Here is a 72089-nt window from a genome sequence, read left to right on the forward strand (position 1 = left end):
AGATTTAGTTCGGGTGTGGTTTGAAGTCCAAGCCATGGTTTCTTAAAGGACAAGTTCGGGCCTCATTTGAACTCCAAGTTCTGGTGTATTAAAGGTTGAGTTCAGGTTGGAGCTTGCAATTATTGTAAGTTGGTTCTTACTAAGGATTGGTGTCCTCATCTTCTTGATAGGCTGGAGCCTAGAATTTTTGTAAGTTGGTGCTTATAGAGGATAGGTGTCATAACAAGAGATTGTAATAAATTAAATATTTTTTCAAGTATTTCTTCTTCAAAATTTGATTCGCACTTTAATATTCATGTTCATACATTATGGATGATGGTTTATGGTGCAAATTTAGTTTCAAGATTAATTAAGTGAAAAATTGTCAAAAGTAATGAAATATTGATCCCCCGTCTTAGTATAATCTCATAACTCATTAAAATTTATGATTGTATGTGCCATATAATAAATTACAATATTCTCTCTTTGAACATTGAAATACTTTCCACCTCAAAAATAATGAACATTGAATATTTACACCTCTTAATATTGTGACATTTAAGGCTTAGGGCATTAAGACTCCATATATTCATAATCCTAACACTTCCCTTTAATGATTATTTGTATACATGTTTTCAACAACAGATTTGATTTCTATATCAATTTTGGATTCCTCATTCTATATATGTTATTCTTGTTTCACACAATTCTCAAATATCTTCTCCAATATGCTACATTTCAATCTTTGGTTGTAATCCAACAATGTTCAATTGGTGGATGAGAAAATCAATCTATTTCATATTTTCAATACTTCATAAAGTCAACATGTTCATGAATTTTCCCAATTGAATTTTCAAAAACCTATTATCGATCATTCTTTAGAGGTATTTTAAACAAGTCTATCCAAAAAATATAAAAGTACTTGTCTTTTTTCCTAACCCCTGACTCATTTAAGCAATCATTTATAGGTCTCTTCAACCATATAATTGTGAAAACTACCAATTCTATATAGTGATCCATGCGTGAAACAATTCTCAACATTTTGGAAAAAATCACTATAGCTTGAACCCATGCATGGTCACATCATATCATCTTACATGGAAGCTATGCTAAATGGTGAAAACTTGATTTAATCTTTCATAGAAACAATCTAGACTACATATTTTGGAGTAAAAAATTTAGCCTCATTGTATTGGTCATAAAAGAACTAAGATACCTACATTGCACTCTCCGCGTCAGATGATAACACAAAAATTCACTTATATTCACATTGGACATGTCGATGTTGATTGTGATTAGGTGTTATCATACAAATCATTTAAGAAGGACTACCTTAGCTATCATCGTATTGTTATAATTAGCAATTATTTGTTTATCAATCTTTCAACTTCAAGGTAATCACTACTATTATATAATGCCTTTATTTTCTACTATGTACTTCCATGTGCACATTAATGTCATCTCAAGGATTTGGACAACAAATCAACTACTTCTCTTCCAATCAAACTATAGATGAGACCTACTATTATAGAAATTTCACTACAACTGATCTAGGTGGATGTTGGTGGCCACCCACCTATACCACTTGGACCCCCACAACTATCTCTTTCAATTTTTTAGTTTCCTTAATTGTAGCACAATTTACTATTTTAGGAGTTTTTCTGGTCCTGAACTTCCGGAGCCGTTTTGAGGCCCTAAATGACGGTTTTTTTTGTGAAAACTGGGAGTAACATGGGTCCATGGAATGATGTTTCTCTTCCCAAAGTTGTAATCCTCGGATAGATATTTCTAACGAGGTATTGTGCGCGTCAAACGGAGATCGTATGCCAAAGTTACGACTCGGGAAGTTGATGTACCAATCTACCCAAAATGGGGCCCATAGTTTGGCACTTCATCTCCTAGGGTTAGGTTTTTAGATGTTTAGGGTTTTCCATTGTTTCTCAACAATAAATAGGCCTTCAAACCTCATTGTAACACAGTTCAGAGGCATGTAGCCACCACATCTCTTCTCAGAGATAAGCTACCATCGCCCTAGCTGGTTTATTTCCATTTCTGTTTGTAAGCATATTTTAGTATTTTACATTAATGAAATGAAGTATTATTTCTGATGCATCTCTGTGTATATGGGTATTTCTGTAATTTGTTGTGTTCCTGTTTAAATCCAGATTAGTGGTATCAGAGCGGTCTGCTCTTTCTCTGTTTTTCTTTGCATATCCCCAACGAGGTCAGGATATAAGGAGTTAGGGCTTGAACTGGTTGAGTCTTTGCAAGACCAGACTTGCAAATCTCGATGGCATCCCATGGTGGATGAAGAGAAAGACGAGGGGGTAGGAGATCCTATTAAAATCTTGCTCTAAGAAGCCCTCGAGTGACAAAGGAACGTGATGATGGAAAACTTTGCCTAGATCCTTTAGCAGCTACCTAGGGGCAACACATCGACATCCAACAACTACTCTGGAAATGCCACACCCTTCAAGGTACAATTTAACTTTGAAATCCCCATATTCGAGGGTCAGATAGATGCAGATGCTGTAGATAAATGGTTAAATCTGCTAGAAGGGTATTTTTCTGTTCATGATTTTTCTAGTCGGAAAAGATTATTTTCACTCTTCTCAAAGCAGCCCCCCATGTCAAGGACTGGTGGGAAACCTACTGCGAGCAGAAGGATGAAAGTACGGGTTCACTATTTTCAGCGGCACCCACTTGGAATTCATTCCGGGATGCCATCAAGGGGCAGTACTACCATGTCAAAAGCTATGAGGACAAATACATAAAGTGGACCACGCTGCGGCAGGGAAGGGACCAAGATGTGTCAGAATTCACAAAATTTTTTCATACCCTTCACACATAGTTGGGTATCAAGGATTTTGAGCTGCATTTGGTACTCAAATACCGCGACTGCCTACACAGATACATCCAGGGCGAGATGGAGTTCCTGAACACCTCGCTCGACACGACATACCGATACACTATCAATATCAAACAAAAGTTTAAACAAAAGAAGCGAGACTTTGGATCTGCAAATCTGAAGAACAAAGGACAAAGCCAAGGCGGGGTGACCTAAGGCAACCCGTCGAAGCCACAAGAAAAGAACAACACCACGAAGTCAAAGAAGGACACAGGAAATTGGTGTAAGTTCCATAAGAGCCCCACTCATAACACAAGTGAGTGTTGGACCAAGCAATCGTTGGTGGCCGAGTTGAAGACTTCAGAATTAGATGCATGTTCTGACCCTGAGTTAGAACCAAACAAGGGAATGGAAAAGGGAAGCAGATCATTGACGCGGAGTCTAGCACCACTGCTGCCACCACCAAGATCTAGAAGAATGAGCCCAAATATCCACAGGAGGGGGAGCGTCTTTTCCACTCACAGATGTGGGTGAAGGGTTCGCCGCTGCAATTCATTGTTGACAATGGGAGCCAAAAGAACCTCATTTCAGCAGAGGTCATGAAGCGGTTGGGCCTATTGACTACACCACACCCGCAGCTGTACAGTATCAGGTGGCTTCACCAAGGACGAGATATCCAAGTTGGCTAGTAGTTCCACCTTCCCTACAACATCAAACCCTTCACAAACGAGGTATTTTGTGATGTTGCACCTTTGGATGTTTGTGATGTATTATTAGGTCAAACATACTTGTGGAGACGTCATGCTATGTATGAGTCAAGGCCTCGCTCTATTATTATTTCTTTTTTTAATTCATTATATAGGATACCAGAGGTAGCCCCACCTACCGCCACCTCTTTGATCTCTGCTAAGAAATGGAACAAGATCATCTCCCAGACTAGGAAATTCATTTTCTTTTTGGTTCACTCCCAAAGTAAGGGGAATATCATCACCACATCCATGAACCCTACGAAGGGCTCCTCCATGCAACAACATCAGTAGACGGATACGGTCATGAAATAAGACAAGGACATCTTCTCCTCACCCACAGGGGTACCGTTGCATTGTCATGTCAAGCATTCATCCAATCTGACTTCTGGAGCACCTCTATCCAACGGGCCGATCTATCACCAATCCATTGTGGAAAATGCCAAGTACAAGAAGCGGCATGATCAACATCGGGTGCAACACAAGTTTTAGGTGGGTGACAAAGTCTGGTTGCACTTGCAGAAAGAACGCCTTACCAGAACCCATCAGAAGCTCAGACCACTCCGACATGGTCCTTACACCATTACCAAGGTTGTGAGAAACAATTCTTTTGAGCACATCATTCCTCCATTCCTTCGCCTGCACTAACTGTTCAATGTGGACCGCCCTCGACCATTACTGGACACATCAGAGGTTGCAGAACAGCTCACCAGGGACCAAGTTCAACTGAAGTTTACTCATCTCATGGAGGGACTTAACGCAATGGGGACCATTGCTTACTAAGTGGGGATGAATGATCCAGGTGGATGTTGGTGGCCACCCACCTATCCCACTTGGACCCCCACAACTGTCTCTTTTAGTTTCCTTAGTTGTAGCACAATTTACTATTTTTAGCAGTTTTTTGGGTCTTGAACTTTAGGAGCCGTTTTGAGGCCATAAACGACATTTTTTTTGGAAAACTAGGAGTAATATGGGTCCATGGACCCATGTCGCTCTTCCCAAATTTGTAGTCCTCGGATAGATCTTTCTAACGAGGTATTGTGCGCATCAAACAAAGATAGTATGCCAAAGTTACGACCCTGGGAAGTTGATGTACCAATTTACTGAAAACGGGGCCCATAGTTTGATGCTTCATCTCCTAGGGTTAGGTTTTTGAATGTTTAGGGTTTTCCATTGTTTCTCAACAATAAATAGGTCTTAGAGCCTCATTGTAACACAGTTCAGAGGCATGTAGCCACCACATCTCTTCTCTGAGATAAGCTACCATCGCCCTATCTGGTTTATTTCCATTTCTGTTTGTAAGCATATTTCAGTATCTTACATTAATGAAATGAAGTATTATTTCCACTGCATATCTGTGTATATGGGTATTTCTGTAATTTGTTGCATTCTTGTTTAAATCCGGATCAACAACTTTGTCACAATTTTTTGTCTTCAATATTTTATCCTCAACTTCAACCCAAAAAACATTCATTTGAACATGATTATCAAATCAATTATTAACTTAATGAAATTATCCTTTTCACAAATAAGTCACCATGCATTTAGTATATCTCCCATCCACGCTTTTGCAACACATCCACAATTATATATGTTATGTGCATATGAAATTATGTGTTGTTAAAATTTATCAATTTCAAACACATCGACTTAATATGAAAATTGTACTGAAAAACATATTTATCATCTTGATGTCATGAATAAATCAATAACATACTTTTGCAACTTTGACTTAGTATGCTTGTTCAAATTTTCATTAATTGGTCACAATACTTGCATAAATTTTCTAACTCATTTTACAAATTCACAAATTTTCATGTGACAAAAACCATGTCATATTGAGAATTTTCAATATGGTTGCATGTGCAAACATGCTAACAAACTTTCCATTATAACTAAAATAAAACACTTCATAATTAATCTCAACACATATAGGAGCTATATTGGATTGAACCAATCATCGTAATTATCTTTATATACTACCATCATAATCTAAATATTCAATCACTATATCATTTGTGGCATAATGTCGAAAGTCTATTCTCACTTGTAATTCTAAAATTACTTATCTTTGCAATTAACTCTTCAACATCAATAGGTGGACATTTACAAAAAAAATTATCTTTTAAATCTTTGGAACCTTTGAAGACATGCTACAAAATTTTGATAATGATCAAAGTATTTCTCACTTTCTCCATAGTTATCTTAATAAATCAATAACCAACTTTATTTTTGCATCAATTATAGAAATTGACCAATTTTATGTAACAATACCTTAGTTAGATGACCATATATACAAAATCTTAAGTTCCCCAAGCTCTAAAAATTTACTTACCCCATTACAGAATATGTGACATAAATATTGACAATATGAGCTACATCTGTCATTCTTGCATTGCAAGATAATATATCTATAATAAAAAAAGCATATAAATTACTTAAGTCATCCATAGCTATGCTAGAAAACAAGTTTACCATTATCTCCATCATCTTAAGGTTATTGGTGACACCGAAGGCCTATTAACTTAGGCTAATATATTCCCAACAAAAAAGATCTAGCAATGAATTCATATGAGTTGAACATACACTCATAAACATGTCATAAATTGTTACTATCCAAAAAAAAATTATAGTGGACATTTCGGAGGCGTATCTACCCAACAACCATGTTCAATCTCCCTTGTTTCTTTCATATAATTTTACGCAATGTAATTGTCATGCCATTTAGAATGAAAATCTTCTAAAAACCTCATTTAATCACTTGAAAAAACAAATAATACTATTGATGCAATCGCTATATAATATATTACATGGTTTATAGACATCATCTCTCTTTATAACTACAAGAAAATTCTACCGAAACCCCTTACATCTTCTCAAGGTCACTATGTAAAAAAAATCAATCTCCCTTGTCGCTTTCATCTATATTTTAAACATTGCTATTAATATACCACTTAGAATGTAGGTATTCTAAAAATTTCACTTCGATCACTTGAACAACACATAATACCATTGATGTTATCCCTATACAATATATTACAAGGTCTGTAGACATTAACTTTTTTTATAACATCAAGTAAATTCTACCCAAACCCCTTACAACTTTTCAAAAATCTCTCTTACAAAAATAGTCTTTTAAAAAATGACTTTAAGTTCAATTATATGACATTGTATCAACATAAAGGACCTTCAAATATTTTTACCATTTAAAATTGAATTCTTGAATGCTTCCAATATCTAAGCACTTCCTTTATCCCAAGAGATTTTTTTTTCCTTTTTCCTTTTTGTTTTGTTTTGCTTAAAAATCATTGACCCCTTCATACTTAATCAAGATCTTGAAGATACAGACAAACTTTTAAGAAGGGTTACCTTGCATACTTCAATATAAACAAGGGTTAAAAAACTAAAACACAACTATTTTTTTGTTTGTTTAAACTCTGGAGAACTAAGAGTTAGACTTGAGCACACTTTAAAATGAAGGCGAAAGTAAAATAAACTTTAGTAAAAGTTAACATTAAATTGTGATAAAGATATCATCTATTTATTAATTGATTCAATATTCACATTCATGTTCTTCAATGTATGCATCTATTCTACAATTTGATAGAGATTTTTTTTCTTGATCATGATGTTACCTTTGATGTTCTCACGTTGCTAGTCTTATCAAGTGCTATTTCCACATACCCTACCATGTATGGCAGTTTCTAATCATTCCATTCTTTACGTTGTAGCCAATGTTGTTAAGAAAAATGTTGCCAAGAAATCTTCACCACTGTTTTAAAGAAAGTGGGTGCATGTGCACAGACACACACACATTACATATATAATATGGACTCAATTTTGGGTGCCTTCTATGCAGATACAAAAATATTGGCATTTTCTTTAGTCTAAAAGAGTGGTGAAGATTTCTTTGCAGCCGTTTTCTAGGAAATATTGACTATAGCACGAAGCATGGGAAGATTGGAAATTTATCCACATAGTGTGTTGATATATATATATATATATATATATATATATATTCACACACATATTGAATGCATTTTGAAAAATGATTGATAACACATACTTGGGTGCACATGGGTGTTATTGTTTCCTTTTTAAAATGCATTCAAAGGTGAAACAACATTTTATACACAGTGGTGTATGGACAAAGCCTTATAGAATATCCAAGGTCACTACTCTTTTCCTCTCCTTTTATGATGTCCCCTCACACACATTGGTTCTTTTGATGAATATGATGTTGTCTTCTCCGATGAGCTCGTGTTTCATTTCAATCATGGTGAGAAAAAGTTTGCTTCTCATAGACAAGTCATTATAGACATGCCATCCTTTATATGCAATATTAAAACATAATATATTTAAAATAAGTCATTTTTCTTACACAACTTTATTTCATTTTTAGTTCAACTCCATCTCGTCTATATACAAATGGGTAATGTGTTTCTACAAAGTATTGAAAGCATTCTAGTGAAATTTTTAAAGCACTCAAGCATATTTAATAATGCATCACAAACACTTTAATACCCAATATATAATCTCACACAAATATTATTAGAGTGCTCCTCAATACTTCAATAAGTCTACTAAAAATTGTTGATTCTATGTTCTGAGGATGAAGCAAAATCATTGAAGGCACCCTTAGAATGGTGTTTCACCAAAATGGTTGATGATGAATGAAAAAATCATGACAAAAATTTTACATTCTCGTACTCTTAATTGATTTATTCATACTAGTGCAATCAAACCATTTGAAAAAATTCTTTAATAAGACAATTGTAGCAATGTGTGTTTCTTTAACTTTGTTTTTTTTCTCTCACAACTAGGCATGGAAAACTTGTAGAGACTTCACCACTGTTAGCTGGGTGTTAACTTGGATAAATTATGGATGCCTCAGTTTCAAGCACCTTGCCCTAAGGGGATAAAGAAAGTCAAACTTGTGACCTCCCCAACTTCAAGGGAGAGTTATCACATTTGGATGATGAACCGCTTGAGCTAACCCTTAGGGACAAGTTTCTTTAAATATGTTATCCTTCATTACTTCTTCATAACGTGACTATGTAGAAAATTATAGCTACTTTAAATTCTCACGTCCTAAATCTCTAAGGAATATTTTAATATTGATTTCAAACTTTAAGAATGTATGATATGTTATCACTTAGAAAAAATCTTGGCTGTGAAGGGAAAAGACTAAGGTAACCTCTAACCACTTTGGACTTGGAAGCTAGCCCTTTCGAATCAAAGAGGGATCTCTATTTAAAAATCTACCAATCAATGTCACCTTAGCAGTAGGCTTGTAAGCTTATTGGTAAGATTTAGTTTGTAGGATGAAATTGGTTGGGAAAGAAGAGAATAAGGACCATTGGGCTTGGAGTATGGTGGAAAAAAATGCTAAGCATAGGATACATAAACAATTCTTAACAGAGGCAAGGTAGGAAACAACTTCTTAAATAAATAACCATCAAAGATGCGGAGACAAAATACATAAAGTAAATATCACAACATAACAATAATAATTTTGTTATAAATATTTAAGCAAAAAACATATAAATTATTCAGATAACTTGAATTAGAGCATACATGAAGAATTCTAGTTCATAACACTTTATGCAAACATTGAAGACTTAATGATTCAAAGATGTAATGTGAGGAGAAATTAAAAAAAACATGAGGAAGATAAACATGAAGTTATACACACATGAATCTCTGCAAACTGTATACATAACAATGTATATAACAAAATATTGATATCAGAGTTGAACACATAATGTTCTTAAAAAATTTCCAACCTTGTACATTACAGAAATGATAGCCTCTACAGACTACTTACAAATTGTTCAAGATCCAAAAATAATGGATCTCAAACCTCTTGATCTATCTGTAGCTTACTAAATCAAATAACCAAGGAGATAAGATCTGACCCCAATTCAAATTGATGAGGTGGCTCTCCAATTAACTGGGCGTTTTTTTTTTTTAAATAGAAAAAATTAATTCTAGCAAATTCCTGAAAAATAGGCTCCATTCGAAACTCTCAAACCATGGTAGCTATGTAAACTGAAAGAGGTTTTTGTTAACAGTGACTAAAACCGGAAAAAACTGAATTGCGAAATCCTAAAAAATAGGTTGCAAAGATCCCTTCGAATCTCTTAAACCATTACACGTGTAAAAACCGAAAGAGGATTTTTTAAATGAGCCTATTACCAACAAAAATCTCTTTTGGTTTTTAAATTTTCATTTCCAACTGTTTGGAATCTACGCCAAAAGTCACTGTGTTTTACAAGAAAAACTTAGTAAAACAAAGCTTTGTCACTGACAGATTAATTGACAATGCTCGCTTGATCAAGTGCTTGCTCCTTTACTGACATGTGATCCATCAACACCTTTTAATCTTGATCATCCAAATGTAAACTTTCCTTTTAATTTGCCAATTTTACAATTTGTGCTGCTACTTTGGTTCTCAATGCATTTTTATTTTACAAATCCACAATAGCACTGATATTTTATCTGTCAGTGCTTTATATTATTTTTTACAAATTGGAGCTGACACTGAAACTATCAGCGCCTTAAAACTATTAACTAAGATTGTGAGAACATGATATATCTAAAATAATCACTACATTGATCCAAGTCTTGAGTTAGGTGATGAATCATAATATTTAATATAATTGCAATACTATGATTCACAACAGCCCAATCTAAAGCTTCGAAGTAAATACTTTTAAATTTGAATTTAACACTCACTCATAAATTCTTTAACAAGAAATTCCATATTTTTCAATGTCACATTCAAGTTAATAAGCCATCTAGAAATTATACAAAACTATTCCCTAGAATAGGAGTTACCATTTAATAAATGATGCATATATTGCACAAATTTGATTTGTATGACAGCCAATTTCTAAAAAATAAGCACAAGTTCTCAACATATCATTGGAAAAGACTTCCCCTCAATACTAATCATATAAATTATGAGATAGAACATTATGAACTAATCTTTTCCTTCCTTATTTGTCTTCAATCACAAATTCTTAGTTTTTAAAATTCACCTAAGCAAACCTCATTAACATTAATACCAGATGTGTACTCGATATAAGTGGACTATATTAAGTAAACTGAGCATATTAAAATGTGCCTCACACATGGCATATTAAAGGATACGCTAAATAAAATGAGACACTATGAAGAAGAAGAAAAAGGTAACACATTTTTTTTTTTAATTTTTAATTTTGGCAATAATTTAATTCTACAATACAACTTCCCTCTAATTGGTGAGAAGAGATGTTTGTCTTTATACACAGAGTAGTGTGATATTCTTTCCATGACACATGGCACAACATTGCTATTTGATGTAATTCTCTAATCCATGTAACCTCCTCATAATATTGTGAAATTCAATGTTTAGGACATTAGGACTAGATATAGTCATTAATCCTAGCAAAAGAATCTATAAAATTAGAAAATGAACAATGTATTGTAAGGATCCCCTTGTGGATGTAAAACCACTGACAAATTTGTGACATTGGAATGGAAAATTTTCCCATAACATAAATAATTTGAGTGTCACAAACATAACATTCCCTCACATTCCCTAGAGAATGGTTTTTTAATAACCAATGTTATAGCTAATCATGTGGTTTTTTAATAACCAATGTTATAGCTAATCATATTGAACATAAGCTAAAAGCAACCTGTAAAGGGGAAAGGAAAGATAAAATTACCATCATCCTTCCCACAAGTTTGCGCATTATGCCTATATAAGGCAACTTAATGAAGCAAATAAAGGATGTCGAACAGATAAAATAATGGAAAACCAAGGAGATAAGTAAAGATAATTCAATGACATAATGATACCATATTAATTATGAACATATAGCCCTTTGAAAAACAAAATATTATATTAACTTTATGAGATTAGACTAAGAAATTGTGCATGAAGAAGTGATATCCATAAACTAAAAATGAAAGAAATTAGAAAAAGATGAAATGGAAAAGTACATGAATAGTTATGAAACTCATTGCAAAAATAATTCTAGAAAAGGAATTACTAGTAAGAAACTATGCAACTACCCATTCCAGAGAACAAATGGGAAGGTACTGCTGAGTGATAAAATGTGTCTTTTTAACTCTTAATCATCTTCACATTAATTGTTAACCCAGGGATGATTTTTTATTTCAAGAGCATACTCAGTTTGAGGCGGCTATTTACTCAAGAGTAATGTTTTGCACTATAGTTCTTTAAATGCAAAAGTAAATGAATGATGGAAACAAAATATAATTGGAACAACAAGAAACTGAAATGTTCTGAACTAAATCATTCACTCAAACAATCATCAGTTGAGGACTTAGTAATGATAACTCTCTCCCCTGTAAACTGATGCAAATGAAAATCAATCATAGGCAAGATCTCCAATCTGAGAACTTAGACAGCTATAGTCAATGTTCGTTACAGTTGTTGGTCTTACACTCCACACCAAAACAATTAACTGGAAATTGCAATTCAATTGGAAATGCTTACTAAAACACACTTGCTGCAATATCAATGAAATCAAATCCTTGCAGAAAAGAACAACAACTAAGTCTATTGAAAAACTGAACAACAAAGTTAATTAAATAGAAATACACAGCGACTGGAAATGTAACTGAATAAAAAATCTTAATCTAGCAGCATGAACATTAATCGCATGTATTAAAGCAACGACAATAGCAGTTATAAATGAACAATAACTTAATTGAACATCAATTGCAATTATAAATGAGCAGCAATTAAATGAACCACAATGTTAATTAGACAACACAGTATTAAATCAGAATGAACAATAGGACATTTCAAGCTATAATTAATAATTTAACGCAATCCAATTATGATTTCAATATAATAGAGCAATTATGCGAAATGTTCATAAACAAAATATTACTGAATAAAACAAATTAAAGAAATAAAAATGAAACCAAACCATCACACAACAGAAATGATAAAGATATAATACAGAGCAGCGGCTTAATCCATCAGAGGCTAGGCCCTTAGCCGCCAGCGAATGTTGCTGGGCTACTTCAGATAAGGCGAATGAACAACGACCCTTTTACTTATTAATCATCAAACTGTGAAATCCTTACAACAGCAAAAGCCTTGAGAATTACAATGGTAATGCAACAGTCCCTCTTTCCTCCTATCCTATCCTATCCTATCTCTAATAATCCCTGAATTAATCTCTCATAATCTATTCCATCATGAATAATCAATCATTCCTTCTGAATCCATTATTCTGAATCCCCTTCTCTGATCTTTGTTTTCATTTAAATAGAGAGAGCAGAGATCAGTTACAACATAGATGATTATAATATAATTTCTATGACAAAATTGGTCAACAAATTGATAAGCAAGATCATATTTGAGATACTTCCATCAATCATTCAACAGGAACAGGTCGAATTTGGCATTGCAGCTAAGATAATTTGGAAAACAGCCACACAACGAATCTGAGAAAAATGTCTTCAGAGAACCTTCTGTTTCTCTTAGTACGGGCCAAATTTGGGAAAATTTCTCATAGAAAAACTAATTTGGTCCGTTCTGAACAAAACCCATGTTTCCGAATTTCTAGGTTCTTCTCCATTTGCCCAAACCGTTCAATGCAAAATCGTTACTTCTTATTCCAGCGAATTTCTGAGTTGGCATATTTAATGATCAACTCTTCAATCTGGAAAATATCTTGGAGGCTAAAAATGGTGAGTGATGTTACAAATAATTTATTAATAAACCATCATTGGTAAAATCATGCATAATCCTCAGTTTATTAAAAATAAAGGAGAAGAAATAATATTTATCCATAACAGCGTAAATATTTAAAAAATAGAATTATATGATAAATTATGATAAATGACGTAATGAAGAATGGTAGAAATGGGTGGAATAAGCATTCAAAAGTGATAATAATAATGACATATTAACAGCCCAACACACCCCCAAACTGAAGATATTGCATGTCCTCATGCAACAAAAACTGAATATATTGCATGTCCTCATGCAATCCAGAGACTGTGTTAACCAAGCAATGAATTTTTCCTCAAATAATGAATATTCAATTTTAGCAATCTCGATGAAGGCGTAACAATTTTTACATTGACATTCAACTTATGTGTATATGAAGTCACAACAAAATATGATATAAGTAACAACAAACTTCATTAACCATTTTCTCACAATCTACAAAGCAAATTTTGTTGAAATTTTGCAAGTAGATTTCTACTATATTAATGCTTCTATGATCCAAAAATCAGATTGTTTTGATGCACAGATTATGAGATATAAGAAAAATGGATGTAGGTGATAGTGCATGATTTCCGAAATTTTATGAACTAATTTAACTTGAAATTATCTGGCTTTGTGTATTTTAATGATACGTTTGTGTTTTCCAGAAATCACAAGAATTGATTTCATAGTTTTAAAAATATATAGAAATCAATTTCTGCACTATATAAAAATGAAATTGTATGCCGTAAATGAGAAAGAAAATAGAAAACATCCATCATGCGTAGCAATGCCTCCCCCAAACTAAAGAATTAGCATGCCCTCATGCAATGCTAGAAAACAAATTGAGGTGGTTGCTGCAATCTGTTGAAATATATGCTACATGGAATAAAGGAGGTGTTGAGAGTGAATAAGAATATAAATAGATGATAAAGAATATTAATACCATGGTCATAAGAAAGAAATGAATGAAAGCAACACTCCCCCAAACTGAAAGATGATATGTCTCTGAAAAATGGGAAGTGGTAAAGATGTGGAATGAATGATGATAAATAATGCTCAATGGATTTTCATGAAATTCTCTTAAATTCGTAACAAATCATAAAATTATGCTATTTTACCTCAAGTTTTACCTCAAAAAAAAAAAATGTGGAATGACATATATGGACTGACATTTGTTGAAGCGGATGTTGGCAGATTTGGTGCTGAAAGTGATGCAAAAGGTGGAATTCAGGCAAGCACATCATGTCTGAACAATTGTTCGTGTTCGCGAGTTGCTCAAGCCTCTTCTGTTAGTTGCAATAGTGTGGTCATGTTGCGAATAGAGTTTCCCTCCCATACTTGTTGTTCTCTTGTAAACAAATCACTATTTTGGATACAATGTTCTTGAATCCAGAATGTTAGTTTTGAAATAGCAACAGATAAGACGCATGCAAAAATTTCAATCAGAAAAACTTTTGTATACATGCAATATTAATATTTTGTCAAATCAACAAGTTATGGTAGAGTGCAGTAATCATGTCGCATGTTATCCCATAATGCATACATTCCCCTCTCCAATTGGAAAAGGGATTCCATGACCATAAAGCCTATGAAAGGTGTTGTGCTAACGGCAAGGCAAGAGAATGAACAATACAACAATAAATGAAGCAGAGTACACATATCAATGATAGGACCGCGAGAGTTATGGTTATAATGAGAGCAACGTGTGTAAATATGGTTATGAATAAGAGATAAGATGCTTTGGATTGATGATAAGTTATGCGAAAAAAGAAATTTAAAGGACAACAATATGCCAAAAAGATGCTTTGCTGACGGTATTCTAGCTGAAAATGATGCGATTGATCTGAAAACAATTTCTCATGCGTAAAGGTTCAAAACAGGGAAAAAATAAGGAAATAACTTCTCTGATAAAAAAAGAAAATAAGAAAAGGGTATTATAGTAATAATTGACGATAAGATATAAATTCAATACCATAAGCAGAGCCTTTGCTGTCAGCAGGCGTCCATAGCCTCGGCAGGGTTGCTTTTTAACCCATATGAGCTAGGATCCTCAATTTATAAATGGAGAGTGCCAGTGTTGTTCTATAGAAGAGATCAATGTGCTGGTGTGGTAACCAGATAACAACACTGCCATTCACTGGGATGTAGCAAAAGTGATCAGGCCGACTCGTGATGAGACCTCTTGTTCCAAAGATAATTTGGCTATCCAATGAATCATAACCCTGGTGTGGTGGCCATAGTGGGAATGTCACTTCGCTACATCCTTATGAACATGGTAGGATGGCTCTTGATGAGACCCCCTATCCTTTATCTGTAGGAAAAATTTTGCTGTTATTACACATTTTTATGATAAATAGAGGGAGGCTCAGTACTCCTTAAGAGTAGGGATGGTGGAAGAAGTTGAACATGTCAATAGAAAAAAATATACCCATAATCTCATTTATTATAGACAAAGAAGATTATAACCAGGAAGGGTGGAACTAGTATGGTATTAAGATGATCAATCAGTATCATGTACAACAGAAAACAATGCAGTAAAGTAGTGTATAAATAATTGTGTCCCTTTTGAAAAGAATATATCATCAAGGAGCTGTCTTGTTAAAGATCATAACATGAATGATATTAACTCGCTTCAATAGAATCCATAATTTTTGTCCTTATAAAAAGTAGTGTATTTCATGCCATGAAAGGGAATCAATAAAATGTGGTTGAGATGAACTAGGAATAATCCCACAAGAGGAATGAAGGGTTGTTCTCGAAAATACTCCCAAAGTGTTGTTCCTTTGAAGGAACAACAAAAACACTCCAAAAAGTGTTGTTTCGTGTAGGGAACAACAAAGGAAATGCACACCAAAAAGCAAAAATATACACGAAAAGGTGTTGTTCCTTGTAGGGAACAACAAAAATAATGCATGTGAAAAAGTGTTGTTCCGTGTAGGGAACAACAAAAAAATACACCAAAAAAAAGTGTTGTTCCTTAAAAGGAAAAAAAAAAAAAAAGTGTTGTTCCTTAAGAGGAACAACAAAAAATGTGAAAATGTTGTTCCTTTCAAAGGAACAACAGAAATGCGAAAGTGCCGTTCCTTTGAAAGGGATAGTAAAAATGCGAAAATGCTGTTCCTTTGAAAGGAACAACAAAAATGTGAAAATGCTGTTCCTTTCCGAAGGAACAACAAAAATGCAGATTTGTTGTTCCTTCGGAAAGGAACAACAAAAATGCAGAAGTGCAGAAGTACTGTTCCTTCAGAAAGGAACAAAAAAAATGAAGAAGTGCAGAAGTACTGTTCTTTCGGAAAGGAATAAAAAAAATGCAGGAGTGAAAAAGTGCTATTCCTTTGGAAAGGAACAACAAAAATGCGAAAGTGCAGAAGTGTTGTTCCTTCGGAAAGGAACAACAAAAATGCAGAAGTACTATTCCTTCGGAAAGGAACAACAAAAATGCAGAAGTGCTGTTCCTTCGGAAAGGAACAACAAAAATGCAAAAGTGCTGTTCCTTCGGAAATGAACAACAGAAATGTGAAAGTGATGTTCTTTCGGAAAAAAAACAGCAAAATGCAACAATGTTATTCCTTTCTGGTTGGCGGAAATGCTGTTCCTTCAGAAATGAACAACAAAATGCAAAAGTGCTATTTCTTCGGAAAGGAGCAACGAAAAGACGGAAATGCTGTTCCTTCGGAAAGGAACAACAAAATACAACAGTGCTATTCCTTCGGAAATGAACAACAAAAAGGTGGAAAAGTTGTTCTTTCAGAAAGGAACAACAAAATGCAAAAGTGTTGTTCCTTCGAAAAGGAACAACAAAAAGGCGGAAATGTTGTTCCTTCGGAAAGGAACAACAAAATGCAACAATGTTGTTCGTTCGGAAAGGAACAACAAAAAGGTGGAAACGTTGTTCCTTCGAAAAAGAACAACAAAAGTGCACAATCATAAAATGCAGCCACGCAAAAAAAACGAATTGGTTGTTCACTACATTGATGCTGAGGATGGGCCACAATTTGAAGGAAGCAACACTTAAAACACAAAATATAAGAGAAATCAGAAAAGAAACAACATTTTATTTAAAAACAGTATGTAAATAAATTAAGTTACAATAGCTATGATGTTATTAAAAAATGATTTCTTTGAAAAATGTTTTGCGGCAGAGACATGACATGAATCTTCAAATGGAAATCAATTCTTCATTTCTTATGTTATGAATCCATTGGGTAATGAGATGGATGAAATTCCCTTGTTTCGTTAAAATTTCTTTCAAGAATCGCTCGTCCATAAATTGACTTTCTTTATTCCCCAAGGACCTGCAAAAAACGAGTGTCTACCTGTAATAAAACATTAAATAATGGAGAAAGAAAGGTGATCGAGCTCCCCTAATCCAATATTTAGGAAAAAAAACAACAAGTAGTTACTCTGTATAACAAATCCACTAAGAAAATAACAAAGTAAAATTTATTTGTCATCTGCGGGAGAGTAGTGGTCGACCATACTAACCAGCAGTATTTTAATCACAACTTCTTTTTTTTTCGTCTAAATTGAGTGATTCCAAAGCCAGATGAGAGCTCATTCAAAGGTATATCTCCAATATAAACAGGTTTTAAAAATTTAATGATATGATATGTCAATTTTACTTAGAACAACTTGCATAACAGAGTCATTTTCGATTACCCCACTTAGAACAACAGTGGATATTTTAAGCATAGATTCTTCATTTGATGTCGGATTCGAATGATTCAAATTGGAAATGAAATGAAATTAATTTATTTATCTCCAATAGAAACAGGTTTTGAATACAAGAAGAATTGATAGGTCAAATACTTTAAGGAACAGCCAGAAAGACAGAGTTTTAAGAGTGCTGATTTACGATAGACAGTCAATATTTTGATCATAACTTCCTCATACGATATAAAAAATGAGTGATTCCAATTGCCTTGTAAACTATATTCATATGGAATCTACCATATAAACAGGTTTTAAAAATTCATTCATTTAGGCCTTCAAAAACGGATTGTCCCAACTATGTTCCTGAGCTGCCTGCGAGACACCTTGTCAATGTTTTGGTTCTAACTTTTTCGTTTCAAATCCAAATTGAGTGATTCAAATTGGGTTGAAAAATAGACATCAAGGGCTACTTAGGATAGAAATAGGTTTTAAAAATATTGTCATTTAGGCCTCCAAAACATGACTGTCCCGACTATGTTTTCAGAAATTTCATGAAGGCCACAAGCCAAAAAATATGATATTCAAGCATTTTTTCCAAATCGGTTATAAAAAAAAAATATGAGTGTTTGTAGCACTGTTATTTCTATTATAATTCATCTACATACACAAATGAATTAAAACATTTATCACTGATGTTGATTTCCACAGCGTGTTGCAACAAAAACAACTATTTTTACATTAAAACAAAATGCATTTATTTATTTCCTTATTTATTTTATTTTCTACACTAACCTATTCTGATTTGAAAAATGAATATGATTACGTATAAGAGTACTTCTAGGGGAACCATTTTCAAAATAAGGCTTCAAGTATGCACATACCCAAATTTGAAAAATGAATATCAATGAATATTAGGGTATGAGAAGCCAACTTCCCTTGAAAAGATGGTGTAAAAAATTGTTGAAGTATGGAGTGATTCTGCAAACAAGTGATAGAGTGAAACCAATCTTCAATATATCATATACTTTCTTGATTTGCCATAGCCATCATACCATGAAGTTCTTGAGATTTTAAAATGACTTGTTGATGCATACTAAAAGAAACCTCATTTTCTTCCATAACTTTTACAATTTTTAAATTTGAAACATTCTGAATCTCATTGTAAGTTTTCTCCAATGGTGCATGTGAGATAGAATGGGTGGGAAGGGTGGCTAAATTTTGCAGTTCAACACTGTAAGCATGTTGTACTGGTTTATTGTGGTGAGGGTGTGGAATGAGTTGAGCAACAAATTGTGTACAGAATGGAGCATTTTGATGATGTAGATGATTGGGTTGAGTGGATGATTTTGATAGGCAAACAAGATGTTGTGGAAGAGTTGGTGAAGAATATGGATGATGTGTTTGTGCTACAGGATGAGGGAGAGTAGTCATGCAATCATAAGATGAACCATGCCAAATTTGTAGACAAGATTGGTGGTGGTTATCTTGAGATTGACATGGCTGCCCTAACACATTAGTATTCCATAATGGATTATGCAAGAAAGAGAATGGAAAAGAAGTGTTTTGATCCATACCCGTAGGCCATGATTTCCATGGTTTTGACCTTGTTGCAGCTTCCTCATCTCTTTGATATGATACTTCCATCCTAGATAAGGGAGAAAAACAATCTATGGGATGCTCCTTTCGGTCATGAGGGCAAAACACTTCATCAAATTCTTGATTTTTCTGAACCTGCAAAGCATCCAATTTTGAACTTAGAGAGATAATAAAATCAACTTTAAAATTTTCAAATAAAACATATTTCAGCTCTTATGTCTCCTATTCTTGTAGCAGATTTGGAAAAGAAAGAACAAACATCTCTAGGATTCTTACCAGCCTTGGAGATTCCTCTTGAATACCCTATGCACAATTCACAAATATCATCATATGACAACTGAAAAACATCACCTTTTCCTATTAGATTTAAGAGTTCTAAAAATTCATCTTTGATTCTTTTAAGAATGAATGTTTGTTAAACACACATGGGCAACCAGAAACATGAAAGATAAAACATGCAGTACAATTTTTATTAATAGAGATATACATTTATAGTACAATATCTGACCGTTGAGTTCCACATTCCAAGGTCTCTTGGACTCCTTTTGTCCATTCGGCTTCCACACTAACCCATTGAGGATTAGGTGTCCAACATTCCCCCCCTTAATCCGAAGGGTTATGTATGAGTCCAAGAAGAGAGCTGTAATACAAAATGTGCAAATATGCATGGCAACACTAGGCTGAATGTGCTCTATGAAATGTTGGTATAAAGAGCGGTGGTTTAAGGATGACCACCAACACTGGAACGCTTAGTGCAGTTCCCGGAACTCTTCCAAAACTGGCAAGAAGCTGAAGTCATCTGCTAGAGGAAGTGCTCCTATTGTTTTGAAGAGGGAAACCTTCAACCAATAAAGGGAGGTCTCACCCCACATAAAAGGTAAAACTTCAACCTGAAAAGGGAAGTCTCAACCTGTGATGGTTTAAGGATAACCAACAACTTTGGAATGCATGCAATTCCTGGAACTCTTCCAAAACTGGCAAGAAGCTGGTGTCTTCTACTAGAGGAAGTGTTCTCAATTGTGTTCCTGGAATTCTTCCAAAACTGGCAAGAGGCTGAATTCTTCTGCTAGAGGAAGTGTCCCAGATTGCCAACTGAAGGCATGTTCATGGGCATCTTTGTTTCTGGTTACAACTCTAAAACTGGTGTGGCAGGTTGTGGCTCAGGCTCGCTTGATGTGACTTTGAAGCTTGTAAATGACCATCATTTCCCCCCCTGTCAGATACAAGGTGAGAAGATGGAGAAAACTCAACTGCAAGACTGTTCAATACTCTGGAACAAGTTCTAACATGTGTTTGGAATATCTTCTTGGATGTTGATGCCCATTGCCAAGAAGCGATCCATCCAAGATGAATCTTTGTTCTTGCAGGACGTTTATTTCTGAAGCATCTGTGTGAGGAATGACTGGTTTTATGACAGTGCTTACATGGATGAAGATCGAAACAGTGATCTTTCAAATGGCCAACTCGGTCACAGTGTTGGCATTTCACGATCTGTTGTTGTGGAAGAGGGGAAAAGTCTGGAACAGCTGAAGGTGAACTATCATGAGGAGCAGGTGAACTGTCATGAATAAATCCAACACTCTGAAACTGAATGAGCTTGGCATAGTCTGGAATATGAAAGGACAAGTCCTTGTCATATCCAAGACCAGTTCTATGCTTGTTGTGGACAAGCTGTTCCCAAGGTCTAATGATGGGCTTGGGAAGTGCACACTGAGTTTCTGCGTCTGCATGTACTATTGCTGCTTTATTGGGCACTGGATCTATATGAACTTCAACAATATTGTCTTGCTGTTTATGGGAGTCTGCTTCATTTTTCTGAACAGAAATAGGTTCAGAATGATGAATCCTCTGTTTTAATTCTTCTTGCTGTAGCTGAGTTTCGAGCTGCAAAAAATCAATTTTGTCATGTACATCTTGTAAACAACTATGAATATCGGTGAGAAAATCCTTGCTGATTTTGATTGTATTACCCATAGTAGAGAGTATTAGATTGTCCAGTGACTCTAATATTGCACCAATTGGAGCCATTTTTCAGCCTTGCAATAGATTCACAACACAAAGAATGGTGATATCCAGAAAACAGAATTTAACTCTTCATTGACTGATACTGAAATCAAGGCATAGGCCTTGTTGTTCTTGTTTTCCGATATGGCAAGTTCTTTTTCTGAAGTGGGCTTCTCAATTGCCTCCTTCTCCTTCACTAACTCCTTTCCATAATTCATTAAAAATCAAAGTATGCTTTATCTTCCTTGGCCATTCATGGTAGTTCTCTTTGACATATGGAGATGAGTGAATGCATCATCAAAAAATATTTTTGATTTCAAAAATAATCATAGCCTTGCTCTCTGCCTTTTTTTTTTATTGATACCTTCTATTTAAGCAAGACACTTATTTAATATGTAGATGGAAATCTTCACTCTTCACTACACTATGTCAAAACTTTTAATATGAGCATATATTCTATGCACATACATTGTCACATAATATATATCTATACCACCACTCATATATCATATATCATGCTCCAACTTATATAAGGATTTCAATATTATGCCCATCTCACATATATGTTATGGCTCCATTCATTTATGTACTTTCGCATACTAACACCTTTATGGATATATGAATCAACATAATATATGCCATTACATATAATATAACCATAAAAAACTTTAATGAATTGTGAATACACCAGCACGGTCTTCAAGGGAGGAATTCAAAGCATATTCATACAATACGCCATAGCTCCAACACTTATAAATGACTCAAAGCATATAAAATTCAACACACGACCCTCATGTACAACATTGATTTTAAATTAACGCAGGATAGAATAATACCAGTCAACACATGGATTTGGCATATCAATTTGACGCTGTTAATTTTAACATATCATAACCAACACATCGTTTTGTAGGACTACTACACAATAGAACATCCACATAGAAGTTTCAACGCACTACAGGCTCACCATACACCATTACACAGTATCCATGCACCGAACGTAGCATACCATACCACTCCAATTCAACGCAGAGAAGTAATGCAACCAGATTTTGTGGGCTTTGACAACATTTTAACGGCAGACAATGATTTGAAAACCCACGACGAACTCAAGCTTGCACGACAAGAGATTTCAAAATTGCAGGAGGATAACAGGGCTTTGGAAAGACTCACAAAGTCCAAAGAAGCAGCCCTCCTTGATGCAGAGAGGACAGTGCAGTTTGCTCTGGCAAAAGCTTCGATGGCTGATGATTTACAAAATAGGAACCAAGAGTTGATGAAACAGATTGAAATATGCCAGGAGGAGAACAAAATATTGGACAAAATGCATCGGCAAAAGGTTGCAGAAGTTGAGAAGTTATGTCAAACAGTTCGTGAACTAGAGGAGGCTGCCCTTTCAGGCGGGGCTGCTACCAATGTTGTGCGTGATTATCAGCGGCAAGTGAATGAATTGATTGAAGGTAAGAAGACACTTGAGAGAGAACTAGCTCGGGCAAAGATAACGGCAAATCGAGTTGTTTGTGTTGTTGCCAATGAATGGAAGGATGGTGTTAAAATTGGAAACCAGGGAAAAACTTCATGTGGGTCATCTTATTCATGGCTAATAATATTTTTATTAGATTCCTCTCGTCGAGAGGTGTAGGATTGATATAAAGATCATCCAATTCCGATAAGTATTCATGGAGATATGAATTTATTTTGATTATGGAATTATTATCAAGCCGACCTACAACTCATGTAGGCTCAGAAGCCCAACAGTCGCATCTATTCACCCACCAACGTTGTGTATAAATATAAGAGGACTTTTCTTTATTTAGGCTCACTCATCTCATCACATCTCTCTCTCTCTACTGCACAGATATGAGTCTCTTCTCTACTGCGCTGAAATGGGTCTCTCTCTCACACATGTGAAGCCGGAAGCTGTTGAATTTGAAGCTGCAACTGCAGAAGTAAAGATTGACTTGCGTGGCCTAGAAGATATCCTCTTTGGAACTGCGCTGTAGCTTTATCTGAACCTCCTCTGAAAGCCGCAACTTTTGGTGGTGGAATGAAGTCAATCCGACGAATGGTTTGCAAGATATCGACTGCCCTAGTTTCAAGCCGGAAACTGCTGAAACTGAAGCTGCAACTGCAGAAGCAAAGATTGACTTGCGTGGCCTAGAATATCTCCTCATATGAACTGCATTGTAGGTTCGTCTGAACCTCCTCTGGAAGCCGAAACTTTTGGTGGTGGAATGAAGCCAATCCGACTGTCGGTTTGTGAGATATGGTCTGCCCTAGTTTGATAATGAAGCCGCTAATGCTGATGCTGCTGATCTAGGGTTTGCTACTGCTGATATGAATCAGATTTATTGTACTATTTCTCTCTGCTGAATTATTGAAGATAAAAGAAGATTTGATCAAAGGGTTTCCCCACCAGGGAAAATTTTAAGAACCCCCCTAAATTTATAAATATAATAAATGGGCGAATCTCCATAGTATATAGGAAAAATGGAAGGCGATTTTATCAATAATATAATATGTATATATAATTTTTTGGCGAATCTCTCACCAACATGGCGAATATTTTACTCAATTATAAAATCTTGTAAGATCTTGGCGAGTCTTTCACTAAATAATAAAACTTTGTAAAGTCTTAGTGAATCTTAGCATAGGCTACATGTTGGTTTAATTCCCCCATTTAAATAGGCTACATTCCAGGTGAGTACCATGGGTCAATACCATGTGCCATTTTGGTGAATACCATGGGTCAATACCATGTGCTATTTTTATTAATTCTAATATTAGGGTTAATAATGGTTTTTTGCATGGTATTAATAACAATCTAGTCCATGGTATTTGTCCCATAGTATTTTGGCCATAGGTTTTACCTAAATATAACCCATTTTTTGAGTGTTCGTAAATATAAGGTGACTTATGGAGTAAATATAAAAAAATGTTTTATTTGTTTACCATACCTCTCGTTTATTTATATTTTTATTAATTTACCATACCTCTTTTACAAATATGGTATTTGGCCCATAGGATTCACTTAAATAAAACTTCTTTCTTGAACCTTCATAAATAGAACCAGGGTTATGGACTAAATATAAAAAGAGGTTTTATTTATATACGATACATCTAGTTTGTTTATATTTTTATTTATTTACCATACCTTTTGAGTAAGTATAAAAAGACGTTTTATTTATTTACCATACCTCCACTTTACTTATATTTTTATTTGTTTACACCCTTACATGTATATAAGGTGACTTATGGAGTAAATATAAAAAATGTTTTATTTATTTACCATACCTCTCATTTATTTATATTTTTATTAATTTACCATACCTCTTTTATAAATATGGTATTTGGCCCATAGGATTCACTTAAATAAAACCTATTCTTGAAAATGGGCGAATGGATTCACTTAAATAAAACCTATTCTTGAAAATGGGCGAATGGAAAGTTGTAAGTCCTAATTTCAAGGGCTAAATTTACCTTTTTTACCCTCTCCCTTAAAATAAGGTGGGCTATTTGAGGTAATTTGTAAAAATGTACTATGATACAAAATATTCGCCCACTAAAAATTTAAAACCCCTTAATTTCGCCAAAGGGCGAACATTCGCCCCTAAAATTATCCTTGTTCCCCACACATTGTGGGGTTTGTCCCTGGCTAGCCGCCACATCTTGTGTCTCTTGTCTTGGCTTGTTTTCTGTCGATCGTTTAATGTTCTATCTGCACTTTACTTTATGTACATGTGATTGCTAATCGGTGGAATATAATAAGAAAAAGAAGTAAACTGTTATAAGCATAGAACATATCATAACTTAACAGATGGGAATGACAAAGTCATGCCTGTAAAGCAGTGGCTTGAAGAGCGTCATTTCCCTTTCAGTTTCCCTGAACAGCTAGAACAAGGCGAAATGGTCGCTGGGAATGGGTAAGCCTTGGCAGATTGGAGCCAGCAATTTGGAATATGGACAGACCAGTGTCAGACCAGCGTTATGAATAGATACGTTATGGCCAGAGGCAACGCTGGTGTGCCAGAGAGCATTATGTCAGGGAAACCGTTACACTCAAAGACACCAGAATTTAACAGACTTGGAATAGAGATGAGGATTCGGTATGCTGTGAAAAATGTCGTGGTATAAGTCAAGGCATAAATAACACTCGCTAGAATAGGAGATAAATTTGGACAGCGCCAGAATAGGAAACACATCTTCACAGCACCAAAATAGGAAACAGGTCTGGACAGCAAACAGGTCTGGACATAATACCACACAAATGGGTATAACGCATCCCAGTGACTGAGACAGTGACACAGATATTACTAGTAACCACAAAGCTTTCAATGGTTTAGACTGACAGGCACTTTCTCACGACTTGGCTCCGATACCATGTTAAACACACATGGGCAACCAGAAAAATGAAAGATAAAACATGCAGTGCAATTTTTATTAACAGAGATATACATTTATAGTACAATATCTGACCGTTGGGTTCCACATCCCAAGGTCTCTTGGAATCCTTTTGTCCATTCGGCTTCCACACTAACCCATTGAGGATTAGGTGTCAAACAATGTTTTTAAGATCTCTTTTTCCAAATACTTATGCTTTGATTTTTGAAGGTTGTAATGAAATTACTCCACATAGTCCTCCAAGCTTTCATATTCCCCTTGTATCATATTGAAAATATCTTCATGGGCCTTGCAATAGTCTTGGTACTTTTTCAAGAATATGTTCTTCATGTCCTCCCATGTTTGGATGCAGTTCCCACCTAGGCTCATGAACCATCGGAGAGCTGCTCCTTTTAGAGTAAGAGGAAACACTTTCAACCTTTGATCATTAGTACAATAATCATATCCTCTAAAGTATTTCGAACTCAAATAAGAATGTATCTGGATCTTCATTTGTCAAGCCATGAAAATTTGGTAGTGAAGACGGGGGAATTATGTGCATTTGTGTCACTCCTCTTAGATCTTTGATAGGGAATTAAAAAGTAAAAATGTGAGCCATTTCTTACCATAATAGAAGATGTTCTTCACGTGTTTCTTCGAGGCTCCTTCTTCAAATGTTCCTATCAATCGGTTAGTGAAATGGGTGGTGCTTACATCACCACTTAAGTGAAATCATGAGATTTGTTTTTCAAAATTTCTAATTTTTTTTTTTAGTCATTCACATAGAAATTTAAACATTTATTTCTACCCTAAGTTCTTTAACAATCCTGTTGGAAAGCGAGCGGGGGAGCATGGCCTTTACATGCTCCGTACGCAGGGTCTTACCTTCCGTTTTTAATACCCAATTATTTCCTAACAGGCACCCATCAGATGCACACTACTCTTTAGAAATGGCTACACTCTCCCCGGCAATGGTGCCAAAATGCTGAGCGATAAAAGGTGTTTCTTTAACTCCTAATTATCTTCACATTAATTGTCAACATATGGACGTTTTTTATTTCAAGAGTGTACTCAGTCTGAGGCGGCTATTTACTCAAGAGTAATGTTTTGCAGTATAGTTCTTTAAATACAAAAGTAAATGAATGATGGAAACAAAATATAATCGGAACAAAAAGAAACTGAAATGTTCTGAACTAAATCATTCACTCAAACAATCGTCAGTCGAGGACTTAGTAATGATAACTCTCTCCCCTGTAAACTGATGCAAATGAAAATCAATCATAGTCAATGTTCTTTACAGTTTTTGATCTTACACTCCACACCAAAACAATTAACTGGAAATGGAAATTCAATTGGAAATGCTTACTAAAACACACTTGCTGCAATATCAATGAAATCAAATCCTTGCTGAAAAGAACAACAACTAAGTCTATTGAAAAATTGAACAGCAAAGCTAATTAAATAGAAATACACAACAACTGCAAATGTAACTGAATCAACAATCTTAATCTAGCAGCATGAACATTAATCGCAGGTATTAAAGCAACGACAATCACAGTCATAATTGAACAGTAACTTAATTTGAACAACAATTGTAATTATAAATGAGCAGCAATTAAATGAACCACAATCTTAATTAGACAATGTAGTATTAAATCAGAATGAATAGCAGGACATTTCAAGTTATAATTAATAAGTTTGTCACTAACGCAATCCAATTATGATTTCAATATAACAGATCAATTCTGCGAAATGTTCATAAACAAAAGATTACTGAATAAAACAAATTAAAGAAATAAAAATGAAACCAAATCATCACACAGCAGAAATCGTAAAGATATAATACAGAGCAACAACTTAATCCACCAGAAGCTAGGCCCTTAGCCGCTAGCGAATGCTGCTGGGCTACTTCAGATAAGGCGAATGAAAAACAACCCTTTTACTTATTAATCATCAAACTGTGAAATCCTTACAACAACAAAAGCCTTGAGAATTACAATTGTAATGCAACAGTCCCCCTTTCCTCCTATCCTATCCTATCCTATCTCTAATAATACCTAACTTAATCTCTCATAATCTATTCCATCATGAATAATCAATCATTCCTTCTGAATCCCCTTCTCTGATCTCTGTTTTCATTTAAATAGAGAGAGCAGAGAGCAGTTACAACAGAGATTATTACAATATAATTTATTTTACAAAATTGGATTGTTCTCAACAAATTGATAAGCAATATCATATATGAGATATCCTTCCATCAATCATTCAACAGGAACAGGTCGAATTTGTCATTGCAACTGAGATAGTTTGGAAAACGACCACACAACGAATCTGAGAAAAACGTCTTCAGAGAACCTTCCGTTTCTCTTAGTATGGGCCGAATTTGGGAAAACTACTCATTGCAAAACTAATTTGGTCCGTTTTGAACAAAACCCATGTTTTTGAATTTCCAGTTTCTTCTCCATTTGCTCGAACCGTTCAATGCAAAATCGTCACTTCTTATTCCAGCGAATTTCTGAGTTGGCACATTTAATGATCAAATCTTCAATCTGGAAAATATATTGGAGGCTAAAAATGGTGAGTGATGTTACAACCAATTTATTAATAAATCATCAGTGGTAAAATCATGCATAATCATCAATTTATTAAAAATAAAGGATAAGAAATAATATTTATCCATAACAACATAAATAATTATAAAATAGAATTATATGATAAATTATGATAAATGAGGTGATGAGAATAGTAGAAATGGGTGGAATATGCATTGAAAAGTGATAATAATAATGACATATTAACGGCCCAACAGGTATAATGTTGGGCTTTGCTAAAAAATATTTTAACAAATTAAACTAATTGTTCATCACCACCTTGTAATATTAAATTCATGATTCATCAATATTACTCACAACAAATCGAAATGCAATAAAACATTGGCATGATCTGTCCCAACAACTTAGAATCATTATTTATAGGTTAAAATGATATTTTTAATCATTATCTTGAAATTTGCAAGGAATTTGGACCTATGACCTTGAATTGTCACAACTTTTGTAAATGAAGTAGGAAACATGTACTATGACCCATGGACTTAGAATCTACTAAGCAATTTAAAAATTGAAAAAAACAAGTTTTGATATAACCATCTACATCTTATTGATTTTGATCCGAATTGGATCATTATATTTTTTTCATCCATATCGATGCATTTAGGGTGGAAAACATGGAGGAATCAGCTCACAGGACCGTTTTTACTGGCGGGACCCAGTTTGGCAAAACGAGGTCTAAAACCTTCCGAGAGCATTTTGAGGCATAAAATGGCGTTTTTTGGGGGTTAAAACTTTGTCAATTAAGAGAAACACATTTTCATGCTATTATATACACATAAAGATTTCCAACGACACAAGAATCGCGTTAATCAAAATCCATATGCAAAAGTTATGCCGCTCAGAATTTGACCTTCCTATTTTCACACCTATAGTTCGGGAGGGTGCCGCATCAACACCCATTATTCATGGAAAAGGGGCTAGCCACGTGTTTGTGATGTAAAAGGCTCTAGAAGAATCTCTTTTGTAACTCTAGTTAAGAGTTGATGTAGTCAAACTTAACCACTATTAGGCTATCGGGTTGTGTTATAACCAGGCCACTAGGAGGAAGAGGCATTCCATTCTTTCGAGAGAATTTTGTTCCATAGTTGAAGAAAGATAGCCAGGAGAGATAGGAGGTAGAGCATACAAATAAGATCTGTGCATTGTAGTAGCCCATGGGCCACATACATTAATTCTTTGTATCTGCAACCATATTTCCAGACAGAGAAAAAGAGTGAAGCGGCCTCACCTTACAATTGGGTTTTCTCCCAAAAGGGTTTCCCTGAGATCATATCTTGTGTCTTATGTGTGTGTGAGCTTGTTTGATTCATTCTCTACTTTTCTGCATAATTATATTCGCATGCATGCACTAATTACAGTAAAATCTAAAGATCTAGAAATTAAATAAAACTATAATAGTGTAGAATCTCAAATTTTTTAATATAATATTATCAGATATGTTGTGATGAATTGTCCAGTGGAATATCCACAGCAGTTTACGGATTAGATTTACTTTTATCTATATACTTTCAAAATAAAATTGTCCAACAAGTTGCATTATCGTTCTCCTTTATAACAATACAAACAAAATTTGATTCTGTATAATTTGATATAGTTGTCTACATCTTATTGACATACTTTTGCTTCTAAAATTTGTACATAGAATCATTCTACATGGTTACATTTATCACTCTCCTTGTAAGAAGAAATATTTGCTTCCATAAATACAACATCGTGAGACTACATTATTTCTATAGATATGGTGATTATAATCTTGTACTCCTTCTACTTCCGTAATGATATTAAATACTTATGTTAGGGTGTAATGCTTTTTAGCGGGTTACCACTTTCAAGGGGTTGGACATTATTTAATACATATAATAGTTACACAAATATAATGATTTTCAATATGTTACCACATAAGAGGGTATAAATCTTCATTATTATTCTTCACTTTTCATTTTTAGTTGAGTAAAAATACACATGAAATGGACATAAAAATGATAACATTGATATTAACTCAAGTTGTAAACCCTAGTCCCCTTTACTAATCCCCTCATGTTCCCATTTTCGTGGCGGGGAGCCCAAGTTCGCACATCGATAACTCACGTTGTAATCCTAGCCTCCTCTATCAATATCGTCTTAAGCTTGTTGTTGTGGAGGGAATCCAAAGGTCTCACTTCCACCCTTTTGCTCAAGCAACAACTAGATTCAAGGCATTGACATTGCTAGAAAAATTCAGGTCAAGCAAAAACTTTACATGGCACTTCATCAAAAGAATGGAAGTATCTCATAGCTTGTAATGGAATTTTATTATCACTAAAGTGATTATTTTAAAGGATAACACACTTATTAGGTAGTTAAATGGCCCTTGGAAAAGCCCAAAAACACTTGAAGCTTAGATATAGTTACATTGGGCTTCTCTAGCTCATGGAAGATATTTGATCCACATTTAAACATGAACGAAACATATTACAGAGATAACCATAAATACAAAGATACAATAGAAATAATACTTCATTTCATTAATGTAAAATACTGAAATATGCTTACAAATAGAAATGGAAATAAACCAGCTAGGGCGATGGTAGCTTATCTGTTAGAAGAGATGTGGCAGCTACATGCCTCTGAACTGTCTTACAATGAGGCTCGGAGGTCTATTTATTGTTGAGAAAAAATGGAAAACCTTAAACATCCAAAAACCTAACCCTAGGAGATGAAGCACCAAACTATGGGCCCAGTTTTGGGTAAATTGGTACATCAACTTCCAGGGTCGTAACTTTGACATACAATCTCCGTTTGACACGCACAATACCTCGTTAGAAAGATCTATCCAAGGAATACAACTTTGGGATGAGAAATAATGGTCCATGGACACATGTTGCTCCCAATTTTCCAAAAAAATGTCGTTTAGGGCCTCAAAACGGCTCCGAAATTTGAGGACCCGAAAAAGTGCTAAAAATAGTAAATTGTGCTACAATTAAGGAAATTGAAAAAATGAAAGAGATAGTTGTGGGGGTCTAAGTGGGATAGGTGGGTGGCCACCAACATCCACCTAGATCATTTCTGCCCTCTTAGGAAGCAATGGTCCCCATTGCGTTGAGTTCCTCCATGAAATGAGGAAACTTCTGCTGAACTTGGTCCCTAGTGAGCTGTTCTGCAACCTCTGATGTGTCTAGTAATGGTGGGAAGCATGGTCGAGGGTGGTCCATATTGAAAACTTAGTGCAAGCGAAGGAATGGGGGAATGCTGTGCTCCAAAGCATTGTTTCCCACAACCTTGGTAATGGTGTAAGGACCATATCGCAGTGGTCTAAGCTTCTTATGGGATCTTGTAAGGCATTCTTTCTACAGATGCAACTAGACTTTGTCGCCCACTTGGAACTTGTGTGGTACCTAATGTTGATCATGTCACTACTTTTACTTGGCATTTTCTAGAGTGGAGCAGCGATATATCGGCCCATTGGGTAAAGGTGCTCTAGGAGTTAGATAAAATGAATGCTTGATCTGACAATGCAATGGTACCCCCGTGGGTTAGGAGAATATGTCCCTATCTGTTATGAAACCAACTCAAGAAAAGATAGATCAACGCCTTAGAATTCAGCCTATTCGAGGGGGCAACCTCCTTTATGAACAATTCTTGGATGATACAAATGAAAAGACCTCCTTTCTATATATAGGAGTCTAAGGGGTCATAACATAATTAGAGCCGACATAACAATAATAATGTAAGGGCACAATAATAACAATAGTGGGTTTCTATGGGGCACAATAGTAACAATATGGGCACTACATGTGTACATCAATATAATAAGTGGGTTGTACTAATAACAATAAGGGGTTACACTAGTAGTATAGGGGCCTAACATGCCCCTCTCCTTCAAAAAGCGTTGTACTCAACGCTTGAGTAGTTCTTGATGCTTCTGTATAAAATCCTTGTCCTCCCATGCGCAATCTTCAGCGGGTAAGTTCTTCCACTTGAAGGGATACTCTGAAATTGATCGATTTCATAGCTGTCGGGTTCTTGTTTCTGTGACTGCTCCAGGTTCCAATATGATTTTTCCTTCCTCTTCAATTTCTGGCAATATTGTTTGAATTGGGATCTTTTGCAACTTTTGAATAAGTGGCCATACTTCTTCGTCCTTCTTCCATTCATCCCTTGCTTCGTTTATCCAATCTGGTAGGATAATAGAAATAGCACAAAACAATGCTTCCACATCCTCATCCTTGAAGAGTCTTCTCATTCGGTAAGGTCACCTTTTTTTAAGTGCATGTAGTATTGCCAACATTTCCTTCTCATAAATAGCTTATTTGAGATGTAGCTGTAAAAATACCCAATCACCTACATCAAAACATTTTTCACTACGATGTTGATCTACCTGTTGTTTCGTTTGATTTTGCACTGAAGTGGCGTTATCCTTTAAAAGTTGGAGAACATGTTGTTGATGCTCGATGTGATCTTTCACTGCTTGAACCTTTTTCTTCTTGATATGTCCTTCTATCTCTAGAGTTTGAGGAGTGGTAATTTCTTCCAATCTTTTACAAGATATGGTCAGATTCATTTCTTGATGCTCGATGTGATTTTTCACTTCTTGAACATTTTTCTTCATGATATGTCCTTCTATCTTGATAGTTTGAGGAGTGGTAATTTCGACAATGAATTACAAGATATGGTTGGATTCATTTCTTCTTTCTCGATGTGATCTGTCACTTCTTGCACCTTTTTCTTCTTGATATGTCCTTTTATCTTGAGAGTTTGAGGAGTGGTAATTCTTGCCAATGCTTTAGGTCTGATTCATTTCTTCTTTCTCTGGGGTGGGGTCTTGGCGTATATCCTCTTCTTTTGATGTTTCTTGATCCTTTTCTTCCTCCTCTTCATATTCTATGTAGAATAATTTCTTCTCAGCACACTTATGACCTTTAGTGCATTTGCTATCACAATTGTAACAAAGCCCTTTTTTCTCTTTTTTCTTCCAATTGTTGTGGTGTAACCCTTGTAGGTTGTGGAAGGCTAGGAGAAACAACACTTCCATGTTTATAGTTGTGAGGGATATGCTTCCTGGTTTCCATAATTTTTCTTTCTAGTATGTCACAAAGCCCTTTTACTCTTTCCAATTGTTGTGGTGTTGCTCTAAAGAAGGTGTTGCTCTTTGTATCCTCATAATGTGCTATCATTTCCTCCGTGAAAATTGACCATGTAATAAGTTGTTTAGGAGAAAAAAGCCCTTCATACCATAAAAATTGATCCGGTTCTAAATATGAAGATGTAATACATACCTTTTGTAACAGTGGTACACCATGTAGATGAAAATATTGCTCCATCTGAAGTATCCAATTTTCCGGATCCTTGCCATCAAACTTCCTCATCTTGCTTTTTCTTGATTTTAGGAGCTCGATCTTGAAAAAACTGTAACTCTGTACTTTCGGATCCTTAAGTTCTGAAATTGCGATCTGTAGTAGCCCTCTGTGTCCTCTTTCCAATGCCACCAGTCTAATTCAAATTGTATTCTCCAAGGAAGAGTTACGCCAAATCTCCCACAGTGACCTGATTATAGACTAGTTCAGTAGAGTGAAGTTTTACGACGTGCCACGAGTCACAGTTTCAACCTTTGGCTCTAAAAAATATATAGAAGAAACTACAGTCCGTCCTCTTTCTGTACCTTCTTACGAAATTTCAATCTGATGCTCAGAGAGAAAGTTATGACGATTTTCCCCAGGTCACCTGTTTGGAATGTAATTCAGGAGTCTGCAAAAAGACCAACTTCCTCAGATCATATCTCCGCAAATATAGCGCAAAAAGCTCTGAAATTCGGACTCGAGATTTAGTGCGATGTCTTCTCAAATGGTTTTTTTTTTTACTTCTGAAACGTCGTAGAAAAAAGTTATAGCGAAAATTCCACGATGACTTGTTTGGAGCAGCGAAACCCTAGAATCCAAAGCTCTGATACCAATTGTTATGAAACCAGCTCAAGAAAAGATAGAAAAGATAGATCAACGCCTTAGAATTCAACCTCTTCGAGGGGGCAACCTCCTTTACATTACATAAATGAAAAATTCTTGGATGATACAAATGAAAAGACCTCCTTTCTATATATAGCAGTCTAAGGGGTCATAACATAATCAGAGTCGACATAACAATAATAATGTAAGGGCACAATAATAACAATAGTGGGTTTCTATGGGGCACAATAGTAACAATATGGGCACTACATGGGTACATCAATATAATAAGTGGGTTGTACTAATAACAATAAGGGGTTACACTAGTAGTATAGGGGCCTAACACTATCTTCTTTCATGACCATATGCACTTGCTTCTGCTACGTGGAGGAACCCTTCCCAGGGGCCATGGCTATGGCTACGATCTTCCCCTCACTTTGAGAGCGAACCAGTCAAAAAATAATTTTCCTAGTTTGGGAGATGATCTTACTGCCTTTCTTAGCAGAGATCAAAGAAGTGGCAGTAAGTGGGGCTACGTCCGGTATCCTATATAATGTATTACACAAAGAAAAATAACAACGCGAGGCCTTGACTCATACACAACATGTCGCTTCCATAAGTATGGTTGGCCTAATAGTACATCACAAACATTAGGCGGTGCAATGTCACACAATACCTCATCTGTGAAGGGCTTGATGTTGTAGGGAAGGCGACACTGTTGGCGGAATCGAAGATCTCATCCTTTGTGAAGCCACCCGATGTTGTACGGTTGCGGGTGTGGTTGTTGCGTTGTGTTATATTCTTTCCACGACTAGCCCACGTAGTTAACCGGGGTGTTAGGGGGGGGCGAATCCCCCCCTTCGTTGCGCCGATTGTGTAGCGGGGGGGGGGGTCACAGGGGGTTTGAGGCGTACTTGTAACCCCACTTTATGGGGGTAGACCCACCTATGGTTTTGTGCATGATTTTCACACATGTTTTTTGGATGCGATGGTTTTCGGTCCATGGTATTGGATGCTTCGACATGTATAAATATGTATTATAACATTGAAAGGAACATAATGAAAAATCAAGTTGGTAGTCCCGGTTTTGGGATCCAGGGGAAAATCTCTGTGTATATGTGTTTTATGTGTTATGCTTTCGCATTTTTTTATTTTATGTGTTTTAGAATTCGTATGCAGGTAATTTATTTACAAGGTTAAAACCTACATTTGGTATCAGATCTGTTTTGGCTTCAAGGGGACGCCTTTGTTGCTGAGGGGTTTTTCTCGAGCCTGTGGTAGACCCCGTTCAGTGGGAGATCTGCGAGATTGATTCTGGTGGTAAAAGAAGATGGCGAGCAGTGGAAAGATAAATATCGAGAAATTTAATGGTCAGAGTTTTGACTTGTGGAAACTCAATATGGAGGATTTGTTGGTCGATAAAGATTAGTGGATCATGGTAGATCCGCGTACTAAACCAATGGGAGTGTCTGATGAAGAGTGAAAGAAGTTGGATCAGAAGGCGAAGAGCACAATACGATTGTGTGTCTCAGATTCAGTATTGCTGAATGTATCAGGAGAAGCTACGACAAAGGCTTTGTGGGACAAGTTAAGGACTTTGTACCAATCTAAGTCTCTGGTGAATAAACTGTTCCTATGGAAAAAGTTGTATAACCTGAGGATAAAAGATGGAGACTCAGTGACAGAGCATTTGAATGCATTTAATACTGTGGTAAGTCAGTTAGCATCTGTTGATATTAAATTTTAGATGAAGATAAGTGCATCAATTTGTTGTGTTCTCTACCAAATTCGTGGGATAGTCTGGTTATTGCAATAGGTAGCAATGCAACTGCCTTGCAGTTTGATGAAATAGTCTCATCCTTGCTGACGGAGGAGATGAGACGAAAAAATATGGAGAGCCAGAATGGTGATGTCTTGTCTGTACAAGGACAGTACCAGAACAAAAACAAAAATAAGTCATCGAGTGGGAGATCTAAATCTAGAGGGAGATTTAAATCTCCAGGAAACCTGTAAAGGTGGTGTGCTGGAAATACAGAAAGGAAGGGCACTACAAAAGGGACTATAAATCTAAAGCTCCTAACAAAGGAAAGGGATTTGATGATGCTCCTTCTGTAGAGGCAAAAACCACCTCAGATGAAGGTGGGGATGTGTACTTCACTTCCTCAAGTACACATGTAGATCATGAGGCATGGTTGATTGACTCAGGTGCATCCTTTCACTTCACTCCCCATAGAGAGTGGTTCTACGAGTATGAGAAATACGATAGTGGTGATGTCTTCTTGGAGGATGACAGGAAGGCTAGAATTGTTGGTCGCGGAAAAGTAAAGTTGAACTTGCAAGGTGGAAAGGTTAGAACACTTCCGGGTGTTCTGCATATTCCTGCATTGGCCAAAAATCTGATTTCTGTAAGCAAGTTGGATGATGCAGGTGTAAAAACAGTATTCGAGAAGGATACTTGCAAGATGGTTCAGGGAGCACTGGTATTGATGCGGGGAGTTCGGACTGGAACTCTGTATAAGCTGCAAGGTAGCATTGTTGTTGATGGGTGCAACAGTTCTGTGGTTCCTGAAAGTGGAGCAGAAAATCTAGTGGTCTTTGGAGAGAAGACCATGCTATGGCATCAAAGGCTTGGACATATTGGAGAGAAGGGCCTTCGAATACTTCATGATAAATGTATGGTAGAAGGTATGAGTAAGAGCTCTCTGGAATTTTATTTCTGTGAAAATTGTGTATATGGGAAGCAAAATCGGGTGAGTTTCCCCTCTGGTGGTAAGAGGGCGAAACAGATATTAGAGCTTGTGCACAGTGATGTGTTTGGACCTGTGAAGGTTCCATCACTGGGTAAGTTTGTGTACTATGTATCATTTATAGATGACTTCTCAAGGAATACATGGATATATTGCCTTAAGAAGAAATCTGAAGTCTTTGATAGGTTTAAAGAATTTAAGGCTCTGGTGGAAAACCAGACAGAGAAGAAGATAAAGGTGCCGAGGACAGATAACAGTGGAGAGTTTTGCAGTAAGGAATTTGAAGAATTCTGTAAGAAGTGTGGTATAGCACGACAAAAGAATACTCCATATACACCTCAACAAAATGGAGTTGTAGAAAGAATGAACAAGACATTGATGGAAAGGGCAAGAAGCATGCTCAGTGGTGCCGGGTTAGGACAGAATTCTAGGCAGAGGCGGTGGATACTACATGTTACCTAGTCAACAGGTCACCTTCATTAGCGTTGGAGGATAAGACTCCACAAGGGGTATGGACTGGTAAGAAACCCTCTCTTTCACATCTAAGGGTATTTGGATGTGATGCATATGTACATGTTCCAAAGGAGAAACGAACCAAGTTGGATAGTAAATCTAAAAAGTGCATCTTTATTGGGTATAAGGATGGTTTAAAGGGTTATAAGCTTTGGAACCCAGTAACAAGGAAGGTTGTGTGCAGCCGAGATGTGGTGTTCAGAGAGGTGAAAGATGTTATTAAACATGAATTCCAACCAAAGGAACTTGAGAAGATAGAGCTTGAGCTAAAGGAGGAAGAATTAGACTCTACGACAGAGGAGGAATTAGAAGATGAAGAGCCACAAACTCCTGCTGTGAGAAGATCAGTTTGAGAAAGAAGGCAGTGAGAAAGGTATAGTCCATCTGCTTTCTATTCAAATTTTGCTTTGTCTGTTACTGATGATGATCCCATAATTGTGAAGGAAGCAGTGGATTCAGAGGATGGAAAACTCTGGAAAGAGGCCATGGTTGATGAAATGGTATCTTTGCACAAAAATGAGGCTTGGGATCTGGTGGAGTTGCTTGCTGGAAGGAAACCCATTGGCAGCAAATGGGTGTTCAAAAAGAAGAAAAATGCAGAAGGAAAAGTGGAGAAATACAAAGCTCGGTTGGTAGAAAAATGTTATTCCCAGGTGCTGGGAATTGTTTTTGGTGATATTTTTTCTTCTGTTGCCAAGGTAACTTCTATTAGATTACTTTTATCTGTTGCTGCTGCTTTTGATTTTGAGGTAGAACAGATGGATGTGAAGACAACATTTCTTCACGGGGATCTGGAAGAGGAAATCTACATGAAGCAACCTGAAGGCTTTGCGGTGAAGGGTAAGAAAGAACTAGTATGCAAGTTAAAGAAGTCTCTGTATGGGTTAAAACAGTGACCAAGGATGTGGTATCAGAAATTTGTTACATTTATATGGGGACTTGGCTTCACCAGAAGAAAAGTAGATCATTTTGTGTATTTTAAATTAATTGGTGACCGTGCTATTTATCTGGCCTTGTATGTGGATGATATGTTGCTGGTTGGAAATGACAAAGAAATTACCCAGAATTTGAAGACCCAATTTTCCTCCAAATTTGACATGAAATATCTTGGTGCTGCCTAAAAGAGATCGGGCAAAGATGAAACTCTAGTTAAACCAGAGGAAGTATGTCGAGACAATACTGCAGAGGTTGTAATATCCCGAAAATGGATTTCTCAGCAAATCATGCCTAAAAAACGCATTTTTCAGGAAAGTGGGCTTCAGATATCATAAAAAGTGTTTAAAAACACTCAGAAACCCACTCCAAATACTGCAGCAACCTTTACTCAGCTTTTATGGGCAAAAAGGTGGGGAAAAGTGAGGATTTTGGCCCTAAAATGAGTGTATAAGAAAATATGCGTAAAATGAAGGGTCAAGGTTCTGGAATATGTTATATTAGGTCAAGAGGGATATGCATGTCAAATTTCAACAAAAAAAAATTCGTTTTACTAAGTTAAACAATTCCTCCTTCCTGACTAGTCAAGAAAAACCCTGATTTCCCATGACTTTGAGTATGCAGAAATTTACTGAAGCAAGGGAAGCGTATTTTCTAAAGGTATAAGATGTAAAAAAGTATGAAAAATCAGAGAATTAGTTTAGGAACATGGAATAGGCATTAAGCAAGGTTAAACAATAGTTTTACATAGAAAATCCCTCAAGATTGAGGTGCTGCAAGACAAGAGAATGACCCAGAAACCCTTCAGCGTTATTTCCAGGAGGCTGAAGCTTATTTTTATTATATTATATATCTAAAACTGATAAATACATGAAAATAGAGATCTATAATGAAACCAAATGCCCAAAGGGCTCTTTATTACATTCCCCTTGGGGATTTTAGCAATACATGAAAATGCCGGAGCAGATCTGAGATTTACTACAACAAATCTGTAGAATGATTCAGAATTTCTGAAGCAAAAACTTCAACAAATGTATCATATTAGAAATATACTTGGATTGGTTGGCCAATCCAAGGATCACCCTTGATGCAAGGAGGCTTCCTTCACATCAGAGATCTAACTCCAAAATGATGCCAAAAACCTTGGAACACTGCTCCTTCAGCAATAACGCAGATCTGGGGAAAGAACTGCGCAATATACCATGAATAAAACATTGGCCCGATGCCAAGATCTACAAATTAGATCCCATGTCTTCCACTCTGATCCTCCAAAGGAAAGAAAGACTCTCCCTTTAAAAAACAAGCAATGGAAGTGGTGTTGTGGAGTCTCCACGGCAACACCGTACAACACAGTATTATGCTGTTGCAGTAATAACGCTGTCTTGGAGGATGATGCTTCCATCTTGAGCCAAAATAACGATGGGACAACCTCACCCGAGCAGGCACTCGAAGTCCCCTGGGGCTGAGGGTGAGATATTCGAACGGAGACACTCAGTGCACTAAACAGTACTGCAGACTAGTTAAACAACCAGCATGCTCAAGAAGTCGAAATGACCAACTAAATATCATAAACATATGCATGAATGGAAATAGCTCTCCTCCCCTCCATTTATATAGCAATTGGAGACTCCTCATGGGCCCTTCCTCTAGAAGCTTCCCTCCGATGTTGTCATGTAGTGCTTTCCAACTCATACCCTTGTTGGTTGACTTGGTCAAACCTCTTTGCAAATATCTCTTTCACACATGAGGGTGTGAAATATAGTTCCATGGCTGATCCCTTTTCATACTAGAGGGATTTTATTTATGTTTTTATTATCTTTGGGCCTCCTTACCCAATTATTCATCTCCTAAATGAGTTTAGACAAAATTTAATGTTCCAATTTATTGAAGAAAAATTTGGAACATTACAATCCTCCCCTCCCAAATGTTGCTTGTCCCCAAGCAACTGCAAGGATAGAACTGAAGAATCGCCACTCAAGGCATGGAGTCTGGAATATAATGAGGAAAATCTCCCTTATGTGGATCCTCCATCCCCAAGCAATCATCCAAACAAAATTAGCCACCTCCCAACAAGGCAACTCCTGAAAATCTCCTTCCACCTCAAGCTCCGGTAATGAAGGTGGGCTGAAAATCTGAACTTGGCAAGCATCATAGCTTACCCCATGCTGTCCTTCTCTCCACTCATGACAAGTGTAGAGTGTATGCTGATCCTGGGCTGCAAAATTATTGCCCTCCAATGGCAAAGTGAAGAACAATCCTCCAAAGAAGGCTCCTCCAACAATGAAGAACAAGTTGGCCCAAAACAATCCATCCATGAAGAATAGGACATGGTCATCATGGGACATCCTAATGAGAGGTTTTCTAAAGGTTTTACATGATGATACATGATGCAAACAATTTCTCACAAGGATACAACGCAGTCTCATCCACTGCAACTTTAGAAAATTACATGGCAAGCAATGTCCATGATTCATCATATCTACTAAAGGATAGTAAATGGCTAAGTGTAACAACAATAATACATGATCAAGCACTTGCCCATCTCTGTACAATGGATGAATATCAATCTTATGGCCCACCTCAAAAGACAACAAACATTTGGCTGTGCTGGCCATATCTCCTCTCATGCTCCCATTAGAACATGTAGAACAGAAATTGTGAGAATTTTTGCCACTCATGGACACATCTAGCTCATGTGTCTCCCTCATAATCAAGCCTCCCATACAAATCTAATCTATATCAGCAAATGAAGACATGATCAGCAACAAAATAAAGAAAATGCTGAAGGTTACAAGTGATGCAAGAAGGTACCAATAGCGTTCCCCTTAGCAACAACGCAGTTTTGCAAGTTGCTGCTTGATAAAAATACATGGAAAAATGTTTCTTTTTACATGGTTAATCATGCATGTCAGCAAATAAACATACATGTGGTGATAAAACATTTTCCCAAGGCCACAAAAGAGATGGCTGCCTCCATCATGTAGATTGGCCCAATACAATTCATGGAGCAATTTGACGGGCTTGCCCTCTTGTGAAGCAATGCACTGCATAAGAATGGTAAGAGTGTGCAAATCAATGAACGTATAAAAAAGCTTCTCACCATATGCTGGAAGTAAGATGGTACACGGGTCCATACATGAGTCCTTCATAGTGTTTTGGCATGCTATGAAGAAGACTGAACCATGTGCTGCAAAAAGATAATCCTCCTTATGCTTGAAAACCCAAGTCAAGAAGAATATGCCATAGATGTCTCTATCATCATTACCTCCTCTTTGTTCATCAAGTGCAACAAATATGAAGTGATCCTGGGACCTATGGGTTATGGATCCACCATATCTCTGTTGGGCACACTTCATCCATAAGTCTTTACTCCAAGGTGACAACGTTGTGAGCTTATGCAAATAAGCTCCTGTCAATATACAACTATGTTCTTTGACATGCTCCTTGTCAAAGATTCTTCCAATAATGCTGCAACAAATGTGGAATACTTCCCAAGATGGAAGTGCTTCCCAATCATCATCAAAGATCAAGGAGATAGTGCCATCCCCTCCTCCTGCAACATCATACAAAGTGTGAGAGAAAATCTGCCCTTGCTCTCCCAAGCAAAGCAACAAAGTATTTTGCTGCCTCCTCATACTTCCATCATACATCTCATGTGATGAAGACACATCAACATCATGCATCCATTCTCTATGCTGCTCAATGATGCAAGTATCCTGCCATCTTTTCTCCATCCTCCCATTCTTAGGAAGAGTGTTTTCCAAGTGATGGCCAAACTCTTTCAAGAGTAACCAGCGCAGCCAAGCCTCCTGCTGCCCTGTATCATAGATCTGTAAGTAGCCTCCTAGTTCCTTGCTCATCAACCACATCCACTCAATCACCTATGGATGCCTCCTTCTTCTCCTTATCCTGGTACTCCTCCCATGAGGGCTACCATCCTCCCAAATCAAATTCCTGTCTTTGCACTTTATGGGAGTTTGAAATGTAAGCTTCTCAAGGATCAATGAGACCCTATGAAGAATCAAATAGGTGGTAGGAAAAAACCTCCCATCATGATGTGTATGGCTCAAGGGATGTCCAACACAAGCACGAGAGATGTTATCCATCCTAAGATGTCCTCCATCTTCTATCTGCTCTTGTGAGAAGGGAAGAAAATCATTTCATTCCATGGTGTGTCGAAGTGTATCTCCAATGAGATCTCTCCTTGAGACCTCCCTTTCATCCATAGTCTTCCAAAACCAATGAGGTCTTGGATCTGAAAGTATAAGTTCCTCCTTGAGTTGAGAAGAGCTCATTGAGAAAGTGTCATCTTGAAGGGAGAAAAGGTTTCTTACTCCAAGATGTCTACCATCAATCTTCAAGGCTTCAAACCCCAACCTCCAATGTGATGTACAATCCAACAATGGCTCATGAGAATGATGGCTTGATTCCTTCTTGAGTGTTTCCATGTTTCACAATGCAGTGCAACCAAGTTGCTCTATAGTAGCAATGAGATTTGACTCTTGGTCATGCAAAAGTAAATCTCCAAAATAATTTGTTGCAACAATGGAATGTGGAAATCTTTTCATACCTTGATGTGCATTTGGAACTTCTTGTAGGGCTACAAGAGTCCCTTCCTCAAAAGTGTTGGCTGCCCCAACTATTGATGCATGTGGCTGCTCTTCCATGAGTGTGATAGCGTTATCACAAGCCTCCTCAAGAGGTGATGTGATTTCTTCTTTCTTTGTTCTTTCTCCATCAAAGGTTTGGATCAAACTTTGAGTGAACTCTGAAAAAGTCTTAACCCTTGCATGGCTCAAGTGGCTGCACCACAAATCATAGGCTTCACCCTCCAAGTGCAGCGCTGAGATTTCAACAACTTCTTTCCTTGCTACAGGATGTAGTAGGAAAAATGCCTCCAACTTTCTCACCCAAGTTCTTGCATTAGATGACCCATCAAAGGTAGACAACAAAATTCTATTGCCTTTGATTTCTTTTCTGCTGCATGGCCTCTTCTCTTCCTTCAGCTGGATGAAATGAGGAAAATCTAGAGTCTCCCTGAAGGCTCTAGGTTGAGATCTATACTCAACAAGGTAATCACTGAGAATCTCATGATCCAAATATCTTCCATGCTCAATATCTTCTTCTTGATGAGTATAGGAAGTGCATGGTACTCCTCTTCTTTTTCTTCAATCTTCTTGACGTCCTCAAAGGTGTATGCATCTTCTCTGGATATAAAAATAGATGAGAATAGACTCATCTTTTTCAATGTTCTGATCTTATTGGGCTTAGACTCACAGGGATCAGTGGATCCCTCATACATGGGAAAAGGTGACCTCCCAGTGGTATGCTGCAACTTTGAACTCTGCATGCTAGATCCCCCATTGTTCCATTCACTTTCATCCTGCCTGAGCTGACAGTAATCTTTCAAAGGAAAAGCTACTTTGAAGTCTTCCCCCATGGACTGCCATTTACGTAAATAGTCTCCAAAGGGTATATGATCATGCTGCCTCCCTTTCTCATTCAATACTAGCGGTAAGAATGTAGGAATTGTGATCCTGGTTGGCCTACTGAAGGCTGGTGAATGCTTGTCACACTGTTGTGAGATCCCCATATTTTTCGTAGATAACTAGCTCCACAGGCTGAGCCAGAACTATGCTCTGATACCACTGTAATATCCCGAAAATGGATTTCTCAGCAAATCATGCCTGAAAAACGCATTTTTCAGGAAAGTGGGCTTCAGCTATCATAAAAAGTGTTTAAAAACACTCAGAAACCCACTCCAAATACTGCAGCAACCTTTACTAAGCTTTTATGGGCAAAAAGGTGGGGAAAAGTGAGGATTTTGGCCCTAAAATGAGTGTATAAGAAAACATGCATAAAATGAAGCATAAAGGTTATGGAATATGTTAGATTAGGTAAAGAGGGATATGCATGTCAAATTTCAGCAAAAACAAAGGTGTTTTACTAAGTTAAACAATTCCTCCTTCCCGACTAGTCAAGAAAAACCCTGATTTCCCATGAATTTGAGTATGCAGAAATTTATTGAAGAAAGGGCAGCGTATTCTCTAAAGGTATAAGATGTAAAACAGTATGAAAAATCATAGAATGAGTTTAGGAACATGGAATAGGCATTAAGAAAGGTTAAACAACAGTTTTACATAGAAAATCCCTCAAGATTGAGGTGCTGTAAGACAAGAGAATGACCTAGAAACCCTTCAACGTTATTTCTAGGACGCTGAAGCTTATTTTTATTATATTACAGATCTGCAACTGATAAATACATGAAAACAGAGATCTATAATGAAACCAAATGCCCAAAGGGCTCTTTATTACATTCCCCTTGGGGATTTTAGCAATACATGAAAATGCCAGAGCAGATCTAAGTTTTACTACAACAGATCTGTAATATGATTCAGAATTTCTGAAGCAAAAAATTCAATAAATGTATCAGATCAGAAATATACTTGGATTGGTTGGCCAATCCAAGGATCACCCTTGATGCAAGGAGGCTTCCTTCACATCAGAGATCTAGCTCCAAAATGATGCCAAAAACCCTGGAACGCTGCTCCTTCAGCAATAACGCAGATCTGGGGGAAGAACTGCGTAGTATACCATGAAGAACACATTGGCCCGATGTCAAGATATACAAATCAAATCCAATGTCTTCCACTTTGATCCTCCAAATGAAAGAAAGACTCTCCCTCTGAAAAACAAGTAATGGAAGTGGTGTTGTGGAGTCTCCACGGCAACACCCTACAACACAGTATTATGCTACTGCAGCAATAACGTTGTCCTGGAGGATGATGCTTCCGTCTTGAGCCAAAATAACGATGGGACAACCTCACCCGAGAAGGTACTCGAAGTCCCTCGGGGTTGAGGGTGAGATCTCCGAACGGAGACACTCGGTGCACTAAATAGTGTTGCAGACTAGTTAAACAACCAGCGTGCTCAAGAAGTCGAAATGACCAACTCAATATCATAGACATATGCATGAATGGAAATAGATCTCATCCCCTCCATTTATATAGTGATTGGAGACTCCTCATGGGCCCTTCCTCTAGAAGCTTCCCTCCTATGTTGTCATGTAGTGCTTTCCAACTCATACCCTGCGCTAGTTGACTTGGTCAAACCTCTTTGCAAATATCTCCTTTCACACATGAGGGTGTGAAATCTGGTTCCATGGTTGATCCCTTTTCATACTAGAGGGTTTTTATTTATGTTTTGATTATCTTTGGGCCTCCTTACCCAATTATTCATCTCCTAAATGAGTTTAGACAAAATTTAATGTTCCAATTTATTGAAGAAAATTTTGGAACATTACAGAGGTTTAATATGCAGGATAGTAAACCGGTGAAGGTTCCTATTCCTGTAGGTGTAAAGTTATCTGTTGAATAGTGTCCCAAGACACAAGAAGAGGAAGAGGATATGTCCTGTGTTCCATATGCAAGTGCAGTCAGTAGCCTGATGTATGCAATGGTTTGTACTAGACCAGACAGTGCACATGCAGTGGGACTATTGAGCAGGTTTATGTCAAAACCAGTGAAGGAGCACTGGATAACAGTGAAGTGGGTTTTCAGGTATTTGCGTGGCACTAGTGATTATGGTTTGTGCTACCAAGGAAGACCAAGATTAGAAATAATGTTGGATATTCATGGCCTTGTTGATGCAGACTGGGCTAGAGATCTGGATCAGATAAGATCTACAAGTGGGTATGTGTTTAACCTATTTGGAGGTGCAGTCAGTTGGATGAGTAAGAAACAATCTGTAGTGGCATTATCAACTACATAGGCAGAATACATGGCAACCACTCATGCAAGCAAGGAAGCCGTTTGGTTGCAGAGGTTGTGTTCAAGTATGGGGTTAGTACAGGGAGCTATAAGGATAGACTTTGACACCCAAAGTGAAATTTTCTTGGCAAAGAACCCTACATATCATTCAAAGACAAAGCACATTGATGTTCAATATCACTTTGTGAGGGATATGATAGAAGACAAAAAGGTGTTGCTGGTAAAGGTGGACACTTTGAAGAATACTACAGATGCATTGAAAAAATCTGTGAGCTCTGAGAAGTTTTCTTGGTGTAGAGAGACAATGGGTGTTTCAAGGCTGGAAAAATGACTAAGCTCTCTTGTGTCCCCCTATGGAAAGAAAACAACAAGTGGGAGAATGTTGGGTTGTGTTATATTCTTTCCACGACTAGCCCACGTAGTTAATCGGGGGGTTAGAGAGGGGGGGGAACCCCCCCCTTCGTTGCGCCGATTGTGTAGCGGGGGGGGGGGGGTCATAGGATGTTTGAGGCATACTCGTAACCCCACTTTATGGGGTCCGGGGCAGTGCCTCGGAAAATTTTGGTTTTGGACCCTATGTTAGGTTGGGCGGACCCACCTATGGTTTTGTGCATGATTTTCACACATGTTTTTTGGACGTGATGGTTTTCGGTCCATGGTATTGGATGCGATGTTTTTTAGTCCATGGTATTGGATGCTTTGGCATGTATAAATATGTATTATAACATTGAAAGGAACATAATGAAAAATCAAGCTGGTAGTCCCGGTTTTGGGATCCAAGGGAAAATCTCTGTGTATATGTGTTTTATGTGTTATGCTCTCGCATTTTTTATTTTATGTGTTTTAGAATTCGTATGAAGGTAATTTCTGTACGAGGTTAAAACCTATAGTGGTATGGTTGGTAGTCCCAACCACTTCATGACCTGTGTTGAAATGAGGTTCTTTTGGATACCATTCTCGATAATGAATTGCAATGACGAACCCTTCACCCACATTTGTGAGTGGAAAAGACTCTCCCCCTCCTCTGGATCTTCGGGCTCATTCTTCTGGACCTTGGCACTGGAAAAAATGGTGCTAGGTTCCGCATCAATGATTTGCTTCCCTTTGTCATTCCCCTGATCGGGTTCTGACTTAGGGTCGAAACATGCATCTGATTCTGAAGCCTTCAACTCGGTCACCAGCGACTGCTTGCTCCGACACTCACTTGTGTTATAAGTGGGGCTCTTATGGAACTCACACCACTTTTTTGTGTCCTTATTTGACTTCATGGTGTTGTTCTTTTCTTGCAGCTTTGTTATAGCACCATTTACCACTCTTGGTAGATCTGATGCTTTGTTTATGGCCTAGGGCAATCCTTCCTTCCAGACTCGGTCCAAAATCTTAAAAAAACAGTGTTTTATTCCCTATATGCTACTTTTCCCCATGATAAAAGCGTGTACACAGGTTGGGTATATGCCGCATGCACATGCTTTTATCACGGAGAAAAGTAGCGTATAGGGAATAAAACACAGTTTTTTTAAGATTTTGGACCGAGTCTGGAAGGAAGGGTTGCCCTAGGCCATAAACAAAGCAGCAGATCTACCAAGAGTGGTAAATGGTGCTATAACAGGCTTCGACGGGTTGTCTTGGATTACCCTGCCTTGGATTTGTCCTTTGTTCTTTGGATTTGCAGATCCAAAGACTCGCTTCTTTTTTTTAAATTTCTTCTCAATCTTGATAGCGTATCGATATGCCTTGCTGAGCGAGGAGATTTCCAGAAACTCCATCTCATCCTAGATGTACCTGTGTAGGCAGCCGCGGTATTTGAGTACCAAATGCAACTTAGAATCCTTGATACCCAACATTGTGCGAAGGATATGAAAAATATTGGTGAACTCTGGTACGTCTTAGTCCCTTCCCTGCTGCAGCGTGGTCCACTTTATGTATTTGTCCTCATAGCTCTTGACAGGGTAGTATTGCTCCTTGATGGCATCCTGGAATGAATTCCAAGTGGGTGCGGCTGAAAATAGTGAGCCCGTACTTTCATCCTTCTGCTCGCAGTAGGTTTCCCACCAGTCTTTGACGTGGGGGGCTGCTTTGAGAAGTGCAAAAGTGATCTTTTCCCGGCTGGAAAAATCATGAACAAAAAAATAACCATCTAGCAGATTTAACCATTTATCTATGGCATCTGTGTCTATCTGACCCTCAAATATGGGGATTTCAAAGTTAACTTGTACCTTAAAGGGTGTGGCATTTCTAGAGTAGCTGTTGGAAGCAGATGTGTTGCCCCTAGGTAGCTGCTGAAGGATCTGGACAAAGTTTTCCATCATCGCATTCCTTTGTCGCTCGAGGGCTTCTTCGAGCAAGATTTTGATAGGATCTCCTACCCCCTCGTCTTTCTCTTCATCCGCCATGGGAGGTCGTCGAGATTTGCGAGATTGGCCTTGCAAAGGTTTGACCAGTTCCTGCCCTAACTCCTTATATCCTGACCTCGTTGGGGACATGCAAAGAAAAAAAGATAAAGAGCAAACCCCTCTGATACCATTGATCTGGATTTAAACAGGAACGCAACAAATTACAGAGATAACCATAAATATAGAGATACAACAGAAATAATACTTCATTTCATTAATGTAAAATATTGAAATATGCTTACAAACAGAAATGGAAATAAACCAGCTAGGGCGATGGTAGCTTATATTTGAGAAGAGATGTGGCGGCTACATGCCTCTAAACTATGTTACAATGAGGCTCGAAGGCCTATTTATTGTTGAGAAATAATGGAAAACCCTAAACATCCAAAAACCTAACCCTAGGAGAATAAGCGCCAAACTATGGGCCCCGTTTTGGGTAAATTGGTACATCAACACTCCGGGGTCATAACTTTGGCATACAATCTCCGTTTGACCCGCACAACACCTCGTTTGAGATATCTATCCGATGAATACAACTTTGGGATGAGAAACATTGATCCATGGACCCATGTTGCTCCCAAATTTCCCCAGAAAATGTCGTTTAGGGCCTCAAAGCGGCTCCGAAAGTTCAGGACCCGAAAAACTGCTAAAAATAGTAAATTATGCTACAATTAAGGAAACTGAAAAACTGAAAGAGACAATTGTGGGGGTCCAGGTGGGATAGGTGGGTGGCCACCAAAATCCACCTACATCATTCCTCCCCCCTTAGGAGGCAATGGTCCCCATTGCGTTGAGTTCCTCCATGAGACGAGGAAACTTCTGTTGAACTTGGTCCCTAGTGAGCTGTTCTGCAACCTCTGATGTGTCTTGTAATGGTGGGAAGCAAGGTTGAGGGCAATCCATATTGAACACTCAGTGCAAGCGAAGGAATGGGGGAATGCTATGCTCCAAAGCATTGTTTCCCACAACCTTGGTAATGGTGTAAGGACCATATCGGAGTGGCCTAAGCTTCTAATGGGTTGTTGTAAGGCGTTCTTTTTGCAGATGCAACTAGATTTTGTCACCCACTTGAAACTTGTGTGGTACCTGATGCTGATCATGTCGCTACTTGTACTTGCAATTTTCTAGAGTGGAGCGACGATATATCAGCCCATTGGGTAAAGGTGCTTGAGGAGTCAGATCGAATGAATGCTAGACCTGACAATGCAATGGTACCCCTGTGGGTGAGGAGAAGATGTCCCTATCTTCTTTCATGACCGTATCCACCTGCTTTTGCTGCCTAGAGGAATCCTTCTCGGGGGCCATGGATGTGGCTACGATCTTCCCCTTACTTTGAGAGCGAACCAGACAGAAAATAAATTTCCTAATTTGGGAGATGATCTTACTACGTTTCTTAGCAGAGATCAAAGAAGTGGCAGTAGGTGGGGCTACCTTCGGTATCCTGTATAATGGATTACACAAAGAAATAATAACAACGCAAGGCCTTGAATCATACACAACATGTCGCTTCCATAAGTATGGTTGGCTTAATAATACATCACAAACATTAGGCGGTGCAACATCACATAATACCTCATCTATGAAGGGCTTGATGCTGTAGGGAAGGCGACACTGCTGGCGGATTTGAAGATCTCGTCCTTGGTGAAGCCACCCGATGTTGTACGGTTGGTAGTCCCAACCGCTTCACGACCTCTATTGAAATGAGGTTCTTTTGGCTGCCACTGTCGAGAATGAATTGTAGCGGCGAACCCTTCACCCACATTTGGTAGTGGAAAGACACTCCCCCTCCTCTGGATCTTCGGGCTCATTCTTTTGGACCTTGGCGGTGGCAACAATGGCGCTGGGCTTCGCATCAATGATTTTATTCCCTTTGTCTTTCCCCTTGTTGGGTTCTAACTCAGGGTCAGAACATGCATCTGATTCTGAAGCCTTCAAATTGACCACCAATGACTGCTTGGTCCGACACTCACTTGTGTTATGAGTGGGACTCTTATGGAACTCACACCACTTTCCTATGTCCTTCTTTGACTTCGTCGTGTTTTTCTTTTATTGCGGCTTCGACGGGTTGTCTCAGGTTACCCCGCCTTGGCTTTGTCCTTTTTGCTTTAGATTCGCAGATCCAAATTCTCACTTCTTTTGTTTAAACTTCTGTTCGATCTTGACAACGTATCGGTATGCCTTGTAGAGCGAGGAGATGTCCAAGAACTCCATCTCGTCCTGGATGTACCTGTCTAGGCAGCCGCGGTATTTGAGTACCAAATTCAACTCAGAATCCTTGATACCCAACTTTGTGTGAAGGGTATGAAAATATTGGTGAACTTTGGTATGTCTTGGTCCCTTCCCTGCTGCAAAGTGGTCCACTTTATGTATTTGTCCTCATAGCTATTGACAGGGTAGTATTGCTCCTTGATGGCATCTCGTAATGAATTCCAAGTAGGTGCGACTGAAAAGAGTGAGCCCGTACTTTCATCCTTGTGCTTGTAGTAGGTTTCCCACTAGTCTTTGACGTGGGGGGCTGCTTTGAGAAGTAAAAAAGTGATCTTTTCTCAGCTGGAAAAATCATGAACAAAAAAATAACCATCTAGCAGATTTAAGCATTTATCTACGACATATGCGTCTGTCTGACCCTCGAATAGGGGATTTCAAAGTTAACTTGTACCTTAAAGGGTGTGACATTTCCAAAGTAGCTATTAGAAGCAGATATGTCACCCTTGGGTAGCCGCTAAAGGATCTGGGCAAAGTTTTCCATCATCGTGTTCCTTTGTCGCTCGAGGGCTTCTTCGAGCAAGATTTTGATAGGATCTCCTGCCACCTCGTCATTCTTTTCATCTGCCATGGGAGGTCATCGGGATTTGCGAGGCTGGACTTGCAAAGGTTTGACCAGTGCCAGCCCTAACTCCTTATATCCCGACCTCGTTGGGGACATGCAAAGAAAAGCAGAGAAAGAGCAAACCCCTCTAATACCACTGATCTAGATTTAAATTGGAACGCAACAAATTACAGAGACAAACATAAATACAGAGATAAAACAGAAATAATACTTCATTTCATTAATGTAAAATACTGAAATATGCTTACAAACAGAAATGGAAATAAACCAGCTGGGTGATGGTAGCTTATCTCTGAGAAGAGATGTGGCAGCTACATGCCTCTGAACTATCTTACAATGAGGCTCGAAGGCATATTTATTGTTGAGAAACAATGGAAAACCCTAAACATCCAAAAACCTAACCTTAGGAGATGAAGCCCAAACTATGGGCCCCGTTTTGGGTAAATTGGTACATCAACTTCTCGGGGTCGTAACTTTGGCATACAATCTCCGTTTGACGCACACAATACCTTGTTAGAAAGATCTATCTAGGGACTACAATTTTGGGATGAGAAACATCAATTGATGGACCCATGTTGCTCCCAGTTTTCCCAAAAATACGTCGTTTAGGGCCTCAAAATGACTCTGGAAGTTCAGGACCCGAAAAACTGCTAAAAATAGTAAATTGTGCTACAATTAAGGAAATTGAAAAACTGAAAGAGACAATTGTGGGGGTCCAAGTGGGATAGGTTGGTGGCTGCCAATATCCACCTGGATCACTTTTATTGCGCAAAATATTTTTACTCTTTTCTCTTTGAATGCAAGGAAGACATATAAAATCCTTAGAGGGGATGGTTTGCATGGTCAAATGGCATATACTTGAACCACTCATCAATCTCTCAAATTCAACCTTGAAGATGAGATCCCCAAAAATCGTGCTTATATGGGTATGTTTTCCCATCCTGGATGATAAAACATTGGTATAAATGGGGAATACGTTAAGATAACATCTAGACAAATCTAAATCCAAATCAAGAATTTATGCTTGGAAAAAATTTGTGTTGAGGTGTATTTAAAAAAGGTTTACTCAAGTTAGTATAAATACAACTACAATGCTAAATACATGTTTATAAGATCCAATACTAACAAATCCATTTCAACTGTAACTTTTATCATGCTAGTCAACATTGTACCAAGGACTCCTTGAAAATGAATATTCTCTCCTCTTCTTAAGGAAGGAAATGGCTTCATGAAAGTTATCAATCCAAATAAGAAACACATAATCATGTGTGCAACAAAATAATCAAATCCACTTGAATCTAGAAATAATTTTGTTATATACTTTTTTATAGACTAGGGGGTTGGTAACTAGAATAGTGACATAGACTAGGTTTGGGATCAAAATGACTAGTTACCACTATACCCCTAGGATATATGTAGCAACCAACAAATCACATATATAAAAAAAAATCGAATCAACATAGAGTTGAGATGTTTCAAAACATCCCAAGACGTCCTTATTAATAGGGGTTCCTACCTTTTAATCCAAGCCACTTTGGTCCAACATGTCATTGAAAGATTTAAACCACGTGGGGAAGTTAACAATCCTCTATAAATCCATCTTTGAACTCATGACAAAGATAAATTTTCTATATCAGTAGATGACAAAAAACAATACATAGTACAACTAAATATTCTCGAGGACATCTAACACATTGTTATTTGAGGGAAACATAAAAAAGAATAATCTCATGAGTTGGAAGAAATTTTAGATGAAGAAATATGGAACTATGTCAAAGTAGTCCCTAAGGTCTCAAATATTTAATCTTTGAAACCAAGGAAAACCTTTGGTAGAATAACCAAAGGGTATTATTTTCCCCATCCAATTCTTCTCAGTCCTCCCCTCACTTGAAAGAACATTGAACCTCTTGTGATCTCCAATAGAAAGTCTACATAAAAAAGCACAAGGGAAAAAAAATCACCAAGAAACAAGGGAATATGAAGCATCCAAGAACATGGAACTCAAAAAGGAAACCATTAATTGCGCTTAAAAAATGACTTATTATCATGGCATTCTAAGGGTCTCTATGTGCAACTTTAAAAGAAGAAACCATGTAAATTCCTTATTTGAGTTTGAAAACATGATATGGCTATGCCACATGAAACCAAGTCGAGTGTTGATTCATTCTTTATAAAAATTGGAATTTGAAGAGATTCAAAAAGGAAACAAAGGATTTTAGAGGTTATTTTAGGGTGAGGAGGGAGAGGTGTTGTTGTTGGTATTCTATGGGACTAAATATCAATTAGATTTGAGAATGGAATAAAAACAGAACACTTGATTGCATTAAGATATAGAGTAATCAAAATTACATTTTTTCGTATAATAAATGTATATGCTCATGTGATGCAATGTGAAAAAAAAAATGTTAGTCCTCTCTTCCTGACTCCATCGCCCTTAATCCTCCTTTAGATGGAATCATTGTTAATTGGATTGGATAATAAGGAGGAGGGGGGATGAGTGGCAAGGTTCCCTAGTATGTGATCCCTACAAGGAATGGGGGGATATCTTATTCTAGATTTTAGATTTACAGATACCAACCATATAAGGGGCAAGTATGATTGGAAAAACCAAATATTAGCACCAAGGTTCATAAAAAATAGACTTGTTTGATTTTTAGTCCAGGATTCCAATGAAATTTCATCCTTCTCTTCCACTATTATACTTTCCACAACCTTGTATCATAGACCCATCTCCCTAGACACAACCACCCTAAGATCACAGGCCCTATCCATTTTATATTCAATGTTATATGGATCAAAAATGAAGGGTTTAAGTACGATTTTTAACATGGTCAAAATGTTGAAACAATGGATAACCTCACAAGGGTACTAGGTGTACAATGGAGAGACTCTCAAGAAATAAAAATCCAATATCAAATATCTCTTTATTATGTGTCAATCACCATTATAATGCATGCTCGCTCTCCAAAACAAATGATGCTTATGTCTTCTTATAGAAAAACATATGAAAAATCAATTAGGAGATAAGTTAGTCAAATTAAAGATTCTCTGAATTAAGCTTACATACAACTTTGAATAATGATAATTGTTATAGGTCATTTTGTCACATCTGGTCAATAGGCCTGCAAACTGGATCAATCCACATTTGTGAACATGCTGTCATACTCCCTACGCAGATCCCTAAGCATTACCTTTCCAAAAAGTCTGAGTTTCTGGGATTAACTTCTCAAAATCAATATTTTTAGCCCCAACACACCCTGCCCCTTTAGCCACCTGCGTTTAGCGTTGGTTTCTCCTTTTTGCACCAGTGCTGGTCAGCACTAGTTGTTCCTTGCTGGGGGTGCACTGATTCTAGAAATACAAGAAAATTAAAAATCTTTCCGAAGCTTCTTCTTCTAGAAGCTTCTAGGTGTTATTTTAACCATTTACTATGGATAAGAAGCTCGAGTCCTATCTGATCCTACCTTGGAGACTTCACCTCTTATCCATTGAGCTCATCCCCCCATCATAAGTGGATCTCAAGATCATTATGGTAAATCGTAAACTACCATCCCTCTCCTATAAATTTACTGTCATCCATAACATAAGGGTTGGATTTTGGAGACTTATCATGCCCTCATGCCGTTGCCTTGAATCTAAGAGAGTCATCATATTCATGCATTAGGGTGACATAGAGGTATGCTTTGTGACAAGGAAGGACAAGTCAAATCGGGGTGATCTCTACAAGATCAACTACTATTTATGGTTGTAAACTTTCTCCTATTTCTATTAATACAAAGAGTATCTAGTTTTACTATATGTGTTGTGTTATGTTTATATTCATATATGTGTAGTGTTATGCTTACGTTCTAGGTGTTTTTGCTTTCATTTTTGCCAAAAAAAATCCCTCTCAACCACCAGGGGGGTGGGGGGGGCTAAATTGTGTATGAGTGGTAATCACCTCTGAGTGTCATTATTTTTTTTATAAGATTTTGTTTTGTTCTTTCTTTCTTCTTGTCAATTCGGGATTGTATGCATGGATTGGTTGTTGAATTTGAAAAGTAACTTTTACTTTACAATTAAAGTTTGTGTGGTTTCTTTTCATCAGTGATCAAGTTGCATTCATATGTTTATTTGCATTTAAAACATTAATAGAAAGGAAAATAAAAACAATTATCATATAGGGCTTTGATTTTGATTGGAATAGTGAAGTTGAGGAAATATATTGTTGCATTGTTGATTGATTTCTTCTCCCCCTACTTAGTTAGGCCTGTCATTGTTAAAAGGAAAATGAAAAGGTTATTTTTGTCATATTAGTTGCATTATAGGTGTGTTTACGTCACATCGATTTCCGAGCTTTGAAAACTGAAACGTAATTCAAGATAAACTTTAAAATTCACCTCAATTAACCTAAGGAGCATTTGGAACATTAACACAAACATCTAGAGGTCTAGGATAGAGACTTCTGACATATTTAAGCATAGGAGTTGTTGTTTTTTTCCAGCATTGCATTCTAAGGGTGATATCACATTCCACGTACGTAAGTGTATCATACCGTTCTCCACGTACCTCCAGGTATATCGGATGGTGCTCCACACATGAAAAGTATATGGACACACTCTCATTGAAGGATTACACATTAGACAACACTACTATGGACTACGCTTCCGTGTACCTTCAGGTATATTTTGGAAGTCTCCTATAGGTTTCTATCTCGCCTTAGGTAACCGAGTCGACCGCCTTGTACATTGTGATATAGAAAACATGACATTAGGGGAGATTGCCTGCCCATATGTAAATCCTTGGTTTTCCAAGGTGGTATATTGCAGTTCACAGTTGCTTAGTAAACCCTATTTCCTGGTTACCCCTCTTTTGATTTAATTTTTGTTGTTAATTCGAAAATTAATTGACCTCGACACAACATCTTCCCCATGGAACAACTCCTTAGTGGATCTTAGGTTGAGACTAATGGTGAGAATTTTCAATTCTACCAGTAAGGAAGCCCCTCTGACAAGAATCCTGGTCCTTTTCCTTCTTTTGGAAATATTGGCTCTCCTTATATGGCAACATTGTCTCTTCCCAGATTTACCATTGGTTTACCAGTTTGGTTGTTTTCGACTCCTATGGTTCCAAATGTCCAAACTGTTTCTCAACCAAGTTCTCCTCCACCTGAACGACATCAACATCAAGTTGATCCTAACGTTGACCCTTTTCCTTCTTTGCCTGCTCGGTCTTCTTCCTCTTTTTCTGATGAAAGCCTCAAATTTAGTAACTAGGTGGATAAGACGAAGAAGAAAATGAAGATTAAGAAGAAGTAAAATAAGAAAAGGGACAACCAAGAAGCCATTACTACCGATGCAACTGATGTTGACAAACCTTCAAAGCCTCGTAAAGTGAAATTCCCTTACATGCTTTTTAAAGGTGATAACCTTCTAAGATATTGTCATGGTATTCCATAGGTGTTAGAAGTGTGGTCCACTAGCTCACATCAGCCTTTGTAATCAACTTCTGGAGATCATGATGATGACAAACATTCCACTAGTGATAGTAAGTTCCATGCAAAAAAGGGTAAAGTCAAGTTTCCCTGTAGGTTATGTGAAAGAAATCATCCTATTCATCTTTGTTATTATATGGATGAAGCCTCAAAAGTTTTGGAAAAACTTACAACTTCTCAGCCTCATCTTCCTATTGGTTATTGGAAGATTTCTCCAAATCCTCCACTAGTTGATGAAGTGATTGATCAGAATCTGTCTCTAGTCAATCCCAATCTCTCTGAACATGAATCCCATGAGTCCTTTCCCGACGAGCCATCAATTGAGAAAATGGTCGACTTGACTCCACATTAAGTTGATCATACCATTCTTGTAGAGAGTGAACTTCATATCTCTCACGTTCTTCTCGTTTCTTTAGATTCCAATGAACTGAGGGGAAATACTCCCATTCTAATGAAATAGGGGGACAATCCTATCATTCCCACGACACATGGGGGAAATTCTCTTGTTCCCACGACACCCCCCCCCCCCCCACCAAAGTAGCGTGATCACTTCCTTTGATTGGATTCGACTAGCAGGATATCGTCTTCCTCCTTATGTGCCTTTCCAGATCATAGTGCATGCTTATAATATACCCGTATCTGGAACAATCATAGAAAAAGGTGCGTATATTAGTATTTTATCTTCAACTGCTTGGAAAGCTTTCGGTTCTCTGCAACTTGTGCCCGTTACCCAGAATCTGTTGGATTTTAACTGAGGAACTAGTCAATTGTTAGGGATCCTTCCTCAAATGCTTATTACTTTGGAATGAAAGGTTGTCTATAAAGATGTGATAGTAGTCCAGGTCTCTTTGTATTTTAATTTACTCCTTGGGTGTGACTATGTTTATGACATAGGAGCTCTTGTCTCTTCACTCTTTTGTGTGATGTGTTTCCTGCATGAAGGAAGAATCATGACCATTGAGAAACTTTCATTCGTTGATCCTAATTTGACTCCCAATAACCCAACATCACTAAATGGTCCTTATATGCAAGTGGTATCTCCCCCTCCACGGGTTAATTATGTGGCAACTTGTTCCATGCCCACGTCTACTGATGATTTAGTAGGTGAGGTAGTGCATAATGTACTGGGAGCACTGGCGCCTGATCTTTCCTTTGGATCCTTTGATATGTATCCCTTCTAGAAAATTGTTCTCCCATTGATGAGAACCTATTGGAAGTCATGGTCTTTGGAGAGCCATGATTAATATAACTAGAGCTCTCGGAGCATAGTTCCTTTTCTTGTGTCAAGCTCCTTAAAAAATGAAACAAGGCCCCAGAGCATAGTTCTTTTTCTTGTGTCAAGCTCTTTAAAAAAATGAAATGAGGTGTTATGAGCATAGTTCTTTTACTATGTCAAGCTCGTTAAAAAATGAAACATATCCCATTTCAATTTGATTCTTTGATTAGATCTTTTAAATCCCCAGTTGAGTCTTTCACTTGATCTCGTAAATGAACCTTAATTCCATCCACCTGTTAGTAACCAATTGTCTACTTAAGTGAATTAAATGAAGCTTGGGGGGCATGTCCTTAGAATTAAGTCATTATGTTGGGGGAATTCAAACTTATTTCAAGCATACTTTTTCTCATGTTTCAAGCTTGTGTAAAAATGAAACCACTTTCAAGTACTCTCAAGCATTGTTTCTGACGTTTCAATCTTGTGTAAAAATGAAACCAATTTCAAGCATAGTTTTTCCTTGTTTCAAGCTTGAGTAAAAATGAAACCATTCTCCTTTTACCCATTGTGATTTTCATTTTCATCAACCTTTTTCTTCAAGATGAGCCTTGGTTTTTTCATTCCATCGTCACCATCCGCTTGGTCGATCATACACTTTCACTTGATTGTTTTACCCTTTCCTAAGGAACCATTGTGATGAGTGGTCTTATTAGCCAAACTCTTGACCTTTGCATGTTTTGAGCAGTTCCATCATGATTGGAACTAGTTGCTACCCTTTATACCACTTGTTCCTCCAGGAGGAGTCCTCTTTCAACTCTTTTTAGACTCCCAAAACATGAAAAGATTGTCTAAAACTTGTATTTTTGAACTCATTAAAGTAAATGAAAAGACGTCTACTTAGTATAAGTTTAACTGTTTTCCGAACTGAGATAGACTATTTACGAAAAAGGAATACTTTAGTAGAACATGGCTAAGAGTTTTTGTTGAGTATCGTTTTCTACCTTTTCAGACTCAAGAGACTATTTACGAAAAAGAACCTTTGGAGTTTTCATTTTCGCCTTTTTTTCAAACTCTCTAAACATGAAAAAGGATTCGAGTTAGATCTTCGTTGGACTCGTTAAAGCATCAAACAACAACGAACTTGTCAAACATGATGGGACCGAACCACTCCTTCTGAGGGCTCGTTGAAAATACTCAGAGGGATTCATCTAAAGGATGAACTTACAGATCAAACATATGCCATCCTCCTCAAGCTTGTAAAAAATAAAGAGGTACTTACCAGAAATGGTTGGGGAAATTGGGAAAACATGGTACTTCACCTATTAATGGTAGTGAGTCACTCTTGAACATGACACTCTTTCACTTCATCTTCGTGACTGTTGGGTTGGGTAATCTGTTTGCATCATTGGTTAATCACACACCATATCAAAAGCCTCCATAATTGGTTTTGGGTCAATGCTGCCAACTTCATCTAGTGTCGCCGATATGTTCAGGAGAAGTCCTTAAGTTAATATCTCCTACAATACTCCTTAGATTTCATTCATGTATTTCGTTCTTGAACCATTTCCACATCAATATCATTCTGTCTCAAATCTTGAACTGGTTTCATGTTGCTGATGGGGGATACATCAAGGCCATCCTACAACGAGTCACTTCCTATCGACATCAACTCATTATCCAGGAAGTTGACGTAGAAATTCCCTTTGGTACCTTGGGGCTTGCATACATCAATGCCAAGTTTCCTCGCTCTCGATGATAGGTTTTCATCGTTGGCCTTCGACCAAAAGATTTTGCATGGTGTTCGACTTCAACTCATCCATTCACACCATTCAAATTGTACTACAATACTTTGAGAACCATTAACATCATTGGTGGTTTCTCTCGCGTCCCTTAACGACTTACATCATTGGTCGGTAATTAGATGGTGTTTACCATGTTCGACTTCAGCTCATTTATTTGCATGGTTAGACTCGTACATTAGATGACCAAGTGAATGAGATAGAAGACCCAAGATATAGTTTCATCCATTTGGGTTGCGATTTTAGAATTAATGCAATATTACAAAGTATGATGGCTATGACCATACAGATAGTCATATGAGCATGGGTCCACACTTTTTTATCAGTGGAAGAGACTTTTGATTATTGAACATGTAATGTTAACTTATGTGTTAAGCATGGGTATGCCTCCCTCAACAAAGATATCATGATGAAAATGTATTGCAACAGAGGATGATCTCAACTAATTGTTCTTGATTCAGACTTGTCACAAGGTAAAGCACTTCATTCATCAGCTAGTGTTTCTAACTTTACGATTTAGGGGGGAATGTGTTATAGGTCATTTTGTCACATCTAGTCAATAGGCCTACAAATAAGATCAATCCACATCCATGAACATGTTGTCATCCTCCCTAAAAAGTCTGAGTTTCTGGGATTAACTGCCCAAAATCAATGTTTTTTATCCCCAGAGCACCATGCCCCTTTAGCCACCTGCGTTCAATGCTGGTTATTCCTTTCTGCACCAGCGTTGATCAACACTAGTTGCTCCTTGTTGGGGGTGCGCTCATTCTAGAGATTCGGGAAAATTAAAAATATTTTTGAAGCTTCCTCTTCTAGAAGCTTCGAGGTGTTGTTTTACCCATTTACTATGGATAAGAAGCTTGACTCCTATTTGATCCTTCCTTGGATATTTAACCTCTTATCCATTGAGTTCATCCCCTCCCATCATAAGTGGATCTCAAGCTCATTATGGTAAATCCTAAACTACCATACCTCCTATAAATTTACTGCCATCCATAACATTAGGGTTGGATTTTGGAGACTGATCATGCCCTCATGCTGCTACCTTGAATCTAAGAGAGTCATCATATTCATGCATTAGGGTGACATTGAGGTGTGCTTTGTGACAAGGAAGGAAAAGTCAACTTGGGGAGATCTCTACAAGATCAACTACTATTTATGGTTGTAAAATCTCTCCTATTTATATTAATACAAAGAGTATATTTTTTTTCCTATATGTGCAGTGTTAAGTTTACATTCATGTATTTCAATTCCTTGTTGATTCATTGAAAAGAGATGTTAGACTATGCTACTTGGTTGTTGTATATCCTTTTCTTGTTTTAGTCGTGTGTGCAGGTTCTAATTATAACACTTGGAGCTTACAAGCAAGGAGGAAAGAAAGCTTCCTACAAATTTGAGGTAGTCCTCTTTCCCATTCTCTGAATTCTCTAAGGAAAACTCTATATTCTTTGTCTTATGTTGTTCTAGACTAGTCCACTAGGTCTAGGGAATTCACCTTTTTCTGCAATCGTAAATTCCGCATAACAATAATACAAGAAAATATCAAAATAGGAAATAATGAAAGTCAAATTTATTTGGATAATTATAAATTTGATAATATAAATGATCGCGTTTTACACACATTGACCTATACTAATAAGTGATCCATACAATGAAATATTGTCATATGTATGTCCACTCCATCCAACTTAACATAGCGAATAAAGTAATATCCATCCCATCATCACCCTTAAATATGCAAGATGTGGCATTAAAGCTCAGCCAAATAAAATCTCCCTTAATGTTTAGGATGACTAAGTTATTATGTGTTAGGAAACTAGAAAAGTTCCTAAAATGAAAACAACAATGTGGTCAAGATAGTTGAATGTCTTGAAGCTTCATAAGAGGACTTGAAGCAAATACACCAAATGGAAACATAATCGGGATCAACATAAGTGCTCCACCTAAAATGTGCTACACCAATGTAAACATAGGAAGTACTTATTGAAAGAGAAGCAAGCACCAAAACTTTAAAAATGAATAAATATGTTGAAGTTGAATAGGATCTAAGGTAGATGCACCAAATGCACCAGAAAGTGGTGACAACATATAACACCATAGAAAATGCTTCGTGAAATAGAAATAGACAAACACAAGGCCATAAAAAACCACGACAAAAGGAGTAATAATAAATCACGTTATGCATAAAAGCTAACATATAGGTTATTCCTTTGAATTGTGGATAAAACACATGTAGACTACATTTAGACATTAGTGAGGGTGTCACAATGATTGAGTATCAATCCACCCACAAGAGAGATGGATTATGAGAGTCAATCCACAATTTTTCCACTTGTTTTCACAAAATGTTTATGGGAACGCATCGTACAATGCCATGAAGTCTAGTTTGAAGGTCAATCCCAAGAATGATAGTGAGAGTGTCCCCTTGCAATAGGGTGAGATTAGTTTTTTGAAATTGAATAACATAATGATAATGTTGAATGAAATTGTAAATTTGGTGTTGTAAAGATTATAGAAGTGGGTGATTCAAATTGCATAGAATTTATAAGACCCTATCAACATGGTGGAAAGATAAGCTCAAATTATTGTACAAATCTTTGTCCACAATTTTTCGAGATTCCTCTCTTTATGACCCATTTTACAGAGTAACTTAGAAACAATTTTGATTATGTGTTACTCGAAATTAACAAACACATGCACATCATATATAGAATCATGAGAAATTGGAGAGGTGGAAGCCTAAAATAGCGTTAGTCTCGAAAATATCATCGTGTACAAGTGCTTGACTTAGTGGATGCCATTTCTCCTCATGGATCCCATGGAATAGATATGAATTCCACATCTAAATAAGTTGCTCCAAATTATAAACTTGGGTTTGAAAAGTTTGGAGCATTGTGTTTGTATTGTGTAAGGAGGAGTTTGTTATCAACATTTAAGGCCCTCATTTCCTACATAGAAATTACATCATCTATTCGAAGTGAAAACACTTCTACGTACAACATATAATTGGTATCTTATAGTGGTTGATAAGATTTTATAAAAGTATATGTTAGAAAATCAAGAAGGTAGAAATATTTTCTTTATGTTGATAATTACTTATGATATTCTTATATTATTATTAACTTTCTCATGTTCTTATTTTATCTTAGTTCATCAAGAAATTACCAAAACAATAACACGAAGATCAAGGACACTAGATGTAGGCAGAAAACCAGGGAAAAACGCCTATCTAGGGGAAAACCTAGTCAACAACTCTTCCTTTAATAGTTTCACAAGATGATCCAAGATGCCAGACCTAGAAACATATGTCCTCCAATCACCGAGACATCCCTTCCTTCTTCTGCAGATGATAACCTTCCAACAACAACTTCGACCTAGTCACTTCGATCTAGCAACATCAAACTTTTGAATTCCCCAACAACAGAATTTTGACCTAGCAGTATCCAAAATTTCGACCTTCCCAACATCAGAACTTCAACCTAGTAAATATCCCATTAGATTCACACTTGTGAGATAAATGACCCATAAAACTTCGATCTATAAATTCTCCTTCTTCTTCTAGGAATTTCACACTTTTTTTGTTCCTCCTTCTATATTGAACTTGTATGAGTGTGTGTACCAAATGAATCGAACTGCTTGTATATATACTCTTTTCTGGAGTTTGAATTACCCTTATGTAGGCCGGCTTGATCAGGTAAGGTCCGACTTGGTGTAGAGGTGACAAATGACTTATTTTACTCAATATTAATTATTTTTACATGATTCAAAAGCCCAAGAAGGGTCTCTTTGAATAAGCAATGAATCTAATGACTCAAGACAAAAACTAGAAGTCATTAATTTGGAATTTGACCTAAAACATGATGACCCAATCATGAAACCCATGCTTTAATAAGTCATAATAATAATAATTCCTTTTTCTTTCATACATTTCATTATGACTCAAATACAATTATGAAGACTGAACCTAGTTACATTCTTCAACACTCCCTCTTAAATAGGGAGGTATTCATACATACATAGTACATGGAAGATCTAAAAAACACATGAACCATGAGGATTTGAGGTACTCGTGGTGCCACAAACTAGATTCCTGACCAGGGAAATCTATTTGGGTGGGACTAAAATGGACTAAAGATTTCAACCTCTCTAGGTACCATTAGGGTTACTTGCTAACCATCAACCTAGGAAACTTGGAGTGTAATGCAAGGTCAGAGATCTATGACCAACACCACCCTCCCTACTTTGGAAACTAGACATAAACACATAGGTTGTCCATATGTCCTCCCAGGCATACACAATGCCTCAGCACATCAAATCTCTCCTGATCAAACATATCGATAACATTGAGCATGCTCCCAAAACTTCGAGAGATTTACCTGAATAATCACAACCCAAAATTAGTAACAAACTTTCAAATATAAAAAAGTAAACACATACCTTAGGGGTTTTCAATCATCTTGATGCTGCTTCACAATTTATCACAATAGGCCTTAGAGGATTTCAAACAAATCTTGACAAAAGTTCCTCAATCAGATAGCTTACTTTCCTACTTCACATGCAACAAGATTTTCTACAATCGGATCCTACTTTTATTCTTCTAGCAACACCTCAATACACATTCTCCAATTTATTCTTCAAGATATCCATCATCACTATAATATGGCTTCCCTCTCAACTTGGGAGATATACCCTTTCTTTTATCTAGGCTCCCTCTTAACTTAGGGAGATCAAGTTCTTTCTATGACATCAAAGAATATTTCATGGCTTTTATCCTTCTTATCTGAGTCATATTGATCATCTTCCTTCATCATGATTATCAATAAAATCAACTTTACTTACGAATATCTTCAGTATCTTGAAGATGATGTACTTGCACAACTTAGATAGCAACTACAACCAAATACATATATAGAAGCATGAACTTAACTATATCAAAAACATACAATAATGAAAGCATTAGACTTTAGACATCAAATACATAAACTTATTTAGGTTCATAATCAACAAGAGACACATACTTTTATATTTCAACTTCTTGCTAGGGTTTTTTCATAAAGCATAGACTTAATCATCAAGACTTCGAGAGACTCAATCAAGATTATATCTAGGGTCTCAATATTTCTTCCAAAGATATGACATACTCTACTATAATATATTGCAAACCCTAAAATCAAAACAAGTATAGTTATGCAAGGCATCCAACAACTTTTAGAATTCATATGTTAGACTTCTACTAGGATTTAATGCAAATCCTAGATTCCATACATGAGACACTAAGCTTCAATAATAAAAACCAATCACAGTACAATCTAAGGTTTCAATAATATAATCAACCTTTTTGTAAACCCTATATTTTATCTCCACATTTGAAACAATGTCATCACATCATATCCTAGAATATCAAACTTCTACTAGGGCTTAATTACAAACCCTAGGACTTATCAACAAATAGGTTAGCACATATACATAACTAGGATAATCATGCACAAGCATATCATAACATATATTGGACAAACCCAAGACACAAATATTAATACATTCAAAGTCAGAGATATAACGATCTTGATTAGGCTAGGGTTTTGATCAGATGGACACACATACACCTAAGGTTTCATTCCTAGGATCTTACTCTCAATACATAAGGGTTTTACTCACAAACCCTAATTTACCAAAACCTCAAGTTCTAGGAATACATTACCATACAACCCTAAAGGACTAGGGTTTTCTTAACAATACTAAGACGCCAAACATGGCATTATCATCAAAACCCCACACATCAAAACAATATTATTTTCTAGATTTCATCAATAACCCTAAGTCGACTATGTTTTTTCACGTTAGCATACCCTTAGGTTAGGGTTTTACAAAGAACCTTTTAGGGTTCCACAAACATGATGTTTTTAATGAGGGTAGATTCAATATAATGATTAATCACCCAAACAAGAATATCTATGATTCAAAGGTATTAGACATAACACTTGTCAGTAATGTCACGCAGATTTAAATGAATATACCTTTATCAAGAAGAGAAAAAAACTTATGATCTAAAACATACCTTTGATTTGTTTTCAATTCCAATGATATCTTATCCATAACCCTTGAGCATATCAACAAGATTTTCTTAAACAAGGAAAATATGAAAGAAATGTTATTAGCATCTAGTAAAAACACATCTAGATAAAAAAATGAAAACCAAATATAAAAGATAATACAAGGAGTAAGATGCTTATCTTTGTAAAAACGGTGAGGGCTCCCTCTTAATCCAATATCAAGGGATACCTATAACTTTAACAAAACAAATCACTAATATTTTTCCAAAGCATGTTAAACCTACAAGTACTAGAAATCAAAATACAAAACAATTCAAAAACTTAGAGTAGAAGGACTTAGTAGTATAAGTCCTTTATTTTCAATTCTTCGATCTTGTAATCTAATGTACTTTATAAAACATGCATTTATGCAAATTGTAGTAGTGCCCATTAATCTTCTAGTGTGCTCCAAGAAGCATGCATATGTGTAGATTTGAGTAGTGGCCATGAGTCTTCAAACTCAAATTTGGAAGTCTTTGAACATTTAATTTCATATATCTCTAGACAAATTTAAAAATTTTGGTCTACATAACATTAATCTCAGCCTAGGTAACTAACTGAAACCAATCAATCACTGTTTTGATAGCATGTAAGAATTTTAATATGGTCAAAGGTATTAAAAAAAGGACAAGCTCACAAAAGACACCATATGTATAGTGTAGATATTCCCTAGGTAATAAAACTCCACTATAAAAAAAATTGAAGTTTATTATATGTCAATCATCATTACAATGCTTGCTCTAGCTTTCTCTAGAATAAAGCGTGTTCATGTCTACTTATACAAAAAATGTATGATTAATCAATTGAAAAATAAAACAAGAAAAATGAGATATTTTTCCCAGTTAAGATTACATGCAACTTGGGGTCACGATAATGCAAAATAATATCAAGATGGTTAACTAAAGTGGGTCAACCTTATCTTGATAATTACAAACTTGATAACTTGGGTGAGCAAGTCATGCACGCATTGACTTGTACACCTATAAGGCATACACGAGGCATATTTTCATATATATTTCCCCTAATTCAAGCTTAATATAATGATAACATTAACAATTTAATGATTTGATCTCTTCCCTGTGGCTAAAAACACTCAAGAAGTTTGGCTCAAAAGCATATATATAGAAATATAAAATAAAATGCATCAAAGGTGACATTAAGGAGAGTATAATGTTTAATGTCCTCAAACTTGGTATTTACCAAAATATTTGTAAAGAGGGATTGGTAATAATCTAATTCCAAATTATTAAAGCTATACATATCTCGTTCTGAAAATGTAACATGAAGCACATCACCTACTTTACAAAGTTTAACTCAACAGGAAGAGTATTAGAGATACAAATATCAATGATTGTGGCTAAAGTCATCATATAAAATACTAAATACTTCCAAAAACAACCATGCAAAAGAATAACTGCAAATTTATCTTTGAGATCTCCTTTGATTAGTAAAAGTTTTTAGATTTCATAAAAATATCCAACCATGCTTTGGAATACTTCAAGGGCCTAATAATTGAACCCATTGTTAGATATAGTTGAAAGAGTAGGTATACATTCACGACGTTCTTACTAAATATAACCAATGAATAATAAAATGAGGCCCTTCTCAAGCTAATCTTTGATGACAAAATTTAAAAAAAAAAATTATATACTCTATGCTACTAAATAAAGTTCTTGAGCCAAATTGATTTGTGGTTGGATTTCATCAAAATTGTCGCAATATCAAGGTAGAGCTTAGCGAAATGGTAAAAGAACCTAAATCGACACCTCTTTATTAACTTCGATCCTCTAGGAGTAGAAAGCATGGATTTCGTTGAACCTTGGCCCCTCTTTCTTTGTTGTTTCCTACAAAGTATGTTTCAATATAATAGCTAAACTGAAATTAGTTTTCACCAGGTTCATTTCAGATAAGCAAGAGGGATTTTTTCATAGTGAGCATATTTTTCCAAACATAATTCTTTTCCAAGCTCTCCATCTTCAAAAATAATCACTTAGGGAAAATATGGCAATAAGGTTTGATATGGAAATCTCTTTTCATAGAATCCATTATTTCTTAGTCAAATTTCTTAGTGCTTTTGGTTTGTTGAGGGTTTACTAAGATTGAGGGATGCATTGAAACTCCTTGGATTCCCCATTGGTCAATGGTTGACCAAAAATGATTTTATGCTTATGTTGTAATGATCATTCTTTGCTTAGGACACGTGGCCTTAATATGGTGATTGAGTGAAGAATTGATGGTGCACTGGCTTATAGAAGATTGACTTGACTCTTCTCTCCATGAGAAAGCCTTACCAACTTCGAGGGATATCCATTAGTGTTGACCTTTGACTTGTGGTACAATTATATGGTTGAAACATTGGGAATAACTCTAGAAGATGTAAGGACCTATGGTACACTCCTTGACATTGAATTGGTCTTTCGTGCTAGACACATATCACTCATGGTTTGTCGATGACAATCTTCTACTTGGTGGTGCATCATCTATAATTACAAGAAGATACAAAAATATGTTAAATGGATATCTATTGGCATCAAATAGAAAGGAAAACAACTTAAGTGTAATATTTGGGAAAATGAAGATGAGATCACCTTACACCAAACATATTTTATCTATGTTCAATCCTTTAAACAAAAACTAGGACCTTAATTGAGATGAGAAAATTGAAGCAAATATTCTTTTGTAAAGGAGTGAAACTCTCCAACAATAAACCATATTTGTTGGGTTATTGGATAATGGTACATGGTGGCCATTTAGAGGAGTAGGACTTCGAGAGCTCCAAACAATAAATGTAGCACTGAGAAACAAAATATCATGGATTCTTATAAGTAGTGAAGCACCTTGTCGAAAATAAGTGTCACCAAAATGTAGCCCAAGGCAACAAAAGGTAGCAATGGGAGCCAAAATATCATGGAAGCTTGTAAGTGGTGAAGCACCTTGGCAAAAAGAAGCAACCACCAAATTGCAATTCCAAGGGAAGGGCCCAATGCATTTCATTTTCAAAGATCCCCAACCAAAGAGGACACTTAAATTTTCAAGACTCTCCTATGGTTTTTTTACCTAAATAATAATAACTCACTAAAGCCTAATGGATGAAATGTCTACAAAGATATGGACAAATGCATTATGGGGAGACCACCTTTAAAGTCTAGTGGATATTTTCTTATTATAACATGGGTCTTAGAGAAACATTTATTCATGGAAACAACCAAATCCTTGCTTATGGAAAATTAGGCACACTTCCTTGATCCACTCTTAGATCTTCACCCTCAATTGGAATTGCTCACTCAAGCTCTCTAAGGGGCAATGTTGATTATTCAATGTGCCAATGTCATGTGCAATCCCCATTATTCAACATGTCATGGCTACATCTCCTAGGGAAATATCTCAGACTATTACTTCATCAAATAAGCTTCCCTCACTCTTAGAGATCAAATTATCCCTCTTATCATTCATCTACATAAATGGTTGTAGATATGGGCCAATAACTCCATTGCCAATATAGATTTATTTTTTAAACCTTGGCCCATATGAAAATTTTGGCATCCAAAAATTGATCAAAAGAGATATCATGTGACCCTCTCAGTGTGTCCTTTGTAAAACCTTTGAGGTGACATCCTCGCTTATTTTCATTGAATGCCTCTTTTTTCACAAGATATGGTATCTTTTGCTCATAGAAATGGGTCTCCCTCTATTTTAAACTTGCCCCTTGAGAAGGCCTTTTTGACATGGTATATTGTGTGACTAAATTGTATGAGAAAGACTTTGCTCAAAGCAAACTACAATTTGATACTGAGAAATATGTGGTGAACCAAAAACAATTTTCTTAAGGTTAAGATTAGATTTTGAATACAATTGTGAGGAAACTTGAAAATGTCAAGTCTCCATTGAGAAATCTAAAATTAATATTATAAACTTGACGAAAAAGGACCTAAAATATTATCGAAAGGAAAAATATTAGTTGTTTCTCCTACGATTTGTTAGAATGGGAAAGCATACCAAAAGAAATTGAAATGTAGAGAAACAACAAATCAAAGAGTGTTTGCATCAACAATATTTATTGAACACGAGATCAAGTCAGAGAAACAATACACCCTATTTTTGGATGGTGCATCAAAGAGGAACCTATGCTTACACTGAAATATGCATGGAATATCACAATATCATTAAAAAATGTCATTGAATCTTTAGCTTCTTATCAAGGATTGGATCTACTTGCGGATTTTAAAATAAATGAAGTGGAGATTATAGGGGACTTGCAACTCATCGTTCCTAGTTATTGGGGACATCCTAATCCTCTAATTTTCAATATCTAAAATCATTTCCCAACCCATTAATATCTTTGAGCAAGTTCAAACCGTCCAATGATGATGTGTGTTAATGGTATTCAAGAAGGAAACAAAAAAAAAAATGAACGTAATGATTAATTCCGCCAAGAGTATTTTCTACAACTTAGTCAGGGTAGATGTGTTATGTTTGTAAAATTAACCATGTCAACGAAAAAAATCAAATAACAAAAAATAATAATATTTCATGGCTTCATCATCAAATCAAATAAAAATAAATTAGATATAAATAAATATGTACTTTAAAAAAAAAATCTTATCAACCAAACTTAGCATATCAAAGGGAAATTCTAGATAAGGAAATAAATTCCATGTACTACAATGAAATTGACATAGATTGAAAATGGTGTTATTAATGTTTTTACCAATGTGAATATTAAATTAGATAAATAATATCTACTTTGAAACAAAGCATATCAAACAAGACTAACATGTCCTAGGGAGATATTCGTTAAGAAAATAAATTCCACATATCACAATGAAATTTATATGAAAAAGTGAATGTTGCAAATATTATTATTTATGCTTTACCATGCTCTGGGTAGAAATTCATGTGAAGTTTCTTCTAGTGAAGATTATGTAATATATATATATATATATATATATATATATATATATATATATATATATAAGGAAATGATTGACGGGGAATTGGAGACCTCCCCATATACGTGTAATAGCCCACAAACCACATATATCAAAAACACATAGTTCAGTCTAGGACCGAGACTTCCGAAAACCACTAGAAATTGAGTCGAGATTCCAAACTCCAATGGGATGCCTATCCTTCCAGTCTTACTATGACAGGCCATGGTGTCCCACCATAGGATTTGAAACCGAGTGGAGGGGATAACATCCTAGTGAGATAACCACCCCATCGTCCCATAAGAAGACATTATGGAATTTTAATAAATAATAATATTAATAATACTCTACTTTTAAGGTCACTACCAAGCCACATACCAAATTTGTGTATGAGACCTCCTTATCTATGATACAAGGGACCCACATCCATGCAACAATTTCACTACCAAAATTTAGAAAGATACACATACTACCCTACTCTAGATTTGAACTTATAATCTCTTATAAAGAAACACGTGTTCATAACAATTAAACCCACTCAACTAACCCACTCAACTAGAATGCAACCCTAAACAATAGCCACTCAACTCTAATGCAACCCTAAATAATAGAGTTAAGATAAAATTCATAGTGGTAAAGTTCAACCCATGATTTATTTTACCATGTACAAAGAGCATGCCACACATGTTAAGGCAAATCAAGTAATATATGTATGTAAGCTCATTGATGGGTTCTTTGGAATGTTTCAATTCACAAACAACATTACACGATTATTGAACCCATGATGAAAGGGAACCGTGGCTCCACACTTCCCTTGATTGGCTCACGTAGCATGAATTATAGCATGGGAATAGTGTTATGTTTGATGGAGAGGTCGCATTACTATATGGAGGTGCACTACTTTGGGCCACCCACAATCATCGA

This window comes from Pinus tabuliformis, chromosome J (assembly GCF_031772625.1).
Source record: "Pinus tabuliformis cultivar Carrire ecotype Pingquan chromosome J, CPIR1, whole genome shotgun sequence".
Lineage (NCBI taxonomy): Eukaryota > Viridiplantae > Streptophyta > Pinopsida > Pinales > Pinaceae > Pinus > Pinus tabuliformis.